The sequence below is a fragment of the Schistocerca americana genome, chromosome 8 (genome assembly GCF_021461395.2).
Source record: "Schistocerca americana isolate TAMUIC-IGC-003095 chromosome 8, iqSchAmer2.1, whole genome shotgun sequence".
NCBI lineage: Eukaryota > Metazoa > Arthropoda > Insecta > Orthoptera > Acrididae > Schistocerca > Schistocerca americana.
In genome coordinates this window covers 453,200,491-453,272,579 of record NC_060126.1, presented here as the reverse complement: position 1 = coordinate 453,272,579, position 72,089 = coordinate 453,200,491, and positions in this window count along the sequence as shown.

The window sequence follows — 72,089 nt, the reverse complement described above, 5'->3', positions numbered from 1 at the left end:
TGTATGTGCACTGGATTACTGGTTTCAACAGGACTATACAGCCATCTTCAGAGCCACGGAGTACAGGTTATGAAATAATGTTGTGCGACAAACCTCGAATTTGCATTCGTGCCATCGCAAAGGACTCATAAAAAATGAGTAGAACATTAAAAAGTATAGCTGTGTTTTCATGGCAAGAAAGGGTCATACAAGCATGGTACATCAAGAAATGCCACACTTGTATGACCCTGTCTTGCTATGAAGGCATAACTATACTTTTTAATGTTCTACTCTATTACGAGCCTTATACGATGGCACGAATACAAACGTGCGGTTTATTGCACAGCCTGATTTCATAACCTGTACTCTGTAGATCTGCAGATGGCTGCTTAGTCCTGTCAAAACTACTAATCCAGTGTACACTTAAGCTGTTAACGCAATAAAAAAAAACTACGTATCAGAAGCTTTCTTTACATTAAATTAATTGATCGCTCTCCAGCCGACACTGTCAGGTATTTATGCTAAAATTTATTATTCGTGTTTAACTGTTGTCCTGTAATACGACATGCTTCTTCAGTATCTACATCCATACTCCGCAAATCTCTGTTGTGTGCATGGCAGATGGTACTTCCCCACGCTGCCAGTTATTAGTTCTTCCCGTTCCATTCATGTACGGAATGCGGGAAGATTGACTGTTTAATGCCCACATGTCCGGAATAATTAATCTAGTCTTGCCCTCACGAACAGTGCGAGAGCGATGGATAAAGCGTTCTAGAGTGTTCTTAGACTCATAATTTGTATCATTTGTAGGGGACTTTCTCGTGGCAATTAACGTATATCTTTAAGTGTCTGCCACTACAGATCCTTCAGCGTCTCAGAAGTGGTGAAGAATGGGATACAACTCGTCGGCTTTGACCAGTGACGTCATAGGTAAGTCACAGGTGATAGGTGACAAATATTTGGAAGCATAAATGAATGTTCAGAAAACAGGAAATGTAGTACAGAGAACAGAGGTTGTACATGTATCTACGTGAACAGATAATTCTAAAAGAATCTTGTGTAAAGAGAAAAACAGGAGAGAGCGATCTGTTTAGGTCCACAAATGAAATGAAGCTAACGAGACAGATGTGGGTATTAGGGGGTTTCGGGTAGGTATGATCTAGAAACAGAACTACAAACATGATCACAAAAGAAAATACTAACAAAAATATCAGGAAAACATATTATGCCGCACGAAAAATACATCGCACCGAACACTGAAATCCAATTCTTCAGTTGAGGAAGGTGATATCAGTGTTACCCCCAAAGGAAAAAGTGATGAACCAAACATTGGTATTATCAAGGGTGGAAAGAAAAAGTACTCAACATCGGTATCCTGTTCTTCAGGTGACCCATACGTATAGATGAGCCGAAGAACAGAATACTAGTATTACCCACACTGAAGAAAACAACACACCTTAGTACCCTGTTCGTCTTTATACCTGTAAATTACCTATTGCAAAGAAAATAACAACTCTTACGCTGATATTGTATACTTCAGGTGATACAAACATTGTCTATTGCGGAGAAAACACCACCTCTGACAAGGGTGTCCTTTATTTCAGTTGACATGTGCAGGGTGTTAAAAAAAAGCGTCGAATAGTTTGAGATGTGATGGTACTCATCGAAACAAGAAAAATAAATCCTATAAACATGGTTGCGGAAACGCATACTTTCTGAGATAAGTAAAATAAAAATGGGTTCGGAAATACATAATTTCTGCGAGAAACACTTGTTCACAGGAGGTGTTCAAGGTGCCCTCCATTCATGACAATGCACCTCTCTGTCCTCCGCCGTAAGGAATGACCCACCCTTTGATGTTCACCCGGTGTTTGTTGTATCCGCTTTGGGAAGCATTGAAGATTCGACCCTGTAGTGTCTACGGTGTAGACCAGTTCAAGTGTCCCCATAAACAAAAGTCCAGGGGATTGAAGTCTCGGCAACGAGCAGGCCAAGGTGTGGGCCCCCGACCAATCCAGCGGTCCTGAAAAATCTGCGTTATATGTTCGCGCACATTGTGACGAAAGTGTGCTGGTGCGCCATCATGCGTGAACCACATATGTATTCGTTGCCCTTTTAGAAATCAACCGCCCACCCCCACCCCCCCGTCCCCCAATAACCTCCACCGATCATTTCTGCATGTAGCAATTTTCCTATGAAGCGATCCCATCCTTTACTCAACTTATGCCATAAATTTCTATTCTCCTCGAATTAGTTCCGAGTTCCGACCTTCCCATTTAATCTTCAGTATTTCTTCTGTACCACATTTAGAAAGAGTCCCTCCTCTTCTTGTCTTTATTGTTTACTATCCGGGTCTCACTTTCGTGCTTTACAAGGCTACACTCCAGGCAATACCTTCAAAAATCTTGTTAATAGTGAAATTAAATTTTTATTCTGTGTTAGCAGTGTTTTGAGACTCACTTTTCTTGCTATCGTGGATCTGCGCTTTCTATAGTCTCTACTTCGACCATCGTCGTTATTTTTCTGCCCAAATTGCAAACCTGATCCACTAATTTTTACTCTCATTTCCTGATCTAATGTCCTCAGCATGTGGTGATCTAATTGGACCACATTCTATTTCCATTTTTTTATTCCTTTTGACATTTGTATTATTATTTCTTATCAAGCTACTTTCCATTAGTTTTAACTACCCTTCCAGTTCCTTCGTCGTCACCGAGAGAAACACGGCAAAGAACCTGCGTACATACTTGTGAAATCCAAGTGTTTGTTGCTTACTTTTCTTCCGGGAAGTTTGGTACTATGTGAGGCCAGACCGACGTTCGTCGACCCTACCCTGCTCGTTTCATGGCACATGCCCTCTTCCCATAATTGGGCTGCGTATTCCAGTGTCTTCAGGTCGCTTGTGCAGACGTGGTGTAGACCGCCCCATCCAGAGTGAGATATCTGGGCGGTCCGTACCCCGGCCGGCAATTGACGTTCGGAATGTGTCCGCCGACGCCGGCACCCTTCATTACCTATCGGCCGCCTCTCCCCCCTTCGAAGCCACCTTTCGATTGCTAGGTACCGGCTGTCTCAAAAACATCCGCCTACAGCGGAAATGCGTAGCAGAAAAGTGTTTATCTTTGTGGGCTAGAGGAATACTGAGCCAATGCACTACTCCCCTTCTAGTTGTCAAGGTCTGGACTCGTCGCAAATTTAGTTTGTGCTGTACATCTGCCTTCCAATACAACATACTGCTTTCTGTCCGTCAAAACTTCTCCGACCCTATCACACAACTGTGAACACACTTAATGTGATCGTCTTTCACTTATCAGATGATCATGCGGTAAAGTGTGGGAAGCCTTTCGGAAATCCAGGAAGGCAGAATCCGTTTTCCCACTTGCTTACCTTATTAAGTACCATATGGCCTATGAATAAAACAATATACACTCCTGGAAATTGAAATAAGAACACCGTGAATTCATTGTCCCAGGAAGGGCAAACTGTATTGACACATTCCTGGGGTCAGATACATCACATGATCACACTGACAGAACCACAGGCACATAGACACAGGCAACAGAGCATGCACAATGTCGGCACTAGTACAGTGTATATCCACCTTTCGCAGCAATGCAGGCTGCTATTCTCCCATGGAGACGATCGTAGAGATGCTGGATGTAGTCCTGTGGAACGGCTTGCCATGCCATTTCCACCTGGCGCCTCAGTTGGACCAGCGTTCGTGCTGGACGTGCAGACCGCGTGAGACGACGCTTCATCCAGTCCCAAACATGCTCAATGGGGGACAGATCCGGAGATCTTGCTGGCCAGGGTAGTTGACTTACACCTTCTAGAGCACGTTGGGTGGTACGGGATACATGCGGACGTGCATTGTCCTGTTGGAACAACAAGTTCCCTTGCCGGTCTAGGAATGGTAGAACGATGGGTTCGATGACGGTTTGGATGTACCGTGCACTATTCAGTGTCCCCTCGACGATCACCAGTGGTGTACGGCCAGTGTAGGAGATCGCTCCCCACACCATGATGCCGGGTGTTGGCCCTGTGTGCCTCGGTCGTATGCACTCCTGATTGTGGCGCTCACCTGCACGGCGCCAAACACGCATACGACCATCATTGGCACCAAGGCAGAAGCGACTCTCATCGCTGAAGACGACACGTCTCCATTCGTCCCTCCATTCACGCCTGTCGCGACACCACTGGAGGCGGGCTGCACGATGTTGGGGCGTGAGCGGAGGACGGCCTAACGGTGTGCGGGACCGTAGCCCAGCTTCATGGAGACGGTTGCGAATGGTCCTCGCCGATACCCCAGCAGCAACAGTGTCCCTAATTTGCTGGGAAGTGGCGGTGCGGTCCCCTACGGCACTGCGTAGGATCCTACGGTCTTGGCGTGCATCCGTGCGTCGCTGCGGTCCGGTCCCAGGTCGACGGGCACGTGCACCTTCCGCCGACCACTGGCGACAACATCGATGTACTGTGGAGACCTCACGCCCCACGTGTTGAGCAATTCGGCCGTACGTCCACCCGGCCTCCCGCATGCCCACTATACGCCCTCGCTCAAAGTCCGTCAACTGCACATACGGTTCACGTCCACGCTGTCGCGGCATGCTACCAGTGTTAAAGACTGCGATGGAGCTCCGTATGCCACGGCAAACTGGCTGACACTGACGGCGGCGGTGCACAAATGCTGCGCAGCTAGCGCCATTCGACGGCCAACACCGCGGTTCCTGGTGTGTCCGCTGTGCCGTGCGTGTGATCATTGCTTGTACAGCCCTCTCGCAGTGTCCGGAGCAAGTATGGTGGGTCTGACACACCGGTGTCAATGTGTTCTTTTTTCCATTTCCAGGAGTGTATGTTTCTCACACGTGATTTGTTTCTGAATCCGTGTTGACTTTACAAGAGAATCATCCTGTTTTCTTTGACATGTCATAATGTTTGGAGTTAGTATTAAAATCCATGGAGAAGAAATAAAAACTTTGAGGTTCACCGATGACATTGTAATTCTGTCAGAGACAGCAAAGGACTTGGAAGAGCAGTTCAATGGAATGGATAGTAAGCATTTGTATGGAGTGTAGCCATGTATGGAAGTGAAACATGGACGATAAATAGTTTGGACAAGAATAGAATAGAAGCTTTTGAAATGTGGTGCTACAGAAGAATGCTGAAGATTAGATGGGTAGATCACATAACTAATGAGGAAGTATTGAAATGGATTGGGGAGAAGAGAAGTTTGTGGCACAACTTGACTAGAAGAAGGGATCGGTTGGTAGGACATGTGTTGAGGCATCAAGGGATCTCCAATTTAGTATTGGAGGGCAGCGTGAAGGGTAAAAATCGTAGAGGGAGACCAAGAGATGAATACACTGAGCAGATTCTTAAGGATGTAGGTTGTAGTAGGTACTGGGAGATGAAGAAGCTTGCACAGGATAGAGTAGCATGGAGAGCTGCATCAAACCAGTCTCAGGACTGAAGACCACAACAACAACAACAATGTTTGGGAATAAAATACGTTCTAGAATCGTGCAGTGGACGGATATTAGCGATACTGGCTTGTAAGTCTGTGTATCAGTTCCTACGCACTTTTCTTGCAGTCAACAGTGACTTGCCTCCTCTTCTAGTGACGTTATATATGTAATTGGAGTTGGGGAAGCGGTTAATTCTGTAATATATCCAATGTGAACTGTAATGGGAACGCCGGCCGAAGTGGCCGTGCGGTTCTAGGCGCTGCAGTCTGGAACCGCGAGACCGCTACGGTCGCAGGTTCGAATCCTGCATCGGGCATGGATGTGTGTGATGTCCTTAGGTTAGTTAGGTTTAACTAGTTCTAAGTTCTAGGGGACTAATGACCTCAGACGTTGAGTCCCATAGTGCCCAGAGCCATTTGAACCATTTTTTGTAATGGGAACACAGTCAGTCCCTGATGTCTTAATACTTTCCAGTAATCTTAAATGCAGGACACGAATTCAGTAAAGAGTGTCACTTTAACAGCTTCCGGGAAACTGCGGTCAAAAAAGGTGAAGGGATAGATAACTATCTGGCGGGAATTATGAAAATCGTTGACGTAAATCAAATTATGTTGGAATTCCGTATGTAGAATGTATGAGACTAGGGATATACAAAGTTTCGAAAGCGTTCACACAATACCGAAGACAGCCGCGACGTATAAACGAGAAAACTATCTTGCAGTCACCTTGATAGTTCAACCACCCATGCTGCCGACGAGCGCAGTATACAAAATAATTTAAAAGGAAATGATCATTTAGATGGATTTAGAAAAGGTAAAGGCATCAGAGCGATATCATAATGAAAGCAAGGTTTAAGCAAAATTAAGACATTTTCGCAATACCTGTCGACCTAGAAAAAATTGATCAACAGTGTAGAGTGATACATGATGTTGAAATTTCAGAACAATATAAATACGTTATAGGGAAAAGTGTTAATGTCAAATACCTAAAAGAAACAGGGAGGAACAATAAATGTGAAAGGATAAGAGAGAATTGCTCAGATTGAAAAGGCGGGGAAGCAGTCTTTCCTCCCTACCATTCAACCTGTACATCGTAGATACAACGATGCAAATATGTGACCTTATGGTAATGGAAAATGTGATTGTGAGATGGTAAAGTTTGATAAGATGCCTTCTTCTACTGCAGCAAAGCAATTTCATACTCCACGTAATACGCTAAAGAGAATAGGTCTAAGATAGAGGTTCAGCAGGTGGTGAAAAGATTATGGGAAACTTATGGAGTGTGTTCCGTAAAAGACAAGAACAAGAATGCCAATAACAGCAATTTTGTTTTATTCAAAGGAAGACCCAAGTTGGTGGCCTTACTTCAGCCGAAAGAAAGTTTCTGTCCCCTTTAGGATTTCGTGCGTCTGTACTGGCCACATGACCCTGTTAGATTAGAAATATACATATAGATCTTATTCATTGTATGCTTTTATACTTGAAAATATTTAGTGTGACGGTTTATGATAAATAGATTCCAAACATGTGAGGAGCTAGCTTCTACCAGTAACGATGGTTTAGTGACAACTCAGTTTCCCTTAGAGTGGCCACTTTACCTCAACTTCTCCTACATATGGTACATTACACGTCCTTTACACTCTAGAAAACTTTTCCAGGTCGACATACCGTATAAACGAGTAAATTATCAAACGCATTGTCAGCAGTGCCTCTCCGATGTCCTTACCTCCAGAAAGCCAACTGACCTTCAGCCTCAGTTTTCGTTTCCAAAACATACATATTTAACAACTAAAGCTTTGTGTACACATAATGTTTTGGTCGTCAGTCTTGCATGATCATGCCAGATTTGTCAAATAAAAGTTAAATGTGGACGGCAGTCGGGCACGAAACGAATCAAGTTTAACGAAGTCGGGGAACATTGATGTGCTGTAGCTTTGTGTACATGCAAGACTGTGGACACAAAATGTTCAAAAGTGTGTGAAACCTTATGGGACTTAACTGCTAAGGTCATCATTCCCTAAGCTTACACACTACTTAACCTACTTTATCTTAAGGACAAACACACACACCCATGCCCGAGGGAGGACTCGAACCTCCGTCGGGACCAGCCGCACAGTCCATGACTGCAGCGCCTGAGACCGCTCGGCTAATTCCGCGCGGCGACTGTGGACAAGTCTGCGCATGTAGACGCACTACAGTCTTACCGCTCGGACTCAGTTTCGCTGCCGGTCTACCCTCGGTGTCGCTAGAGCTCCAACTGTTATTTTACTGTGTGCAGTGGCGGAAGAAAATGGCAGAATTACAACACAGGGCAGACGAATTTTCATAGAGCTGTACCAGAGTTTTCCTCGCCTCTGACAAGTAAACTGTGGGGGTTACAGCAACCGAGACAAAAAAGAAGTCGACTCTTTCGGAACAGTTTACCATAAAGGCGTAGAGTGTGCGAAAATAAAAGAATCCATGCAATCTGGAACCGGAACGAAAGAAATTTCTAACCGTTCTTTGTGGTACTTTGATTTATTTTCCTTCTTGTAAATCGAAGATCGACACACGAAAAGATCACGGTCAAACGTAGAAATTATTCGTTCTACCGACGAATTTGATGCTTATAGGCATCAATTACTTAATCTTAAAGGGTACCAACATATGCTAGCGCGAAAGCTGATGACTGATGATATTTTATAAGCTGAACTGGAAGACTGACAAAAGACTCTACAGTTGTTAATATTGCTCGTTCTTCGGAAGGACAGAGTATAATGGAACAGTTTTCCTTATAATTATCAGGGAAATCTCCCCAGTAGCGCGAAAGGTTTTCACAACCTAGTGCTCCACTTCAGACTTTTACTACTTCAAACAGAGTATAATAAACATAGATAATTCTTCAACCTTACCAGGAATGTATAATTATTCTGCTAATTTCGAAAATGATATCTAAAATTATGCAGACCATACTCTATCTATAAAACCTTTTCTGTAAATTCAAGGTCGCTGTAGATACGGCTACTTGCTAAAAACCTCAGCATTTCGGTGAGTCTCTCGTGGGGGCTGATACCATCTTCATTTTCAGTTTCTGCGGTTGAGCGCTTTGACGGTTTACAGTAGTTTCTGTGTCCATAAGTAATTAATAGTCCCAATCTTCTGGTTCCTGCTGTTGTTCTCGGAGAAGAGCTACATGGCAGAACGTCCCTCTCTTCAGAATCAAATGGCGGTACCATCGTGAACGATGTGTTGTCTTCGTTTTCTTCTTCATTTTAAAAGTACATACCGTAACCGTCGTCACTAACGTTCCTTCCTGCATGACGATTTCGGAACTTCTGAGCGAAATATGAGCAAAAACTGAATGAAAGTATGAATAGTGTGTCTCAGTCTTGCAGACAGTTTTCAGAAACAGAACCTGACGTGTGGACGGAAGTTTATCAGTCTTGCATGAACTGAATGAAGTTTGACAATGCTGCAAAAGACTGATGGTCTCGAGTTTTGCGTACGTGCAGAAACTGCCGACAACTATGTGCATGTAGACGTTCATCAGTTCTTATCGCCCTTACTTAGTTCTGCTGGCAATCCACTCTCGGTAAGGTCAGATGTTCCAACTCTCATTTTAGTGAGTGTAGAGGCGAAAGAAAATGGCAGACTTCCTATACCGAACTCACGAATTCTCCACAGAGTTCACAGAGCGGTGCCAAAATTTTCATTGCCTGTAGCAAGTATGCTCTAAAGATTACAGCAATCGAAACAAGGAAAACTAGGCATACACTAGTTAGGTTAATGTGTACAAAGAGGTGTATCGTGAAGCAACAAAACACATTTCGAACATTTTAAAGCAAAGCGAGTGTGAAAATGAAAGCGTCCAAGAGATCTGAAACTAGAACGGAAGTATTTATAAACCTTCTTTGATTTACTTTCCTTCTCGAATGTCGAAAATCACGGTCAGACATAGAAGATTGCGGAAAGGAGTTAAGTGACAAAAATCAGTTTTTTTTTCGTGGTCAGAAACTGTTATGTATGGATAGTCTCAGTAAAGTTCACCAACAGCCGTGTACTTTAAGATTTTTTTATTTTATTGTGAAGGCTACCGGTTTCATTCTGCCATCTTAAGGCCCCATACGTATCTCTCCAAATAAATAAATTTGTCGCGTAGCGCCATAAATCGCAGGATATCGTGAATTCAATTGTTACACAATTGCTTCATTCGAAGATGTGATAGCACAAGTTTATTTGTTTGGAGAGATGCGTATGGGGCCAGAAGATGGCATAATTAAATGCTGGAACTGGTAGACTTCACAATAAAATAGAGTAATATCTTGATGTACACGGCTGACAATTACTTAACCAGCCGATGTCCCCTGGCCATGTTGGACCAACAGGGTTATTTATTGCGTCCCTCATAGAAAATTAGGCAATTCGGAGTCCTTGTAACTCCTGCCAGTCGCTAAAAACCTTAATATTGCGGTGAGTCTCCCATGGGGGCAGACAGCTGCTCCATGACACTGTCTTATTTTTCAACAACATTAACAGTTTACAGTAGCTGTGTCCATATGTACAGTAAATAACTGCGCCATTTTTCTAGTTAGTGCCGTAGTGCACGAAGAAATTTTACATGGGAGAAAGTTCTTCTCTTCAATAAACAATCTCAGGTGCATCGTGAACGACGTTCTAACAACCCTACCACAACAAAGGTCAAAAATTAATTATGATTGTAGTGTTGCTCACGCTGCTAAATATTGCATTTTCGGGCAACAACAAAGTTATATTACGTGGCAGATGTCATTAGAGCACAGTTAATAAAGTCATTTCTTGAAATAATGGATAAAATAGGCACTCAACTTTTCGTGTTCCCCACGCTGGTCTCGTTGTGAACTCATGGCTCAATCGTCGAAAATCTAGGTAGTGATGATTCCAAGCTCGGATGCAAAGAGGCCTAGGTGTTATTCTGCGATATTCAAAAGTGTTTCATAAACCATTCTTGAAGATTAAACTTTTGCAAGTTATGACAATGGTGATGTAAAAAAGTAATCAGCACTCCGAATTTAAGTTACACTTCTTTTTTATTACTTTTGTTGCAGTAGCACGTAACTCGTTTCAAAACATCACTTCACAATATGAAACGTACTTCAAAATATCTTCCTCACTGTTAACGTAATTCAAGTACCATTACAAGGTGTAGACTTTGTTTTCTTCTTCACTTTACGAGCACATAGCTCAACCGTCGTCACATTGTCGTGTTTCCTCTACGACTACTTCGGAACGACTGAGTAGAAGACTGAGCGGATGTTCGAATAGTGTAGCTGCGCGATTTGTCTGAGTCTTGCAGTCAGTTTTGCATGACATGCAAGAAGGCGACCAGACTTAACACGGTCATCAGATTTGACTCAGTTTTGCATGACATGCAAGAAGGCGACCAGACTTAATATGGTAATCAGATTTGACTCCCGCAGAATGACGTTTTTCGACGTGATAATTAAAACTTCGCAGGACTGCCCCTCGCACAGTTTTCGGCGATCCGTGTCGATCTATGTAGCACGTACCTGCGTGTCTAGCCTTCGCGAATCGCCAGTGTTGCGGAAAAGGAGAGATTCACGTGTGGCGGACGCGGAAGGAAGGCAGGCAGGAAGACAGGAAGGAAGCCGGGGGCCGGTGTTTCAGCCGGCGGGTCTGGCAGCGAGCTCCCCGCTCTGGGCACGGTGGAGTACGGGCCACGGAGCGGCGGCTCGCAGCGCGCCACGGCGACCCGGTGTTTAGGGCGCGCCGCTCTGTAATCTGGCGTGGCCTAATAGCGCCATTAAGCGGCCCGCGACGGCCCACCCGAGGTGGCCACGGGCCCCCCACACCGCCGGCCGGCCGCGGCCCGGCGCCTCGCGCGGCGCCCATCGATACCCGTCTCCACTGACAATCGATAACTTTCCAATAGGCCGACTACACATCTGCACATCTACATCCGTACTGCACGAAACACTGTGCAGTGAGTGCCAGAAGCCCGAAGTGATCCTGCCAGAGCTTCGCCTCGCCTCAGCCCTCCACTCACACCGACCTAGTAAAACCACATTTCTGAACCCAAACTCGTAGCTATATAATAAACAGCATTGTTATATGGACCCATGGGGAAGAGGAACTGGATGCCTTCCTGTTACATCTGAGCAGTATTAATCCAAGAATTCAATTCACTGTTGTTGTTCTGGTCTTCAGTCCCGAGATTGGTTTGATGCAGCTCTCCGTGCTACTCTATCCTGCGCAAGCTTCTTCATCTCCCAGTACCTACTGCAACCTACATCCTTCAGAATCTGCTTAGTGTATTCATCTCTTGGTCTCCCTCTACGATTTTTACCCTCCACGCTGCCCTCCAGTACTACACTGGTGATCCCTTGATGCCTCAGAACTTGTCCTACCAACCGATCCCTTCTTCTAGTCAAGTTGTGCCACAAACTCCTCTTCCCCCCCCCCCCCTCCCCCCATCCTATTCAATACCTCCTCATTAGTGATGTGATCTACCCATCTAATCTTCAGCATTCTTCTGTAGCACCACATTTCGAAAGCTTCTATTCTCTTCTTGTCTAAACTATTTATCGTCCATGTTTCACTTCCATACATGGCTACACTCCATCCAAATACTTTCAGAATCGACTTCCTGACACTTAAATCTATGCTCGATAGTAACAAATTTCTCTTCTTCAGAAACGCTTCCCTTGCCATTGCCAGTCTACATTTTCTATCCTCTCTACTTCGACCATCATCAGTTATTTTGCTCCCCAAACAGCAAAACTCCTTTACTACTTTAAGTGTGTCATTTCCTAATCTAATTCCCTCAGCACCACCAGACTTAATTGGACTACATTCCATTATCCCCGTTTTGCTTTTGTTGATGTTCATCTTAAATCCGTCTTTCAAGACACTGTCCATTCCGTTTAACTGCTCTTCCAAGTCCTTTGCTATCTCTGACAGAATTACAATGTCATCGGTGAACTCCAAAGTTTTTATTTCTTCTCCATGGATTTTAATACCTACACCGAATTTTTCTTTTGTTTCCTTTACTGCTTGCTCAATATACAGATTGAATAACATCGGGGAGAGGCTACAACCCTGTCTCACTCCCTTACCAACCACTGCTTCCCTTTCATGCCCCTCGACTCTTATAATTCCCATCTGATTTCTGTACAAATTGTAAATAGCCTTTCGCTCCCTGTATTTTACCCCTGCCACCTTTACAATTTGAAAGAGAGTATTCCAGTCAACATTGACAAAACCTTTCTCTAAGTCTGCATATGCTAGGAACGTAGGTTTCCTTTCCTTAATCTTTCTTCTAAGGTGAGTGGTAAGGTCAGTATTGCCTCACGTCTTCCAATATTTCTACGGAATCCAAACTGATCTTCCCCGAGGTCCACTTCTACCAGTATTTCCATCCGTCTGTAAAGAAGGAAAAGGATATCGATGGTCGCTTGAACTTTTTAGATGCGACCGTAATCAAACGAGAGGATGGATCATTGGGTCATAACGTTTTCAGAAAAGACACACACACACACACACACACACACACACACACACTGATCGTTTTATGCAGAAAGATTCTAACCACCACCCAAGATTAAAACATCAATGGACAGAGCGCACAAAATATGTGAACCAGTTTAATTAGATGATGAGATTGAACACATTAGAGCGACCTTCAGGAAGAATGGGTATTCCAACAGAGAGATAGATCGTGCACTACGCCCTAGACTGACAACCAGGACGGACGAGGATCGACACCAACCCAAGGGGAAAGTGTTCTTACCATTCATCAGTAAGGTCACTGATCGCATTGGAACGATTTTAAGCAAGTACGATGTGGAAACTGTTTTCAGACCCACCACGAAATAAAACAATGTGTAACATCCGTAAAAGATAAACGACATCCTCTAGCTACACCACGTGTCTATAAAATTCCATGCAGTTGTGGAAAGGTCTATATAGGCACAACGAAAAGAAGCGTTAACTCCCGTCTGGGTGAACATAAAAGGAACTGCCGCCTCGGATATATTGATAAATCGGCTGTAGCGCAACATGTGTTTCAGGAAGGTGATCATGAAATATAGTTTACTTAGTTTAGTGAGACGACCGTCATAGCAAAGACGTCGCATTATTATGTGCGAATGTACAGAGAGGCCATTGAGATTGCCAAACACTGCAATAATTTTAACAGCAAAGATGAAGGCACTAAGCTGGATAAGATATGGATGTCAACACTGCAGCAACAGCGTGGCAATCGATTAATTGCAACTGAGAATGTTGGCAATATCAGAGATCATAGCACAGCCGACGTCACGTGATTGACAGCGGTGCCCTCTGAGTGGCCTATATATACGGCGCTCACTCGTGCTCTCGTTGCAGTTCGTCGATTGTCCTCAGGGGGTGCCTTTCGCAGTCAAAGGCGAAACGTCGGGGGAGAGTCTTATGTATGGACCACGGCATCTCAGCCCGAAAGTATTAAGTGATGATTGTACTGACGGCTGTAGGTGTCCCATTTTATTACACTTCTGAACAAATTTCTGTACAGATTTCGCAATTTTCCAATTTTACTCATTACGGAAAAGCACCTCATCTGAAGTTTTACGCATTCATCACGTGCCGCGCGGGGTCGCCGTGCAGTCTAAGGCGTCCTGTCACGGTTCGTGCGGCTCCCCTCGTCAGCGTTCGAGTCCTTCCTCGGGCATGGGTGTGTGTGTTGTCCTTATCATAACTTAGTTTAAGTCAGATTAAGTAGTGTGTAAGTCTAGGGACCGATGACCTCCGCAATTTGGTCCCATAGAAGCTTGCCACAAATTTCCAAATTTACGGCCTTACGACTGGTTTGGTTTCTTCAACATCTTCAGATAGCTGGGCTGTGCTGAAGTCAAGACAGTATGGTTGTCACACTGACTAATTCTGTAAGTAGACTCAATAACAATGAGCATAACTAAAAAAAATATTACTTACGTGAACTGTATTGATTTAAAAGCTTGCACACAACAAATTAAATGTACTGATTGGTTGTAATTAAACTGACTGTCTTCCGACTGCTACAGTGCGGGTTGCATACGTCGAAGGATGCTGAAACATAGTAGGTATGTTCACTAATCGATGTGCTCGTGGATTACACTGAAAAATATGAAGTGCGACTTCCTGATACCAGGTGAAAATATGGCGCTGTAAGAGCTCAGAATTTGAAATGTTACCTGTTTTGGCGTCAGGGTGTTGTTTGTTGCTTGGAGACCCGTGTTGATTTCTTTTGTGAAGTGGTTGTTGCCGTAAAGAGTTAAAAAGGTTGAAGTTTCCTGTATGAAACACGTTGGCTATTGAGAAGAAACATCTTGCATTGCTGGTAAAGTTGTTTTATCAGAACGGTAGCAATAGTAGCACTGTATTGAGAAACAAGTGTGAAGAGGCCCCACGTCAATAAAGGAGCCGGCCGCGGTGGTCTAGCGGTTCTAGGCGCTCAGTCCCGAACGGCGCGACTGCTACGGTCGCAGGTTCGAACCCTGCCTCGGGCATGGATGTGTGTGATGTTCTTAGGTTAGTTAGGTTTAAGTAGTTCTAAGTTCTAGGGGACTGATGACCACAGATGTTAAGTCCCATAGTGCTCAGAGCCATTTGAACCATTTCAATAAAGGAGCTACAGAGCATGCTCAAGAAATTTGAAGCAACAGTTGTATTAGGTGGTGTTGCAGGGAGAGGTGGGAAGGCCCATTCCCATGGCAGTTGTTGATAAAGCTAATGTTGCTCTAGCCGACCGTGCAGCTCATGTCTCAAATTCTGCAGCCAGTGCTCTACCTGTGTCACGGAAATTGTCTCTTCTTTTGTCAAAGTTCCAAAGACTTTGCGGCGCTTTTTACAATGATATCCCTACCAGATAGCGCTGCAGATCCAGCACTCTCTACTTGAGGCAGGAGGATGTGATGATGATGAGTATTAAGGTTAGTACTGAACGCATGGGAGATGCCAAATGAAATGGGGAGATAGAACGCGCACCAAATGAGGCCCAAGGCAGGCGGCAAAGTCGTGACGTTTCCCTTCGTTTTTGTCACAGCTGGAAATGGATGACAGGTGGCCGGGGAACATTCTTTGGGGGGACGAGGCACATTTGAATGTGCACGGTGTCGTGAATGCACAGAACTGCCGCATATGGGATTCTACTCCGCCAGATGCTGTGCAGGAACATCCTCTGCACTCAGTTCATGTGACTGTGTGGTGTGGTTCCACAAGCCCCTTCATTCTTGGTCCGTTCTTCTTCGAGGAGATACCACCTCGCGGCCCTGTTAAATGTACATTGACATCTACACATTATGGGGACCTCCTTGCGCAACACGTGATTCCGGCTTTGCAAGAATGCAACTGTGTTCACACCACTATTTTCACGCAAGATGGGGCGATACTGCCAGGCGAAAGATTTGCTTCGAGAAATCTTCGCAATGACCGCATCATCTCCAAACAATTTCAAGATATATGGCCTTCCAGATTTCGTGACTTAAATCTATGAGATTTCCGGTTTTGTAGATACCTGAAAGCCGGCCGCTGTGGCCAAGCGGTTCTAGGCGCCTCAGTATGGAACCGCGCTGCTGCTACGGTCGCAGGTTTGAATCGTGCCTCGGGCATGGATGTGTGTGATGTCCTTAGGTTAGTTAGGTTTAAGTAGTTCTAAGTTCTAGGGGACTGATGTCCTCAGATGTTAAGTCCCATAGTGCTTAGAGCCATTTGAACCATTTTTGATACCTGAAAGATCGTGTCTATCGGGGATGTATCTGGACTCTTCCTGATCTCAAGGATAGCTTACAATGACATATCACTCTGATTATACTGTATATACTATGAGCAACTATCTGTATGCCAAGACACGGATGCAGCATGTTGCTGCGTCTGGAGATTATACTGAATATATGATTTAACTTGTGTCCATATCCTAATAACCGAGCCAGTTTTCCTACACCCACACCTGACATTGTGACTGGTTACAGTGTTATATTTTCACCTAATGGCAGAAAGTGGAATTACTAGTTTCTCAGCACACCACACGAGCTTACGGATTACTTAAGATACCTACGATGTTTCAGTGGCCTGGGTGTATATAGCCCCCACTGCAGCACTAAGAACACCGCCAGTTTACGATCACTCACTACCTGTGCAGTAAATAAATTACAAGTTTTACAAAGTTTACAAATAATTAAAAGCAAAACAAAATCTATATCTTATTGTTTATGGCAGACAATTTCATTAACAGTACAGAGTAACCCACCGCCTTGAAATGTAAGGTAGGTCGGATGCTTCTGAATCTAATAGCAAAGACTTCTCATTGTTACAGTCTTATTGGTATACAGTTGTTAATGCTTTTTTGAAAAAATAATATAAAGAACATAACGTGCAGACACTGCACGTTGGTCTCAGTTCTATACATTTTACAGATTAACTCAATCGTTATGGCTAATCTCAGGAATTTTGATACTGTTTCCACACCGCCGGTGGCCGCTTACGCCAACTTCCAGCGCCTGCGGTCCATGACGAGGGGAAAGACGGACCCCATTCATTGGCTGGAAGAGACGCGGGCGTGGGGACTTCGTGCAAAGCTGCAGGGTAGTCTGGAAAATGTCCTCACCTCGCTTAAAAATTGACACCTTACAAAGAGAATGGCCAACAGTGAGAAGCACGAAGCTAACTGTGGACGCCTGTAGCCACTCAGTAAAGTATAAATACAAAGGCGACAAGAATGCGCACGTGGAGGCGTGTGAAACTTCCGGCTGGCAGCAGCTGCTTTCGCCTGCCTTAGAAAGCGAGATACTGGTGGACCGCTGCAGACATTGGGATGAAACATAGACAAAAAGAGCCGAGAATTCGCACAAGGAAGCTTGTGAAATAAAAAACTGTGAAAGTAGTCAGCTTGCTGTAAAAATATGTTTTCTGTACCGTATTTGACGGACTATAAGGCGCTACGGACTATAAGACGTACCTTAATTTTTAAGCAAATATCTATGAAAATAACATCTTTAACATTTTTATTATTAGACTGCAAAGCCAGACAAAAGAAAATATTAATTTATAAAAACGAACTGATCTTTAAAATCCCTGAAAATAATCACTGAACTTTCTCCTTTTCTTCAGCTATTTTTCTTCTTCTTCTTATTCCTCTTCGTCGTCATCGTTGCCCTCTTCATATATAAGATGGTGTTCGACAGCGTTACGTATGCTGCACTTCTTGAAAGATGTAATAATAATGTCTTCTCTTAGTCTAGACCACGACTGATTAATCCACTGACACACTTGATGATTGTAGGGCGTTTTAAAGCTCCCTTCGTGGTGAATTCATCTTGGATTTCATCCATGATCCATTTGTTCCATTCCACTCTCATGTACACTGTAAATAGTTTATTTATGGGGACATCAAGCGGTTGCAATTGTGCACCAAGGCCTCCCGGAATAACAGCAACCTCTGTATTTCCCTGTCTCAATTTCTCTTTCACAAAATTTTTCAACTTACTGCTAATCTGATCTTGCACAAGAAGAGGACTCTTCTTCAATAAAGCGTATTTCCTTCTCCTTCTCACTCTGTTAATCCGTAATTTCGTATCAGCCTCCTCAATTCAACTCTTGTCATGTACGTGAACAACCTGGCGTTATTTCAGGCTGGCGGTATTTCAACCTGCCGGTATTCCAGAAGGTTTTGTCACTGTTTTTCGCTTGAAAATGTTCACTGGATTAAGTGAAACCTGAAACCTGAAATGATAACGGAATAGTGCATTTTTTCGTTTCCACTTGTTTTTATAGTTACAGTTTCAGCACCATTCATGGCAACACTTCTGTTACTCGGCACATTAAATGTCAGCGGAGTTTCGTCCATATTCGCTATTTGGGTTAGTTCCACTCTGGTTTTCTTTCTATGTTGAATAATGAAGCGATGAAAAGATAATCTTTTTTCTTCTTACTCATGATGAATTTTCTGAGGTATTTTGGTTTCGGTTCGCATGATAAGTCCATAACACTTCACAAACCTGTAGCACCAACCAACTCTACCCTTAAAGTCTGCTGAGTTCCACTATAGTGCTATCTTACGAGCGTGTATTATCATTTTTGTATTAATTCCAAGTCATTTTGACGGTGTTCTTGAATACATTTCAATACTTCTCATAGTTTTGACCATTTTGCAATTAGCTTTCTATTTGGACATTTAGTCTTCCTGAGTGTTTTCAGTTCTTGTTTACTAGCCCGCCAACCTCGAATGGCGTTTTCTGTTGGTGGAGGGTCGAAATGCCATCCAGCTACTACGTTTCCATGTTCTTCTGGATACGCTGTTACTTTCAATTTAACGACAACACTAATCACTTTCAGCTCAAGTTCACTGGCACTGTAGACCGCCGTGAGGCATCATAGACTAGACAGTGTTCTGGGTTTATGATGGCGGGGTGGGAGGGAGACAGTGTTAGCAAGTATGTGAGTCCCCGCAACTCATGTTCATCTCATCGGTGCGCTGCTGCTGCCAATTGAAGCCAGTGTTGCCGGATACAGATACGTTTCCCGCGGTGTCGAATGTGTGGGCATTTGAGACTGGCCTGAACTTTAAATCAAACACTGGACATTTTTATATTAATTTCGCATATAAGACGCATCAGAATTTTGGAGGCAATTTTTCGAAGAAAAGTAACCATTTCTGTAGCTAATTTGCTGGCCGACATCTTGCATTGGCTTGTGGTCCTTCGTAGCTGCCACGAGATGTCAGTAGAATGCTGTTGAACCCAACTGGAGCATGCTGGGATTTGTGAAACCCCAACACACCACGCTACAACAACATCTACATCTACATCCATACTCCACAAGCCACCTGACGGTGTGTGGCGGATGGTACCTTGAGTACCTCTATCGGTTCTCCCTTCTATTCCAGTCTCGTATTGTTCGTGGAAAGAAGGATTGTCGGTATGCCTCTGTGTGGGCTCTATTCTGTCTGATTTTATCCTCATGGTCTTTTCGCGAGATATACGTAGGAGGGAGCAATATACTGCTTGACTCCTCGGTGAAGGATGTTCTCGAAACTTCAACAAAAGCCCGTACCTTGCTACTGAGCGTCTCTCCTGCAGAGTCTTCCACTGGAGTTTATCTATCATCTCCGGAACGCTTTCGCGATTACTAAATGATCCTGTAACGAAGCGCGCTGCTCTCCGTTGGATCTTTTCTATCTCTTCTATCAACCCTATCTGGTACGGATCCCACACTGCTGAGCAGTATTCAAGCAGTGGGCGAACAAGCGTGCTGTAACCTACTTCCTTTGTTTTCGGTTTGCATTTCCTGAGGATTCTTCCAATGAATCTCAGTCTGGCATCTGCTTTACCGACGATCAACTTTATATGATCATTCCATTTTAAATCACTCCTAATGCGTACTCCCAGATGATTTATGGAACTAACTGCTTCCAGTTGCTGACCTGCTATATTGTAGCTAAATGATAAGGGATCTTTCTTTCTATGTATTCGCAGCACATTACACTTGTCTACATTGAGATTCAATTGCAATTCCCTGCACCATGCGTCAATTCGCTGCAGATCCTCCTGCATTTCAGTACAATTTTCCATTGTTACAACCTCTCGATATACCACAGCATCATCCGCAAAAAGCCTCAGTGAACTTCCGACGTCATCCACAAAGTCATTTATGTATATTGTGTATAGCAACGGTCCTACGACACTCCCCTGCGGCACATCTGAAATCACTCTTACTTCGGAAGACTTCTCTCGTCCCAGAATGACAAAGGCAGCTATTTTATTTATTTTTGTGTGTTTTTTGCATAATACATGATATAGGATCGTATAATTAATAGCAAATATTGTTACCTATGTGGATTTTTATGGGCCAGAAGGGGACAAAGTGCAATCATAGATTAATCACGTACCTGATTGACTCCGATGATGGAGATGAAGGCAATGCTGTCGTTGACAGTGATCAAGACACGTTTCGGAGCAGGAAGGGGATTAAAACGATGAAGCTGAGATAGTGGTAGTTTTTATCTTGGGAAAGCTTGAACAGCTACAAGGAGAAAAAGAATTTACACTGCCCAACGATCGAAGACGGTTGCAAAATATTGGAACCCATCTTCCATGCGTCGTTGATGACGGCCAAAGGATGTGCTATACCATTAGAGAATTTCAATCTCTTCATGTTTTCTGATGTTACTGAACAAACGTATATGCTTTCAAAAGAGCGCATAGAAGGTTTTGGGAAGAAGAATTCGGAAGAAATCGTTTTCAAACCTATAACGAAGCACGAAATAATGTCAGTGGGCTCCTGTGAATTAGAATGAATTGAGAAGACCTTTGCGTATCCGATGGATCTGGGATAAAATTTTAGGGCTACTACGTCCCTCCAAAGATTGCGTTGCCCTTGTTTTGATGACCAAAACACTCGAACAGCCAGTAAGGAAGCAAGAAAATTGGCTCCAGTTAGAGACGTTCTTGACCAGTTTGTGAGTAGCTTTAGCAAACTTTTCTCCGTCAGTGAACATGTTACACTGGATGAGAAATTAGAAGCGAATGACTCAATATTTGTAACAGGTGTGAGACAAATAATTAATAGATAACATCTCATTTTATTATTGTCACTGTATACTAATAAAAGGTAATAGTATTATTCATTGTAATAACTTATGTTGATTAAACAACTAATTTGCGTGTTGTTGTTGTTGTTGTTGTTGTTGTGGTCTTCAGTCCTGAGACTGGTTTGATGCAGCTCTCCATGCTATTCTATCCTGTGCAAGCTTCTTCATCTCCCAGTACCTACTGCAACCTACATCCTTCTGAATCTGTTTAGTGTATTCATCTCTTGGTCTCCCTCTACGATATTTACCCTCCACGCTGCCCTCCAATGCTAAATTTGTGATCCCTTGATGCCTCAGAACATGTTCTACCAACCGGTCCCTTCTTCTCGTCAAACTGTGTCACAATCTTCTCTTCTCCCCAATACTATTCAATACCTCCTCATTAGTTATGTGATCTACCTATCTTATCTTCAGCATTCTTCTGTAGCACCACATTTCGAAAGCTTCTATTCTCTTCCTGTCCAAACTATTTATCGTCCATGTTTCACTTCCATACACGGCTACACTCCATACAAATACTTTCAGAAACGACTTCCTGACACTTAAATCGATACTCGATGTTAACAAATTTCTCTTCTTCAGAAACGCTTTCCTTGCCATTGCCAGTCTACATTTTATATCTTCTCTACATCGACCATCATCAGTTATTTTGCTCCCGAAATAGCAAAACTCCTTTACTACTTTAAGTGTCTCATTTCCTAATCTAATTCCCTCAGCATCACCCGACTTAATTCGACTACATTCCATTATCCTCGTTTTGCTTTTGTTGATGTTCATCTTATATCCTCCTTTCAAGACACTGTCCATTCCGTTCAACTGCTCTTCCAAGCCCTTTGCTGTCTCTGACAGAATTACAATGTCATCGGCGAAACTCAAAGTTTTTATTTCTTCTCCATGGAGTTTAATACCTACTCCGAATTTTTCTTTTGTTTCCTTTACTGCTTGCTCAATATACAGATTGAATAACATCGGGGAGAGGCTACAACACGGTCTCACTCCCTTCGCAACCACTGTTTCCCTTTCATGCCCCTCGACTCTTATAACTGCCATCTGGTTTCTGTACAAATTGTAAATAGCCTTTCGCTCCCTGTATTTTACCCCTGCCACCCTTAGAATTTGAAAATTTCAGTGTTACAGTATTCAAAATATGTAAACTAAACACTACATCCCACACACCACTAGTGTAGAATTCCAGGCCACACCACTTCTTGGTTAAAAGGGGATTTAACATTGTGGTGGTGTTCCCTGAGCATCATTACAGTAATATCGTCTAAATAATTAATAGAGTGCGAGATAACTTGGATTAACGGCTATAAGCACTTCTGGAAAATGGTGGGTGTACTCACCTACCCAAACGATAAGTTCGGAATTGTAATACCCTCACTTCCAAAGGTCTGCTTTGTTCTCCGCAAAAATTCAGTTCTGACCGTCGCTCAAGCGAAACACGGCACGATCATCACGACAGAGACACCTGCAAAGTGCTGGTAGCCTCCGCAGCCCGTAGAGTAGCCTCCGACGTGCAGCAAACAAAATCGCACAGATTTCCTGGTAAACGGCCTTGCCAAGCTCTGCGCTCTCGCCTCACTGCCGCTACGGCAATTCTCCCCCGTGTAGCTCACCTTTCGGCCCCGGCAGCAAACCAAAGATACGCAAGCATCGATGGACCGACTAGAAACTTACTGTCCCTTTTGGTTTTTGCTCATACTCTTTCCTTATGGCTTGTACTAATCTTTCTGAGGATTTCAACTGTCTTGCACCATTTTACGTTTCCGAACGCTTTTTCTATGTCGATATAAAATTATTTATCGTACGTAAATAACTGTTTGGCTAATAGTACGTGCCTGTAATGATTGGAAACTCAGTATCCATCAATTTACTGGTACGGACAATTTTCTCAAACTCGAGTGAGATATAACTCTGGTCCCTCTTCTCTCACACTATTTCAACCTCTTCCTCAGCGTCATTACCTGTGTTCGACGATCAGGCCGCCCCCCCCCCCCCTTCCCCCCCGACTGTGTTCCGTGTCTGTTTTTCTTCCGCCCTCCCTCTGTGTTTTCCCCGCGGCGATCAGCGAGATTCGTTGCGTAGCGCTCCACGGGGAAACAGATGACGGGGGAGATTGGCTGCCTCCATTCGTCCCGAGCCGAATGCGATCTGCCGGAACCGATCGCCCACCTGCAATCAGAGCGTTTCTGATGGCGGCCGCCGAGAGCTAAGCCAGGTCGATTCTGTGACTCGTCATTCTTATTTTCCGCTGGCATTCTTCGTCCAAGTTGTAACGCATCTTACCATCTGATTCTGTAGAAACAATTTTAAAAGAGAAATGTAACGACTGCCGCTTCCTCCACTTCGACGGTATGAACATGAGGCAGTGGTGGATTCCGTTAACGTCATTTTCAGTATGTCGACCATGTCAGTTACACTGCTAAGGAACAGAGACATCGTTCCGCAGGAATAATCACACGCACTGTTGGACGAGATGAAACATCGTAGGTACGTAACAGAAGAGAAATGGTGTATTTATAGCGAAAAATGGTACAGATTTCACCACGTGGGAAACCAAGATAACAGACAGAAATGACATTAACGTTTGCCACAGGATAATCTTCCAACATAAAGGTCGATATCGGACAGTCAGAAAGGAATATGCCCTCCTCGGGCACTGATACAGATTATGCACCTGTTATTCACGCTGACTACCAAACTGGTGAGGAGCCCTTGTAGGATATTGTCTCACTCCTCTCTCAAAGTGTATTTCAGTTATTGCACGGTTCTGGGAGGGGGGGTACGTTAGGAAACGTGACTGTCAAGAGCATTCCAGGTAAGCTCTATGGTGATTTGGTCAGGGGAGTACGCAGACCATTCTTTCAATACAGTAACTTCACTTTTAACTGTGTCCTACACCTCAGCCGTCCTGTGTGGGCGGACACTGTCGTCATTAAACAGAAAGTCGGGACCTACCGCTGAAAGGGTACAGTACCGCCCGGCATTGAAAATAGGTACAACATACTTCATTATTTTTGTCAGAACAACACATTTATTTGTAAAATAACTCAATTTCAATTAATACAGTGAAGCCGGATACCAGTGTGAGAAAGAATGACAATTTATTTATTTAATTGATCACATGTGCACTCCCACAAAGTAAATCCCTACATCCAGTTTGGTAAGATCTGTGAAATGAATGAATGTATGGTCGTCTGCTAACCGCAGATAGTGAATGTGAATATATGATCATCTTTGAGACGATCCTTTCGCCACCTTTGGTGGGACCAAAGAGATGAAATTTACCTGAGCTTTGAGCGCCTGAAATGTGGCTGACCAATACGGTAGCAAGGTGCTCCCCCACTTCAGCAGAGGTGCGAGAGGACCTGAAGAACGGCCATGTTTCAGCACTCTGCCGCTGGATCATGTGCTGTTAAGACCTGTCTTAGTTGTGCTCCGTAAAGACAAAAGAGTGGAGATATGGTATGCATGTGGAATGTTTAAGAGTAGTTTGAAATAATAATAATTTCTGTATTTCAGGAACTTTTGTGGGGAGAATTAAATGTCAGGCAGGTAATATTAATAGGAGCGTAGTAATCTTCGGAAGTGACCAACGGTCAAATGAAACCAAGTGTAGCAATAAGTTGAAATACTTCCGTGTGCTTAAATTAAGTTGAATTACTAGCGTGTGTACAATAAGTTCAAATATTTAAGAAATATCGTGTGTACCATAAGTTGAAATATTTAAGAAATGGCGTGTGCAGGATTTGAAATTAGAGACGAGTAGTTCCACGTGGTGAGTACTGTGTGAGTCTCAATCTGTGTATGAGACAAAGGATAAAGAGAAGTACTCGTCCATGGTATCAGTTGAGGACTCGCGTGTGTAATGAATATGTTCTTAATATTACTTTGCGTGATATGTTTCCGTGTGACGCTTGATCCATACTCTGAGAGAGAAGCAAGGTGAGTCAGACGTCTATCCAGCAACGCCACTTGGCTTGCATTCCACAGGAAGACGTGCATATATCTCCAGAGTTCATAGTAGGAAAGTATAATTACAAAGTGGGGCAGTGTCGTGTGAAACTGGGATAAATATTAATTGAAGTGGGAAAGCTGAAAGTGATAATGTTGTGACTATTCCCTGTGTAGTATTTCATATTGTAGTGTGGTGTATGTCATGTAATTTGGGTATGTGTGGTTTGCATGGGAGAGTAGCGAGGTAGTTTCAAAAGATTAGTGGGTTATGCTTGTTCCTTCGGTACTGCTCGGTCTGGAGGAAAGTTTCGTGATGATGATTGTGAGAGTCGAAGTGTGAGAAATAATAGAAGATCCACCATCCTATCCAGAAAGTGCACTGTAGCGTTAAATAATTACGAGACCATAGGATAGAAAATCACCAATGTAAAGCCATGCCCACTGGGCGGAATTTCTCATGTGTTATTGTTGTAGGTTATAGAATTTGTGTGTTTAGGTTATAGAATTTATCGGAATAAATAAGATAGTGAAAAGAAAAAGATTGGTGGACTTTTCCTTCGAATTGTATGTTGTCATGATGTCCCGAATTTATAATGTGTGTGCCACTCATATTCAGTGCGGTGGCCACGTGTTGACAAAAGCCGTTAAATAAAAGACAAAAAGAAAATGTGGTATTGCCAGTGCGTAGTGAACAGTCAGAGTTCTGTAAATTACTGATAGTTAGATATGCGTTTCCGCTGCGTATTATTCATACAGGAGGATAATTTGTAACTTAATTGTGAGTACGAGAGTTAATGTTACTCGATAAATAAGAATGAATCCACTCGCTTGGCAGACCACTCATCTTGCAGGCCTGACTGCTTGATGCCACAGTATGAGCAAGGCACGTGGGTGCCTCTCACCGCACCTCTGAACAGACGGATATGATCCAGTCAGCTCAGTGCAAAGCCCCTAGGAAGGCCATTGAAAGAGTGGCCGAAACGTCGGACAATGTTTTAGATTGACAACGCCGTCAACAGCCCGGAAGAATTTTATTAACAATGATACAGGATAATTTCCCTGCAATACCGCTGTGCTCTAATGCTACATGGCGCAAAGTCCTGCAGATGTGTTTGGTCATTGTGAATAATGTCTGTCGACACCATAACGCCTAAGCCATATCGATGACGTTCACGAAACTTCTGTGGTGTGTAACGTGTTCCACTCTCATTCCACACGACCAGGCAGCCAGAATCACCTGCCGTGTTCGTCGGAGAACATGACTCCACTGCTGCGTGTTTGAAGTGGGATGCATTTACCAGGCTTCCGAGCATAAAAATCAGCCTGATTTAATGGCCATGAAATAGTTCTGGCTGACACACGTCTACCAGTAGTGGTTTCAGGGTCCGCAGCAATATGCCTACGAGTGAGATGTCTGTTCCTTTCCGCCATTAGGCATCGGTCCTCTTGGTGTGATATGGTCCGTCTACGACCGCCGGCATTCTTTCCTACAGTACTTCCACTTTCACGACTTTTCTTACAGATAACAATTTTGGACACTCTCATTAATGTGGGCGCTACAGTAACGCTTTGACCGGCTTCGAGCCGTCCAGCTGCTCGTCCACGATCGCAAGCATTGAAATGAAGTCTCGCAGAGATGTTGCCGTTCCACAAGGAATGTCGCACTAATCAGTTCCACGACAACCTTCGTCAAACACCATACTGCACGAGCTGTCGAACGCATACCGAGAGTCCGTGCACAGTCTTCGCTGCACTTAAAACGTCCTGCCCTCTACATTTCCTTTCGCTATTAGTGGTCGTGTGTTCCGTACGAATTGTCGGTTGCTCCGTAGTAATTGTCAGTTATTCCTCGGCAAATTGGAGTTGGCCCTTAGCGGTGATCTACCAGTGTATATTGTCAATGTTAATTACTCGAAGTCACTACTGAATTATAGGTCCTGTTATAGCTAGAATGCTAGTAGTTTCAATGGAACCTATCCTAGTGAAGAATTCTCACAATAAGATAGTAGTAGTCGAACAAAAACAGTTTAGCGACCGGGTAACAAAATGTGTGCAAAAATGTTCAAATGTGTGTGAAACCTTATGGGACCTAATTGCTAAGTTCATCAGTCCCTAAGCTTACATACCACTTAAATTATCCTAAAGACAAACACACACACCCATGCCCGAGGGAGGACTCCAACCTCCATGGGTACCAGCGGAAAATGTGTGGGGAAGAAAGCCTACAAAGAGATTAAATAAGGCAACAAAAACTATGTCGAACAGATGTGGATTTAGCAGCGGGATAGGCTCAACAGATGCTATTCGTACTGATAAAATCCCACTGTAAAATGCAAAGACCTCGAAGAAGACCTCCTTCTATTGTTTATTGACTCTGAAAAATCTGTCGACAGAGGGCCAAGAAAGCTCATGTGGTAGATTCTTCCCGCGCATTGTGTTCTAGAGTATTACGTCTGAATTCTCAAGGACATATAAGATAACATCAAGATAAAAGTTCTAAGCATTGCAGGTGTCAGGGAACAATTCGAGGAAGAAATAGGGGTCTATCAAGGATCTATTGGTATTAAATCTGGTCATGTACTACAAGCCCTACTCACATTAATGTAATCACCAACGTGCAATAACCACTCACAGACTGCAGGTGGCAGCACTAGCAGTGGAGGGTATATAAAGACCGTCGGGAGGACGCGAAAAACAGTGCAATCTTTGCCGCAATGCGGAAACGGAGCGATTTTTCTAACTTTCATGCCGAGGGCAGCTGCATTCTCGAAACGATTAAGTTTGTAAAGTGTCAGGGAGCCGAGTGGTCAAAGTATCCAGGGCATGGAAAAAATGGAGCTATCCAAAAGCAGCGCCGGGTCAACTGTCGTGCACCATGAGCCATAGATGACACGGGTGAACGAAGATTGTGGAAATGATTACTGGAGAATATATGTGCAACTATTTAGCACCTGACCTCCCAGATGAACCAAAGAGCTAACGACCGTTCAGCAAACTTTGCTTCTATTGAGCCTCCGCAGCAACACCTGGTTCACTGTGAAACGTCCCCTTAGAAAAATTAGTGAATTACTGTGCTGATAAATCTCTTACGTTATTTGATTTTCAAACAGCTGAGCAAAACTGAACGTACTCAGACATTTCTCTCTTTACTTATTCCGATCATCACTAAACTGACACACAATATTTTTAGCGCAACGCAATCTGACTTACAAAAATCCCTACAAAAGAATGGCCCTGACTAACAATAACCTATACCTTTCATGAATCACCTACCTCACAAAAATCTTCATTACTCAAACTACTGCAATACAGCGTGCGCCAATACTGCCAGCTGAATAATTCTAACTACTGAAGGCACAGTGTTCAAAAATTATATATATATATATATATATATATATATATATATATATATATATCTCAGTTCATGACATCCAGTCTTACAAATTTCGTTTTTCTGACGGACACACGTCCAGATCGTCCGCTCATAAAATTCTGCCATCTCTCTTCCCACATCCACCACTGCTGGCGGCTCACCTTCAGGTGCTTGAGGCTATCCGCAGACATTGCTGTTGTCTGTAGAAAGGCTGCAAACACCGAAGTGTAGAGAAACAGAAGAAGACAGGGGATTCATGAGTTGCGTGGGAACCGGCAGCTGACGATAAACATAAATAGCTTACTGCGCATAAATACACTAACGAATACACCACAGTTCGGTTATACACTGAAGAGCCAAAGAAACTGGTACACTTGCCTAATATCGTGAAGGGCTCCCGCGAGCACGCAGAAGTCACGCAACACGACGTGGCATGGACTCGACTAACGTCTAAAGTAGTGCTGGAGGAAACTTACATCTTCAATCCTGTAGTACTGTCCAAAAATCCGTAAGAGTGCAAAACAGTAGAGATCTCTTCTGAACAGCACGTTGCAAGGCATCCCAGATATGCTTAATAATGTTCATGTTTGGGGCGTTTCGTGGCCAGTGGAAGTGTTTAAACACCGAGGAGTGTTCGTGGAACCACTCTGTAGCATTTCTGGACGTGTGGGGTGTCGCATTGTCCTGCTGGATTTGTCCAACTCCTTCAGGACGCACAATGGACATGAATCGATGCCGGTGATCAGACAGGACGCTTACTTTAGTGTCACCTGTCAGAGTAATTTCTAGACGTATCAGGGGTCCCATATCACTCAAACGGCACACGCTCCACACTATTACACAGTCTCCACCAGTTTGAACAGTCCCTTGCTGACATGCAGGGTCCATGGATTCATAAGGTTGTGTCCATACCAGTACATGTCCATCCGCTCGATACAATTTGAAACGAGACTCGTACGAGCAGGCAACATGTTTCCACTCATCAAGAGTCCAATGTTGGTGTTGTCGGGCCCAGGCGAGGCGAAAAGCTTTGTGCCGTGCAGTCATCAAGGATAGCGTAGACGGGGGAGCCTTTGGCTCCGAAAGCCCATATCGATGATGTTTCGATGCACGATCGTCACACTGGCACTTTTTGATTGCCCGGCACTGAAATCTGCAGCAATTTACGGAAGGGATGCACTTCTGTCACTCTGAACGATTCTCCTCAGTAGTCCTTGGTCTCGTTCTTACAGGATCTTTTCCAGCCCCAGCGGTGTCGGAGATTTGATGTTTTACCGGATTCCTGATGTTCACGGTACACTCGTGAAATTGTCACACGGTAAAATGTCCACTTCATCGCTACCTCGGAGATGCTGTGTCCCATCGCTCGTGCACTGACTGTAACACCACGTTCAGACTGACAGAAGTCTTGATAGCATTCCATTGCAGCAGCAGTAACCAATCTAACAACTGCTCCAGACGCTTGTTGTCTTATGCAGGCGTTGCCGACCGCAGGGCTGTTTACATATCTCTGTACTTGAATAAGCATGCATACACCAGTTTCTTTAGCGCTTCAGTGTATTATACGTGACAAACCACTGCATACACTATTAAAAAATATCCTGGAGTAATCATTTGGAGTCACCGTAAGTGGAACGAAAATACGAAACGAATGGTGGGAAAAGTAGCCTCCAGGCTGAGATTCAAGGAAATAATAAGGAAATGTAATTCGTCCGTGAAAGAAAAGGCTTACAAAGCATTTGTTTGACCAGTGCTGGGTCCCTTAACAAATTTAATTAATAGATGAAGTATAGAATATACAAGGAAGAAGACGATTTTCGTCAGGGTATCATTTAGTCGGCGGGAGAGCATTGCGGAAGTGCTCAGCAAACACCAGTGCAGAACAGGGGCGTTGTGTATCACGGAGAGGTTTATTATTTAGTTTCAGAGAGCATGTATTCCAAGAAGAGTGGGAACATATAATTTTCTCCCACATACGTCTCCCGAAAATCAGACACTATACAGAGATTTATCGACAGTCGTTCTTCACACATATCATTCGTGAATGCAATAGGGAAGGGGAAGTGACAGTGATACAAATTAGCCTCCGCCACACACTGTAGGTTGGCTTGTGGAGTGTACATTCAGACGTTGACTTACATGTGGCATAGATACGCAAGCTAACTTACCGTATGTGGCGGGGAGGTTATTCGTGCACCCCCATCTGTCCCTCATTTTCTTGTTCCAGTCGAGTATCGTTCGCGCGAAGAACGAGTGCTGGCTGCACTCCGTGTATCTTGACTGTGCCTTAACGAGTTGTACTTTGGACGAAGCAACAAACTGGTTGACTCTTCTCGGAACTTAGGCATCCGAAACTCAGTAAACCTCACCGTGACGCGGAGTCTGCCACGGGAGTTGGCTGAGCACCATGGTGACGCTTTCGCGCTTACTAGATGAACCTGTGGCGAAGCGCGTAGCTCGAATCTTGGAATCCCTGGCACGGCTGTCTTGCCAGTATCAAAGTCGGTATCAGGCAGAAGCGTCGAGATCCTTGATTCCCGGAATGGCTGAACAGCCTATACAGGGTGTTACAAAAAGGTGCGGCCAAACTTTCAGGAAACATTCCTCACACACAAAGAAAGAAAACATGTTATGTGGACATGTGTCCGGAAACGCTTACTTTCCATGTTAGAGCTCATTTTATTACTTCTCTTCAAATCACATTAATCATGGAATGGAAACACACAGTCCGCGGCTCGTGGTCGTGCGGTAACGTTCTCGCTTCCCACGCCCGGGTTCGATTCCCGGCGGGGTCAGTCATCACGAGGCAGCTCGTGATGACTGAGGGGGTGTGATGTCCTTAGGTTAGTTAGGTTTAAGTATTTCTAAGTTCTAGGGGACTGATGACCATATATGTTAAGACCCACAGTGCTCAGAGCCATTTTTGAAACACACAGCAACAGAACGTACCAGCGTGACTTCAAACACTTTGTTACAGGAAATGTTCAAAATATCCTCCGTTAGCGAGGATACATGCATCCACCCTCCGTCGCATGGAATACCTGATGCGCTGATGCAGCCCTGGAGAATGGCGTATTGTATCACAGCCGTCCGCAATACGAGCACGAAGAGTCTCTACATTTGGTACCGGGGTTGCGTAAACAAGAGCTTTCAAATGCCCCCATAAATGAAAGTTAAGAGGGTTGAGGTCAGGAGAGCGTGGAGGCCATGGAATTGGTCCGCCTCTACCAATCCATCGGTCACCGAATCTGTTGTTGAGAAGCGTACGAACACTTCGACTGAAATGTGCAGGAGCTCCATCCTGCATGAACCACATGTTGTGTCGTAAAGGCACATGTTCTAGCAACACAGGTAGAGTATCCCGTATGAAACCATGATAACGTGCTCCATTGAGCGTAGGTGGAAGAACATGGGGCGCAATCAAGACATCACCAACAATGCCTGCCCAAACGTTCACAGAAAATATGTGTTGATGACGTGATTGCACAGTTGGCTGCGGATTCTCGTCAGCCCACACATACTGATCGTGAAAATTTACGATTTGATCACGTTGGAATGAAGCCTCATCCGTAAAGAGAACATTTGCACTGAAATGAGGATTGACACATTGTTGGATGAACCATTCGTGGAGGCCAATCAGCGCTGCTGATAGTGCCTGCACACGCTGTACATGGTGCGGAAACAACTGGTTCTCCCGTAGCACTCTCCATACAGTGACGTGGTCAACGTTACCTTGTACAACAGCAACTTCTCTGACGCTGACATTAGGGTTATCGTCAACTGCACGAAGAATTGCCTCGTCCATTGCAGGTGTCCTCGTCGTTCTAGGGCTTCCCCAGTCGCGAGTCATAGGCTGGAATGTTCCGTGCTCCCTAAGACGCCGATCAATTGCTTCGAACGTCTTCCTGTCGGGACACCTTCGTTCTGGAAGTCTGTCTCGATACAAACGTACCGCGCCACGGTTATTGGCCCGTGCTAATCCGCACATCAAATGGGCATCTGCCAACTCCGCATTGGTAAACATTGCACTGACTGCAAAACCACGTTCGTGATGAACACTAACCAGTTGATGCTACGTACTGATGTGCTTGATCCTAGTACATTAGAGCAATGAGTCGCATGTCAACACAAGCACCGAAGTCAACATTACCTTCCTTCAAAAGGTACAACTGGCGGTGAATCGAGGAAGTACAGTACATACTGACGACACTAAAATGAGCTCTAACATGGAAATTAAGCGTTTCCGGACACATGTCCACATAACATCTTTTCTTTATTTGTGTGTGAGGAATGTTTCCTGAAAGTTTGGCCGTACCTTTTTGTAACACCCTGTATACATAATTTGGATGGAACCCTCAGTGCATGAGTCCTGTTCGCATGTAGCCAGTTTTTTTCTTTACTACCATGTTTACTTTCAAGCAACCAAACTTACTTCTTTTTCCTCAAAACCAGACGTCCACTCTGGACAATTTGGTGCAACATCTGTCCATTTCCCCCATTCTTCGATTGGCTGTGAAATCGGAAAAACATCCATTGTGTAATTTTTTGGGGGGGCTTTGTTTTCGATTCAGACGAACAAATGACCGACACTGGACTAGATTCCTTCCACTGTGTTGCCGTTTTGCTCTCAAAGATGTACTTGTAGGCGAATTCCCTCCGAGCCATGAATCCCAGCACCCGGTGACCCGGCACGGTTTAATCATTGCGACTACTGTTGTAATCGGGCAGCCGAACGGTCCTTCCTTGCCGCTTGTCGCGTCGCACACGTTCCCTTCACGGATGCTCCCCCCTTGGAGATATCCCCCGCCTTCTCCGTTCGGACTAATTAACACGAGTGGGAAAGCCGAGCGTCAAAGGCGGACCAGGCAGGCAGGCAGGGCCACACTTGTTATTGCCTGACGATGCGGCCGCGCCAGCTCTGACAGCCAGCCAGCCGGGGCCCCGCGTAATTTCGCAGCTGATGAAAGGTTCGGCTTAAATAGCCTCCTCGCAGAAATGAAGTCATTATTTCCAGGGAGAGAGTGCCTGCGAAGAACAGAATAAGAATACGCAAAAAAGAAAGGACGAAGAAGGTGATCGGGTAACTAATGACTTCTTGTAAATTAAATAAGAATGCTAAGAAAATGATTGAATAGCTGTCCCGTGACTCCCTTGACTTCTCGCAAATTAAATATGAAAGGTAACGTGGCTCCGCTACTGTGCTAGTAGTCCTCCGTAAACTGCACCCACATCCAGCAAGTAAAAACTGTCGTTTTCTAGCATGTGGTTCAATCGATCTGCAGTGTGTCAGCCGGCCTAGGTGGCCGTGCGGTTCTGGCACTGCAGTCCGGAACCACGAGGCTGCTACGGTCGCAGGTTCGAATCCTGCCTCGGGCATGGGTGTGTGTGATGTCCTTAGGTTAGTTAGGTTTAAGTAGTTCTAAGTTCTAGGGGACTGATGACCACAGCAGTTAAGTCCCATAGCGCTCAGAACCATTTGACCCACTTTTGAACCCCCTTCAAGCTAGACGAGTTTCGTTCTTTGTAGTTTTTTCGTTTGATGCTTATTTCGTGAGATATTTGGCCCGGTCGCTATCAATGGACCAACCAGTGCAGTGAATGTACTGCAGCAATATGTCTGAGAAGGAATCTCGCGCTCGCCTAGTTGGGTGATGCGTCCCAGAAAGTGTCTTAATAGCCTCCTTTGTCGGCAGAAAGTTGCTGAATTTCATTAGGCCGAACAGGCCTACTTTTGGGAAATAATGTCAGTTCGCGGAACTCTTGCTATGATCCACTCTAGCTGGTGTCTACACCACTCGCTTCTGTGTGTACGCTACGGCCGCCCCATAGCCCCCAGAAAATATCTGAGCATGGCATTCTTTCTTTCTGCGTCACTTCAAAGAATCAGACGCCGCGGCAGCATGTCGCCAGCGTGGGAGAGTTCGAGGCATTCACGTCATAAATTTGGTTCAACCTATGGTTCTGTATCGATCTGAACAGGGCTACTGGCATGTAGATCCAATGATCTCTATATTACGTAAATGTAGAATATTGATCTCAGAGCATGGAACTTTGACCTGGCTTCAGATTCTTGTCATCTCTATAGTCCGCCACGATGTAATTGGGCAAAAGGTTCCTGTTGGTCCGTAAGTGATAAAGAATTCTTCACTCATTTCTGGATTTCTGCTTTATATCATTATACGACTTGAGAACCTAATGTGCGAGCAGAAAAGGTATTTTGACTTTGCGTTCTTCAGTCACTTCGGGGCAGCCATTTAGTACACTACTGGCCATTAAAATTGCTACACCAAGAGAAATGCAGATGGTAAACGGGTATTCATTGGACAACTAAATATACTAGAACTTTCGTCATGTCAGCAAAATGGCTCTGAGCACTATGCGACTTAACTTCTGAGGTCATCAGTCGCCTAGAACTTAGAACTAATTAAACCTAACTAACCTAAGGACATCACACACATCCATGACCGAGGCAGGATTCGAACCTGCGACCGTAGCCGTCACGCGGTTCCAGACTGAAGCGCCTTTAACCGCACGGCCTCACCGGCCGGCGTCATGTCAGCACGTTGTAGGTGTCGCCACCGGCGCTTACCTTGTGTGAATGCTCTGAAACGCTAATCATTTGCATATCACAGCATCTTCTTCCTGTCGGTTAAATTTCGCGTATATATCACGTCATCTTCGTGGTGTAGCAATTTTAATGGCCAATAGTGTACTTGTTTGTCAGAGGCTTTTGAACAATTTGCACCATCTACAAAGCTGATCGTTTTTTTTCCGAGCCGATACATCTTACTGGAATACTGCAATGTAAAGATTTGTAGCTTGTCTCTGACGTCGAAAGGAGCGGCACAGTGGAAATATTATGACACGGATCGAAAATAAGGAACATGTTATAAAACGATGGGACGTCGTTTGTATCAGGCACTACCGACAACGTGGTCTTACCGACCGCCTGAGACGATCGCGGGGTGAGATCTGGGTTCGCGTCTCAGCGCTTCCTCGCGTACTGCCGGCCAATCAGCGCCGTCCAGACAGCCGGTAGCGGCCATTATTGTTTGACGGCTGCCGTATAGCAGTCTCGCCATTACGATAACTCAGCACGGCGGCTTATTACACGTCGAAGCTCTGAGCCATTAAGACCGCTACTCGTTGCTTTCCTGTTTCGCCGCTGGAGGCTGGATCCTATCCCTGCACGATGGAACAGATGCTCTCTGAAGCACGTTTTGCAAGACGGTCAGACTTCTAAGAGTGGTTTCACAGTCGATGATCGCTCCGCGTTTGCATTACTTGCGGCAGTTATTGAGCTCATACGCAGTATCGTTAAATTTCTAAGGAGCGATATGCGTGTAAATTACGACTTCCTTGTTACTGATAAATTCTCCGTGGGCAATTTTTCTTTACTTATTCGCCGACTTATACGCAGTTTTCTTACCATCTGCTCCCGTGCAGAGATGAAGGATGTCTCATCTTGTATATATACACTCCTGGAAATGGAAAAAAGAACACATTGACACCGGTGTGTCAGACCCACCATACTTGCTCCGGACACTGCGAGAGGGCTGTACAAGCAATGATCACACGCACGGCACAGCGGACACACCAGGAACCGCGGTCCGGCCGGCGTGGCCGTGCGGTTAAAGGCGCTTCAGTCTGGAACCGCGTGACCGCTACGGTCGCAGGTTCGAATCCTGCCTCGGGCATGGACGTGTGTGATGCCCCTAGGTTAGTTAGGTTTAATTAGTTCTAAGTTCTTGGCGACTGATGACCTCAGAAGTTAAGTCGCATAGTGCTCGGAGCCATTTGAACCAGGAACCGCGGTGTTGGCCGTCGAATGGCGCTAGCTGCGCAGCATTTGTGCACCGCCGCCGTCAGTGTCAGCCAGTTTGCCGTGGCATACGGAGCTCCATCGCAGTCTTTAACACTGGTAGCATGCCGCGACAGCGTGGACGTGAACCGTATGTGCAGTTGACGGACTTTGAGCGAGGGCGTATAGTGGGCATGCGGGAGGCCGGGTGGACGTACCGCCGAATTGCTCAACACGTGGGGCGTGAGGTCTCCACAGTACATCGATGTTGTCGCCAGTGGTCGGCGGAAGGTGCACGTGCCCGTCGACCTGGGACCGGACCGCAGCGACGCACGGATGCACGCCAAGACCGTAGGATCCTACGCAGTGCCGTAGGGGACCGCACCGCCACTTCCCAGCAAATTAGGGACACTGTTGTTCCTGAGGTATCGGCGAGGACCATTCGCAACCGTCTCCATGAAGCTGGGCAGTGGTGTCGCGACAGGCGTGAATGGAGGGACGAATGGAGACGTGTCGTCTTCAGCGATGAGAGTCGCTTCTGCCTTGGTGCCAATGATGGTCGTATGCGTGTTTGGCGCCGTGCAGGTGAGCGCCACAATCAGGACTGCATACGACCGAGGCACACAGGGCCAACACCCGGCATCATGGTGTGGGGAGCGATCTCCTACACTGGCCGTACACCACTGGTGATCGTCGAGGGGGCACTGAATAGTGCACGGTACATCCAAACCGTCATCGAACCCATCGTTCTACCATTCCTAGACTGGCAAGGGAACTTGCTGTTCCAACAGGACAATGCACGTCCGCATGTATCCCGTGCCACCCAACGTGCTCTAGAAGGTGTAAGTCAACTACCCTGGCCAGCAAGATCTCCGGATCTGTCCCCCATTGAGCATGTTTGGGACTGTATGAAGCGTCGTCTCACACGGTCTGCACGTCCAGCACGAACGCTGGTCCAACTGAGGCGCCAGGTGGAAATGGCATGGCAAGGCGTTCCACAGGACTACATCCAGCATCTCTACGATCGTCTCCATGGGAGAATAGCAGCCTGCATTGCTGCGAAAGGTGGATATACACTGTACTAGTGCCGACATTGTGCATGCTCTGTTGGCTGTGTCTATGTGCCTGTGGTTCTGTCAGTGTGATCATGTGATGTATCTGACCCCAGGAATGTGTCAATAAAGTTTCCCCTTCCTGGGACAATGAATTCACGGTGTTCTTATTTCAATTTCCAGGAGTGTATTATAAAATTAAAGTCCCTCACTCAGTTTTTCTGACTTTATGCGAAAGCTAGTTTCAGGAACTAATGGAGAGATTTTAGGAAATTTTTCACTTCTAAACTGATTCACGAGGAAGATTCGTGTGTGTAATGTATAATTATAGTAATGACGAGTATTCCATATTTAAATGACTTTTGGAGTGACATCTCGTGACAGTTATAGGGCCTACGGGTTGGTCAGCTGCAGGAGAGGCGGAATCTGGTGGGAAAAGCAGTAAACAGTCGCCGCAACTCCAGAGAGCACAGAAGCGTGACCAGAATTTATAAATCTTCAGGGCGATCCCGTGATGATGTTACAAACTTTCAGGAATGATGGAGGTAAGGCACCCTGGTCCAGAAATTGCGGGGTTGCAAGATTTAAGCGAAAATCGTTCTGATATCTGACTGTGGCCCTTTTCTGGTGCATGCTCTTTGCTTTCTGTATTTTGGGAAAAGGTAGTATGGAGCAAAATAAAAAGAAATGCCTAGTAAGTTTGGGTTCTGAAGGGTATACCTTAAGGACTAAGAGGACTTATTCAGTAGGAGAGGGGTGTTTCGTCGAAGCAAAGCTCTTACGGCAAGAACTCTAGAGCCAGTGTTTTCTGAACATTTGTTCCTGTTTTGGTCCATATGGAGAGCAAAGAGCACACAGAAGAAGAGGTCCACTCTCAGAGGTGCGTGAACGATTTTTGCTCACAACTTTCCGGGCCAGGGTCACTTACCACAAACTGGTACATTTACCCATCTGCAGAATCTCAAACTTTGTAACATCATCACGGAATAACCCTGTATACAATTATTATGAAGTCTCCCACTCCTTTGTTCTATCTGTATGTGAAGATACTCTAGGGATTTTGATACAGTATTCATTAACAGACTGATTCATAAGGAAGATTTGTGTGTGCAATTTATTATCGGTACGCCATACAAGTGGTCCAGCCGTAGATACTTAGTGCTCCCCTTGAGAAAAGGAGGGAGGGACGTGTCGGTAGTTTTGTATAAAACGCTAGAAAGAAATCATATTAGAAAAATACTGTTATGCACAGAACATCTTTCGCTGAGTTCTTTCGTTTAATGTGAACACTTTAGTACGTTCAGACACTACTGTATCTTGCATCATAAAAGTACTTCCTGCAACACAAGTGCTTGAAGAATAATAAAAAATTTTAGTATGAAACATGATAATGAGAAGAAACTAATAGGATATAAAATGATTTGAAACTAGGGTTGAATGTATGTAATGCCATTTAGAAAAAAAATTAACAATTTAGTAATATGCTTTTAAGTTCCATTTGTGGCAGACACCAAAGGTTCATCGATTACTTAGGCCAACTGCACCTCTATGCTTTGCTAAAATAGGCGAATAAGAGTGTAACGGGCCATCCTCCTTTAGCATTACCTTTTCTCAACAGTAGTTGTCGATGCCAGTATTATTTTTCGAATTTTGGACAGCTAAGTATTATCTCAGCTCCTTTTCTGAAAACTTTTACATAATTTTATACACAATGTTACATTTCAAGCTAAAATTTACGACAAGTAATTTCTTCATTTTCAGTGTTACAATCGATAAGTGACTAGCTCTCAATGTACAGTTAAAATTATTTTTTTAGAAATATTTGAAATTACGAATTATTTGGCACACTTAAAATTTCTATAATTAATTAAGCAATCTTGTAGTGTTTATTACGTTTATTTCTGGATTCATTTATGAAATAATAGACGAAACTAATAGAAATTCATTTGTCAAGAAAATCGTAAGCCCTTTGAAGCATTGTTATTTCCGCTGAATGAAGTAGTAGTAAGTATGTCTCTGATGTGATAGGAAGTATTTTTGTATTTTGGCCGAACAATGTAATTTCGGCTTTTTTAATGTGAAAATTCAAAAGTCTCTATGATACACTAAACTGTGACAAAATGTATTACCGTAACAACAAAAATTCTGCAACAACACTTACTCTGAGCATCTGCAACCGTCTACCATTAGCCTCACCTATATATCCCTCATTTTCCACCTCGCAACATACGCGAACGTTACCCGGATCTCCGCTTCCTGTAAGTTCAGCAAGTCCCTTGAAATGCTGCAAAGACATGCCCTCTGCCTCGCCTTCTGCATTCGCCTGTCTTCGAAAGCTTACATCTTGAGCCAGTTCACCCACTTGTGACACCTTCTTTATTTCCTAGACCACTTTCTGAATCAATAAATTAATCGCGAAACCCACTCCAGGCAACCAGTATCTCACCAACTAATCGCCAGTCCAAGTGCCTTGCTGAGCCACTACATCCGTATACCACTTTCCATGAACCTTCATTCTTTATCCATCCTTGCTCGCCGGAACTTGAATCAACTCCCACTCCCCAATGATGAGATCCGCCCTGAGATGTGCGCCTCTTTCCAACCCTAGTCGCAACGCTGCACCTCACACCATCATTCCATGTTCCTCCTTCCTCCGCCTTATTGACTTTCAGTCGCTACTTGGCGTTACACAGCCATTTAAATACTACACCTCTGTCACGACCATGATCAGTTGAAACCTTCCCGTCTCCTCTATATCTCTTTTCAGGCGAAACCTTCCCGCCTCCTCTATATCTCTGTTGTTACGCAACCTTCCCTTTTACAATAACCTATGAAACCTTCCCTTAGGATTTCTACCTCTTGCTTAATAATTACAAATGAAATCTTCCCTTCGAAATTAATTCTCTTTGTCAATCTTCGCATATAAATTTAATTGCAGCTTATTAAAAGCGATTTTCTGATTATTTCGACGAAACATAGAATGTGTCGTCGTCGTGGCCCTCAGTCGTTATCTGCAATAACCCAAAACTGTTCCTTACATTTTTTACTGTTACTGGATCGCCATCTGACTGCTACATCGAACTGCGACATGAATATACTTACTCTGTTTTGCTATACTTTATTAGCTGCTGGTGGGCTGTCATAATAAGTGGCTGTATTCATTACCAAAGCTGACGTTATTGTTTAATAGCAAAGCTGACGTTATTCTTTAATTAGTTTGAACGACGTTACGTAATTCATAGTTAAACTTTTTCTTGACAACAACAAAATTTTGCAATGTTTTACGTTGATGGTTTTTGGGATGGATTATAATCAGTAATGCAATATTGCTGGCAAAAATTAATTATATTCTGAATGAAATGATTTTACAAACGTTTAAGTGGGACTTACTTTTTACAATAATCTTACAACTAGCAATGCGCAAAGATACCTTCAGTAGTCTTGAGTTTCTCAAAATAATAATTCAATAATATTAGTTCCTCTTATGATAATAGTTAGTTGATGTCTCTGTACATCCGTTTATAATCTCTTGTAAATCATAGCTGGTGGCTGGCAGGCACACCGCTCCTCTCAACCTCTCGCTTCAGACCTGCTACCGACTCGCTTCACATCTCGCTTACTACTGACTTCCTACGAACGCTAAAGTGCGGTCTCTCCTGCCAACAATGCTTTCTGGTGCAGATAATCCCTGCTACCATTACATAATGTATCAATGCGCGGTCTTTCCCGCTCCTTTCTTAAAATGTAAACATATGCTGTCTCTCCCGCCCTTTTTAAAATTATATCAATGTGCGGTCTCTCTTGCCAACAATACTTTGGTGCAGACATTCCCTGCTACCACAATTATTTCCAACATGACAAATATTAATTATTCCTACTTAATGCTATAAATAAAATATAAACATATTTCATAAATTGTGGTTTCACAATAGACAGTAGAAATATAACGTCTTACACAGTTTCACGCACCACCAGCATCACAGTTAAACCGTAGCATCATAACCTTTTTTTTTTTTTGTGTCTACGAAGGCTTTCCCGGAGTAATAATTGATAATATTCTTCTCGGGTATGCAGCCGGATCATAACGTCTTCATGACACAATATTTCCGCGGTCCATCTGGCCGCCATCTTCAGGTGAGAGTGCTTGTGCACGAACTCGCCGGAACTGACTCCCTGGCGCAAGCTGCGGCCCCTATATAGGCCAGCAGAAGACCCACAACGCGTGCGCGAGAAGGTGCCGTAACTGCCCTCTAGCGCAGTAAACATACCGCGCCGCCAGTGGTGGAAATAGGTGAAATCGAGATATCGCTGTCAAAAATTAAAAAATTTTTTATTACGACGATCGAAACGCAGACCGTTGTTTTTTGATGTCAGATAACACCGGGTCCCAAGTCTTACTTAAAAGATAGCCCTTGTCTCTATTAAGAAGATTGTCAGATAAACGAATCTCTATAGATTCTTTTAAAACACAGTCCCAATAGCGAGATGCAGGGACAACCATTTGTGTCTTGTCATAGAGCATTCTGTGTCCTTCGGTGAGACAGTGCTCCGCCACTGCAGACTTCTCAGGTTGAAGCAGCCGTGTGTGTCGCTGATGCTCAACACATCGGTCCTGAATGGTCCGGATTGTCTGCCCAATATAAGCCTTCCCACAGTGGCAAGGGATCCTGTACACACCGGGCTTCCTCAAACCCAGGTCATCCTTTACAGAGGAGCTCTCTAATCTTGGCTGGCGGACGAAAAATACTTTTGATATGGTATCTTTTCAGAATTCTTCCTATCTTCGAGGAAATGCTGCCAGCAAAAGGCAGAAAGGCCACCGATTTGCAGGTATCTTCCGGTGGTTCAGGCGAAGGTCCATACTGGAAAGCACGACGGATCTGTTTATCTGTATAGCCATTCTGCTTGAACACAACCTTAAGATGGTCCAATTCTTGTGTCAAGCTTTCTCCATCTGAAATGGCATAAGCTCTTCTCGCCAACGTCCGCAGGACCCCCGTACGCTGCAACGATGGATGACAGCTAGAAGCATGCAGGTAACGGTCCGTGTGCGTAGGCTTTCGATAAACACTGTGTCCCAGTGTCCCATCAACCTTTCTGTACACCAGAACATCCAGAAACGGAAGCTTCCCATCACTTTCCACCTCCATGGTAAACTTGATGCTAGGATGCAGGGAATTAAAATGATCTAGGAGGCGCTCAAGAGCTTCTCTCGCATGGGGCCACACCATAAACGTATCGTCAACGTACCCCATTGGGGTACTCGCGAAATTATCTTTACATATATCGATTATGTCTATCTGTTATGAAGTCCTTAGTGCATTCACATTTGTGGTGTGATGCTTGACATAGTCTTATTTTGTTCACTGAAGGATAGTGCGAAAGTGTATAGAATGCCTTCCCTAAAGCAAGGAACATAACATCACACCGATATTCAGCCACGCGTCATGTGCCACCAAATGTTATCCATGATGTTGTCTTGCTCACTCACGAGACTGACTGTTTTAAAACTACACACACGCAATGTGATTTCAGTTATTTTTACAGACAAACTGCTGCTCCCGGCGGAGGTTCGAGTCCTCCCTCGGGCATGGGTTGAAACCTCCCCTTAGAAAAATTTATGAATTACTGTGCTGATAAACCTCTTACGTTATTTTATTTTCAAACAGCTGAGCTGAACTGAGCGTACTCACACATTTCTCTCTTTACTTATTCTGATCAACACTAACCTGACACACAACATTTTTAGCGCAAAGCAATCTGACTTTCAATAATCCCTACAAAAGAATGGCCCTGACTAACAATAACCTATACCTTTCATCAATCACTTACCTCACAAAAATCTTCGTTACTCGAACTACTGCAATACAGCGAGCGCCAATACTGCCAGCTAAATAAATGATTCTAACTACTGAAGGCACTAACTACTGATAGGCATAGTTAGCAAATGAAAGATTCTGATAGATAACAAACAATATATTTACCTTCATAGTGTTCAAAAATCATAATATACATAACAATTCATGACATCCAGTCTTACAAATTTCGTTTTTCTGACGGACACACGTCCAGATCAACTACTCTCATAACTCTGCCATCTCTCTTCCCACATCCACCACTGCTGGCGGCTCACCTCCAACTGCGCAACGCTACGCGCTGTTTACATCCAACTGCCCACCACTACAATAGCAAATATTCCAACAACGCAAACCAGACACAGGGTGCACACAGCACAGTCAGTGATTTTCATACAGAGCGCTATGTGGCGTTACCAACGTAAAAACCTAAACAGCCTACTTACAGGGTGTGTGTGTGTGTTTGTCCTTAGGATAATTTAGGTTAAGTGCTGTGTAAGCTTAGAGACTGATGACCTTAGCAGTTAAGTCCCATAAGATTTCGCACATATTTGAACATTTTGAACAGACAAACTGTAAAAGACAGAAACACATTGCGCTTGTCACTGGATAGAGGAAGGTTCAATATTTTGTTCGCACAGGCGCTATACCACACACGGAACACGAGCACTATGCGTTGCTCGAGAATCATCGAACCGGTGGCTTATTTCATTCCACACACGGATCAGTAGGTCCATGTTTATTGAATCGGCAGTTTCAATAATTCCATATCTCATATCTTGATAAGCAGCCACAATTTGTGGGGCAAAGATTCTGCATTTTATGTACTTGCACGGAACAAAAATCGCAAGTTGTGAGGTATGGTGACATGGGAGGCCAGAAACAGTGAACAGGATCTTCTTGTCCACTTCTTCCAATCTAACGGTATGGGATGGTGAAAGTGAGATAGAGCACCGTCAAGCCGGCCACGGTGGCCGAGCGGTTCTAGGCGCTCAGTCCGGAACCTCGCGACTGCTACGGTCGCAGCTTCGAATCCTGCCTCTTCGACATAGATGTGTGTGATGTCCTTAGGTTAGTTAGGTTTAAATAGTTCTAAGTTCTAGGGGACTGATGACCTCAGAAGTTAAGTCCCATAGTGCTCAGAGCTATTTTTTTGAGCACCGTCAAGAATGAAAATGAAGTCATTGGAATCGTTGTGAACTTGAGAAAACAACCATTTTTGCAACATGTCCAGGTATGACATTCCTGACACAGTTTCCTCTACAAAACAGAAATGTTCATAAACTTTGTGAACAGAAAGGCACAGAACACATTCAGTTTCAGTGAATCCGTTTCATGTTCGACGACGATGGCAAGGTTTTGTGACCCATAAATTCTTGCATTATGGCGGTTTACTTCATTCGATAGCTTAAACGTCGATTCGTCCGAAAAAAAAATGGGTCGTTCGGAACAAGTGTCCTATGCCTCATCCTGGAGGAAAAGCGAAATTCATACACTCTGTTATTGTCACCGGGACACAACTGATGCAGTAACTACAACTTGTGAGACTTCATATGCAGGCGCTGTTTCAGAACGTGCCGCATCGTTGTTTGAGGAAGTTCAACTTCCTGGTTCAAAATGGTTGAAATGGCTCTGAGCACTATGGGACTTAACATCTGAGGTCATCAGTCACCTAGAACTTAGAACTACTTAAACCTAACTGACCTAAGGACACCACACACATCCATGCCCGAGGCAGGGTTCGATCCTGCGACCGTAAGCATTCGCTCGGTTCCGGACTGAAGCGCCTAGAACCGCTCGTCCACCGCGGCCGGCTCAACTTCCTGGCCTGCCCCTCTGGTGGGCTTCCAAGGGCTCCGTGTGAATGCATCTCGGTACGCTCGACATTCTCAACAGACATGCTTGGGCGATAAGAGCTCTTCCCTGTGCGTAAGTCACTAGTTTCTAAGACATTTTTATGCCAGTCATAAATCTGCTTGTGCAGAGGAGTTCTTTGCTGAATAGAAGGTGGAATGGACGTTGCACTTGAACAATGGATTGATTTCAAGCAGACTGCAACACGAAAAATGATTCCTCCTGTGGCGTAGTCACCATGCTGCTACAAGAAAACAAGCAACAGCACAACCCGTCTCCCCCCCCCCCCAAGTAGTAAATAAATAAAAAGTTAATTTAGAGAGCTTCATTGTACCGAAATAATGGTGGACTCATTTTCGTTTGAAATGCAGTTATCAAATAATGTAGTTCATGAAATAAGTTCGTGGCTTGTGGAAAATAATTTGATGCTAAATCACAGTAAGACTCAGTTTTTACTGTTCCTAACTCACAATTCAACAAGAACCGATATTTTGATCAGACAGAATGGGCATATTATAAGCGAGACGGAACAGTTCAAGTTCCTAGGCGTTCGGATAGATAGTAAGCTGTTGTGGAAAGCCCATGTTCAGGATCTTGTTCAGAAACTAAATGCTGCTTTATTTACCATTAGAACAGTATCTGAAATAAGTGACAGTTCAACACGAAAAGTAGTGTACTTCTCATATTTTCATACGCTTATGTCATATGCTATTATTTCTGGGGCAATTCTTCTGATTCAAAAAGGGTATTTTTGGCTCAAAAACGGGCTGTTCTAGCTATATGTGGTGTAAGTTCGAGAACCTCTTGTCGACCCCTATTCAATAGTCTGGGAATTCTGACATTGCTCTCACAGTATATATTTTCTTTAATGTCGTTTGTTGTTAGCAATATTAGCTTATTCCCAAGTGTTAGCAGCATTCAGTCAGTTAATACTAGGCAGAAATCAAATCTGCATGTGGAATGTACTTCCTTGACTCTTGTGCAGAAAAGAGTGCACTATTCTGCTGCATCCATTTGCAATAAGCTACCACAAGAACTCGAAAATCTTAGCAGTAGCCCAAACACTTTTAAGTCTAAACTGAAGAGTTTCCTCATGGCTCACTCCTTCTATTCTGTCGAGGAGCTCCTGGAAGAGCTGAAACATTAAGCAAATTCCAGTGTTACATTGTTGATTTTCTTTATTTAAACTTACGAATTGTCGCCTGAATATGTTACTTATATTTCATTTTATCTGTTTCTACTATCGTGTTATAATTTCATGTATTGACTCGTTCCATGACCATGAAGACTTATCCTTAATTTGGTTCCACAGAAAAATAAATAAATAAATAAATAAAAATAAACTACAGTCCCTCCTGATTCGATGTGAAGAGAGATTCACCAATAAACTCGTTATTAGAGGCTTTCTTATAACTTGCAAACACATTGTTTTCGACCAAATGGGCAGGTATTCTATGTTAGAGAAATCTTCTGCACCAGAGTATATTCCACGTTGTTTTTGACTGTAACTGGACAGTGAGGGGCGTTAATCATTCTTTGGCTCATAAGAATGGGTAGGAATTCTGACAGATTTCTACCTTTATGAGAACTCCGTAAATAAGAAATTCCAGCAAATTTCCCAGAGGCTGTCCGCCTGAAACCTCTTGCTGTGGCACGCGTGACGCGTGTTTACATCCGGATCCTGGCACGGTCGCCAGAGGAATTTTATCTGCGCCTCGGGTGAGGAGGGGGGAGGCGAGGCATCCCGCTGCACTATTCAACATGTTTCTAAATTGCCCCTGTCTCGCGAGCACCGGCGACTAATACTTGTCTTTACTATCGCGAATGTCCATCTCAGATTTCACAGAGGAGATCATTGCCGGCCGGCGGGCGCCTGACGGCCTATTTGTACGCAAATGAAGAGTGGCTGTTTCTATTCGTTTTTATCTGCCGCTTCGGGAACGGAGCGGAGCGCCGGCGCGAGGTGGGGGCGGCTCGCGGCGGAATGGAATGTCGCCATCTGCATCGATCTACGATCTCGTCGCGCTATTGCGCTTCCCCGTTAGGAACGAGCGGGGCACGGCATTGGCTGCCTGCAGGATCTGCACTCCTGCGAGTAAACTGACGCCAACCGTCATGTCTCGCAGTACTGCCTAATTGCCTTTCTGCTTCTACTTTGGAAGGTTGGCTATTCGAATAACACAACGCCTGAGGTGACAGTATGGGTACGAGCGAGAAAACTAAACCAGAGGTCTGAGACTCAATTAAAGTGAGTGGCCAAACGTCATGGGAACGGTGTCCCATTTGAAGATATGCGCTATTTGATGCCCGAATGTTGAGGCTAGGTGCGGGATAGGTATGGCGGTTTAGGCGGTTATTCTTGAATCAGCTGGTTTATATCGGTCTAGCTGTTGAATCCGCTCAAAATAACTAGTTTCTAAAATAACCGATTTTCGGTTTTTTTATTTCTGTGATAAGAGTAGAAATCGAGCAAACTTAGAAAAAATTGGACTCAAAATACTAAATTAAATAGGCAAATAAAAGAAAACTTAGTCCTTCCACCGTTCGTTGCATTTCTGGATGTTCAAATGTGTGTGAAATCTTATGGGATTTAACTGCTAAGGTCATCAGTCCCTAAGCTTACACACTACTTAACCTAAATTATCCTAAAGACAAACACAAATACCCATGCCCGAGGGAGGACTCGAACCTTCGCCGTGACCAGCCCCACAGTCCATGACTACAGCGCCCTAGACCGCTCGGTTAAACCCGCGCGGCTGCATTTCTGGAACATTCGTAAGTAGACGAATACTAATTTAGCAGTATCCTCCTATTGATTCCAATTTTTTGAAACTCTGCTCAAAAATCATATAAAGGATGAAAACTGAGGTTGAAGGACTATTTTTCGTGTTAATTTGTCCGTTTTCAAAGGTTACAAGTAGATAAAGCCATACTATGTAGGCACAGGCAACAGATCAGCTACTTGCTATTTTTATTGTATACTACGAATGAATTCATCATCATCATCATTTAAGACTGATAACGCCTTGCAGCGTTCAGTCTGGAGCATAGTCCCCCTTATAAAATTCCTCCATGATTCCCTATTCAGTGCTAACATTGCTGCCTCTTCTGATGTTAAGCCTATTACTTCAAAATCATTCTTAACCGAGTTCTAGGCGCTTCAGTCTGGAGCCGCGCGACTGCAACGGTCGAAGTTTCGAATCCTGCCTCCGGCATGGATGTGTGTGTTGTCCTTAGGTTAGTTAGGTTTAAGTAGTTCTAAGTTCTAGGGGACTGATGACCTCAGATGTTAAGTCCCATAGTGCTCAGAGCCATTTGATGGTGGTGGTGGTTAGTGTTTAACGTCCCGTCGACAACGAGGTCATTAGAGACGGAGCGCAAGCGCGGATTAGGGAAGGATTGGGAAGGAAATCGGCCGTGCCCTTTCAAAGGAACCATCTCGGCATTCACCTGAAACGATTTAGGGAAATCACGGAAAACCTAAATCAGGACGGCCGGAGACGGGATTGAACCGTCGTCCTCCCGAATGCGAGTCCAGTGTGCTAACCACTGCGCCACCTCGCTCGGTCAGAGCCATTTGAACCTTAACCGAATCCAGGTACCTTCACCTTCTCCTTGGTCTACACCGACTCCTCCTACCCTCTACTGCTGAACCCATGAGTCTCTTGGGTAACCTTGCTTCTCCCATGCGTGTAACATGACCCCACCATCTAAGCCTGTTCGCCCTGACTGCTACATCTATAGAGTTCATTCCCAGTTTTTCTTTGATTTCCTCATTGTGGACACCTTCTGCCCATTGTTCCCATCTACTAGTACCTGCCATCATCGTAGCTACTTTCATATCCGTAACCTCAACCTTGTTGATAAGGTAACCTGAATCCACCCAGCTTTCGCTCCCATACAACAAAGTTGGTCGAAAGATTGAACGGTGCACAGATAACTTAGTCTTGGTAGTGACTTCCTTCTTGCAGAAGAGAGTAGATCGTAGCTGAGCACTCACTGCATTAGCTTTGCTACACCTCGCTTCCAGTTCTTTCACTATGTTGCCATCCTGTGAGAATGAATTGTTGTATTTTAATTTATGACGGTTAGCATAATTTCCTTCCTCTTTTACTGTTTAATACAAATGCCAGGAAAATCTTTAATCTTTTAAAGCAAATGAAGCATTGCACTTCATTGCTACGTAACTTCGCAAAAATATTTCTAGACTAGGGTTGCTGCAATTCTGCGATACAACGGATGTCCTGCGATGACAGTGAGAAGCTACCATGTAGACTACGTGGGGGTAACTCTTTAGCACTACTCCTACACGCATTAAAATAGCACTGCTCGCTCTCTCCATTCTCTACAATGACGCAATATTTCAAACCAATGCAAAATTTACGAGTAAATATTAGTCCTTTCTTAAAAAAAAAGTTTATTTACAAACGAAAAGTTTTAGTACTGCAGTTGTGGCTGATACTTCTTTTCCTTATTCGGTTATTAGTTTAAAATAAGAAGCACCTGCTATAACGGACAACAAACAAATATCGAAAAATACCGGTTATTCTGAACTAAAAATCGGTACCGCTTTTAACCGGTCGGTTTTTCCCATCCGTAGTGCGGCGTATGGCACGAGTGTATATTGTACGAGAGCTGAAAAGTAATGACTGAAAATTTTTCATGCGAAAACTCAAAGTTTATTAAACAAATAAGACATATAGTATCAAAATTCCACATCTTTATTCTTCATTTCCACATATTTTTATTTCTCGGCATGGTCACCCTGGCGACGAAAACATTCTCCCCAACAAGCGACCATTTTGCTGATACTGTCTCACTACAGCATGTCTAACTCTGTTGACGGAACCACAGTCTCATCTCTGTTTGCACCGCTTCATCACTATAGAAGTGGTGTCCGGAAGGTGTTTTTTAAGTTTTGGAAACAAACGTAAATAGGATGGGGCAAAGTCGGCACTCTATAGACAATAATCGACAGTGAAGCCAATACGTCGGATTGCTGCAGACGTCTCAGCGCTGTCGTGTGGTCCGGCATCTTCATTCTGAAGGACGGGGTGCCCCGTGTGTGTGGACACGAAACTCGATTGCAGCACGAAGTTACTCACGCACCAAAGAAGTCACGTTACATACAGCTATGTTACACGCTACAAGTCTGTGCACTCTAGAGACAGAGGGATGCAAATTTGTAGACATCTTAATAACGTTTGTTTTTCTTAAAAATTCTTTAAGTGTTCTCACATTAAGAATTCAGTGGTATTGCTTTTCAGCACCCCGTCCCCTCTCTCCCTCATACTTCTATAGACACGTAATGGTGTGTGGCGAAACGTATCCCTGTCACTTGCAACTATCCACGTTCCAGTCACGAATGGTTCGCGGGAAAGAGTTGTTGGTGAGCTTCCACGTGAGCTCAAAGCTCAAGACCTTTTTCCCAGATGTACACAGGAAAGCAATACATTTACTGTCTCTTGCAGAAATATATGATCTACTAATTTCAACAGCCAACCACAGCATAACATAGAATGCCTTTCTCGCAGAGTCTGATAATGTATTTGTCTGAGTATACCAATGACGCTTGCTACCAATTATTGCCTACTCTCACACTGTCCAGCACACTGAACTCGCATTCGGGTGGACGACGAATCAAATCCGCGTCCAGCCATCCTGATCTAGGATTTCCGTAAATCGCTTCAGGCAAATGCAGGGATGGTTCCTTTGAAAGGGCACGGTGGACTACCTTCCCGACCCTTCCCTAATTCAATGGGACAGATGACCTCGCTGCTTTGTTCGCTCCCCCAAATCAGCTAACCAACCTCACACTGTCTCTGCGTGTCAAATGGTTCAATTTAATGCATGACCGGTTTCTAAAGTTCACTGGTTTAGTATGTGTCTAGGGGCCGGCCACACACCTGCCATATCACCCTGTTATTGTTCTGTTGACCTTTTATAACTTCATTAACTGAACCCTTGCCTAATGCCGCGACAGTAACGGCAGACTGATTCTATAGCTTCATCAAGAACGCAAGATCTGGCACACCACGTCGCTATTAAAAACTGAAGTTCGAAAAACCAGTTGTGGGCTACTTTCCGAAGTCCACTAAGCAATGCTGAATTTCCCCGATCTTCAGAAACGACACTGCAGCTTAGTCGTGAAGTCCGCAACATATTCAGAAATTTCACAGATGTAATGCTACTCTGCTGTTCAGAGTTAACGTTCACAAGTGCGCCTGTCGAAAAATACTCTAAGGTCCTGGTTTCTGCAGATGACCAGGACCTTTTTTTTTCTTAAAAAAAAAGGTCCTGGTCATCTGCAGAAACACTACACACCCGCAGACTTGACGACAAATATTTTAAACTTTCTAGTCGCAAATGACACGTCGCTTGTCAGTAGTCAACGTTAATCGTTGATATCTCAAAGCAAACCGCCCCAGACCAACATAGGCACTGCACTTATATACAGGGAAGCAGGTAGTGGTGGTAGTATGGATAAAAACCAGAAAAAGGTCTAGTAAACATGAGCTTTAAAATGCATAACTTAAAGAGTTATGAACACTTGTTCGTCTTCGATATTGTGGAACACATCCCACCCACTGTGAAACTCATTGATTCCCTTATTCTGGAAGCAAATTGTATGGACAAAATAATGAAAAAATATCCAATAAACATGTGCTCTGAAAATCGCACCTTTCGAACTGTGAGCACTTTGTACACTAGAAGAGATGTGCTTCATTGCTCATACCACTTAACGCATGTGTGGTATTGGCAGAAGAGCCAACACCGTGTTACTAGAGGAGACCGAAATGCACGCGTTTTAGCTCACGCAGGCTGGCGTGAGGAGGGAAGAACTATACTGACGTGAGGTCTCGGACATGACAAGGAAAAAGAATTCAGAAAGCGGACCTAATAAGTTTGATACTAACTTTAATCCATTAATGCGGAACGTCGCTCTTGACGGTACATGATTCACAATATTATCTTTTCAGGATACATAGTTACTGAATATGCCGCCTTGCTAGGTCGTAGCAAATGACAAAGCTGAAGGCTATGCAAAACTGTCGTCTCTGCAAATGAGAACGTATGCAGGCAGCAAAGTCGGCTGTACAACTGGGGCGAGTGCTAGGGAGTCTCTCTAGACTAGACCTGCGGTGTGGCGGCGCTCGGTCTGCAATCACTGATAGTGACGACACGCGGGTCCGACGTATACTAACGGACCGCGGCCGATTTAAAGGCTACCACCTAGCAAGTGTGGTGTCTGGCGGTGACACCACAGTATGCCCTGTAGTTCCCATGTTTACTGGTGATTTGTTCCTTGTTTTTGTCCATACTACCATATCTCAAACCAGGAAAGTAAAGAGATTTCAGTAGAAGAGATGTGTTTCACAGTAACAAAGATGAACAAGTGGTTTAGCTCTTAAGGTATGCATTTTAGACTCCAAGTTTAGTGGCTTTTCTTCTAATTTTGATCCGTATTAACACACCTTAAAGTTTTCGGTGGAGTTCTGGTTCACCCTGTAGATTCGCTCTCTCATTGGAAAACCCAAAAAATTACACCTATATACGTATTGCTATAAAAAAAGTGCACATACAAACACATTACTGTATTGTCACTTGTTTGCTGATTTCTTTTCATTCTGGAAAATAACAGTTCTCTGGTCTTTATGTAAGAAAATCCATCCTGAAATCTTTCATTAGTTGCACAAGAGACTTAAAGCGAATAAAATTATGTTAAAATTATAGCTACCATAAGTAGCAAGGAAAGCGTTTCTGAAGAAGAGAAATTTGTTAACATCGAGTGTACATTTAAGTGTCAGCAGGTCGTTTCTGAAAGTATTTGTATGGAGTGTAGCCATGTATGGAAATGAAACGTGGACGATAAATAGTTTAGACAAGTAGAGAATAGAAGCTTTCGAAATGTGGTGCTACAGAAGAATGCTGAAGATTAGATGGGTAGATCGCATAACTAATGAGGAGGTATTGAATAGAATTGGAAAGAAAAGAAATTTGTGGCACAACTTGACTAGAAGAAGGGCTCGGTTGGTAGGGCATATTCCCCCACCAACACTGTCGAGAATTGCTGGGTGGTCATTGGTGCATGCGGACTTTCTGCAGTATATCTCGCCGGTGCATCCCACACGTGCTTGAAAGGATTTAAGTCAGGCTACGGGCAGACCAGTCCATTCGAAGTGCTCCTCCACTTGCGCTTTTCCATGCGGACGGTCATTGACATGCATAAAAATTAAGTCAGGGCCAAATGCGTCTCTGAAAAAACGTTCGTGGGGAAGAAGTACAGTATCACAGTAAAGCTGACCTATGAGGGTGCTGTGTTCAATTATTTGGATGTGAGCCCCTGCAACATTATCCCTCCTACACTGTAACAAACCGACTACCAAAACTATCATGTTTGACAATTTTCCTAGGTGTACTAAGTGTTTCCACCTCTCTCCATGGGAGGGTTCGTCCAGGAATGACGAACACGATCGTGTTGGTGTTCCAGGCGGTATAGTGAGAGAAGACATAATTGTGAACGGCCGTTCTGACTTCCAAATCTTCTGACTTCCAGATCCTTGAACTCAGAACACTCACGGATCAACATTATTCTGGCACTACTCCTTCCTCAGGTGCGTCCTTTCAGGGGTACATTGCCTTGAATTCTCCATTATGGATGACAGGGCGCAAACGCATCGACCTGCAAAGCCGTAGGTACTCATGGAACGAGAGAATACTCGGCGAATGGATGGCCTTGCTCGTTCCACCAACTTAAATCCCATCGAGCACATGCAAGATGCAGAAGGGAGACGTACTTCAGAACGTCCAAATGGACCAGCGACCATCCAGCATCTGTTAACCGCACTGGTGGAGGAATGGTCCGTCCCACCACGAGAACTCCTTGCGAACGTTGTGGCCACCACCGAGCACGTTCCAGAGCGTACACTGCCGTCCATGGCGATCACACAGTCCACTCAGAAACATGTCCCGCCTTTTTAATATCCACGGAAACATCACAAACTGCGCTGCCTTCATTGTAATTACAGTCTTTGAATAAAAGTGCCATTTCTGTTAGCCTGATTGTATATTTCTTTAGGTACCTTCTGTACTATACTGTATCGGTTCTTTCTATGTGTGGTCCAAGTTTCATCCTGCTGTATTACTTGGCAATGACACATGCCACGGCCGCGGTGGCCGAGCGCTTCTAGGAGCTTCAGTCCGGAACCGCATGACTGCTACGGTCGCAGGTTCGAATCCTGCCTCGGGCATTGATGTGTGTCATGTCCTTAGGTTAGTTAGGTGTAAGTAGTACTAAGTTCTCCGGGACTGATGACCATCTTTTTGATACATCATACAAAATTTATTTTCATCTTTAAGTTTTTGCGGCAGTGTAGAAACAACCGGTAAACAAATCTTAAATATATTAGGTAACAACAATCGTATTACATGACTCAAAACGCGTAACTGTTGCAACCTGAGAAGTGTACGACTCTTGAGTTATTTGTAATCCTGTGCTTCACGAATCTTTGAATGGCATTGGTATCTATCAGGGTGAGCCTACTAACAGTCTTGCTGCAATCTGTACCTTTTACGGTGATTTTACATATTCTAAACTTTGTGTTCAAAGCTAGACACCTTTAGGTATCCAACCGAACGTGTCAGTGGATAAAGTATCAGCGAGTCACACTTACATACTGACGACCCTTTTTAAATTCCGGGATGACCTTCATCTTGGAACGTTCCGTTGGTCGATCGATCTTCTACTGACCGCTGTTAAAAATAGTGCACGTTCAAAATGGGTCAAATGGCTCTGAGCACCATGGGACTAAACTGCTAAGGTCATCAGTCCCCTAGAACTTAGAACTACTTAAACCTAACCAACTTAAGGACATTACACACATCCATGCCCGAGGCAGTATTCGAACCTGCGACCGCAGCGGTCGCTCGGCTCCAGACTGTAGTGCCTAGAACCGCTTGGCCATACCGGCCGGCATAGTGCAAGCACTTTCGTACAGTCGATATAGAATTGCACATGTATGTTATGACGCCTGGTCCCCATTTTTTCTGATTATCCATTTTGGATGGTTTTGTTTCGATAAACGTCATTTCCGCAATCGGAAAGAAATTGAAAGGAGAAACTGTAGTACGGTCTACGTCGGGGAAACGGTATCGGAAAACGGAATTCAATATTTCAGATCTCTCTGTGGCAGCCTGCTATCCATTTTGACCGTTGAGAGAGTGATTGAATGTCTGATCCGTGTACTGCCTTTCCGTAAGACAAACAATGCTCGGATTTATTGACGTATAGGTAGACAGAAATTTACTTTGGAACGCTCTTGGACTGCTCTCGCTACGCTCACTCAGCTTTCGACGGTAAATAAGATCTTAAACTTGTTTAAATCAGTGATGCAACTAATTTTGCTTTCGTAGCAATTTTCTAAAACTACTATTCCATTTCAGATCTTTCAGGTCCAGCACAGTTTAGCTATGAACTGTCTAAAACATATTGTTGTCTAAAATATGTTGCTAAATTTTTTATATCGGCACTAAACACCATGTTCCAGAGATTAATTTTCTATGATGAAAGCTCAATTAATCTGCAATCTGTTTCCTGTCAAATTTGCTAGCCAAAGAATTTGTATGCAGTACGACATCGAATAAAGACTTTCCCTAACATTTTTGCTTGATTCTCGCAAACTATGATGCGAAACATACGAACCATGTTTTAACAACTGTTTTTTTCGGGCCTCTCACTGTATGTAATTGCTCTTCGTAGAATAAATGATTCTTTACACGGAAAACTGGAGTAGTTATACATAGCTTCGATAGCATTGAAGAAAAATATCACCCAGTGTCACGATACCGGACACTCGCTCGTTCTGTATTGACTCAATGGATTAATTTTTCAACAACTTCATAATTCTCTGGTGTCCGCCCCTGGTAGCAGAGTGGTCAGCGCGACGGAATGTCCTGCCAAACGGCCCGGGTTCGATTCCCGGCTGGGTCGGAGTCTTTTTTCCGCTCAGTGAGTGGATGTTGAGTTGTCCTTATCATTATCATTTCATCCCCATCGACATGCAAGTCGCCGAAGTGGCGTCAACTTGGAATGTTGCACCAGGCGAACGGTCTACCCGACGGGAGGCCCTAGCCACAAGGCAATTCTCTGGTAGCCGTTCATTGGGACGATTGCCTATGGAAGATAATACAATCAAGTTTATACACGAAACTGAAACCTAACTAATGTGCACTGTTCGTGGAATACGAGACCCACCGTGAAGCCGAATAAAATTATCATATTTAGGAGAATAGGTGAATCCCACAGCGTGATAATGCTATGAGATACGGGCATGGGCCGTTCCGTCGGACAGCTGAAACGATTATTCTATCGGCCCAAAGGGCGTCGGCGTATAAGTCAAGGGCACACTTCAACAAATCTCGGTTACAGCTTACGTCACAAGTCACGTGACAAGGTGTTCTGTCACCCTTCCCTTAAATCCTCGTGCTCCTGCCTCGCCGTAAAACCTTGAAGGGGGTACGCAGCTTATTTCAAGAATAGCAGTGGCTCCATTTTATGTTTAACGAACAGCTAATGTCCCAGCTGATTTGGCGGTTTCTTCTAGCGTCTGATGTAACAGTTGAACCTCGTAGGCAGAATAACATTATTCACGCCCACGCCTGGAATATTAGCATCGAAAACCTTTGGACCGTCAATCTCCGCTCCAGATGGGTCGTAATATCATTGTCAGTCAGTTAATAGTTGCAGATGATTTAGAGTGTTTTCCCTTAAAAATACACATTCACTGTCGTCTAAAATGGTTTAAATTGGATCGTGTTCCTCTAAGCCTGCCAGGTGGAGATTTCTTAGCGACTGCATATTTTCGACTCAGTGGCGAACTTTTTACTTTCGGCTCAATAATTCGTGTCAAAATAAATTTCTCACGACCAGAGTCCTCAATTATTTCGATTTCAAAAATATTTGCCTGCGTTGGCGTGGTTCATCCGGTTTCAAATTGCGATGGTATGTTGGCCAACGATCTAGTCAGGAAATCTGATCATATAGACAGTCACTGTTCACATGTTCGCACGTTGCTAATCATCTGTCTGCTTCCTGGATTAGAAACATACCCAGTTATCGTGGGGCAAATATATACATGTTCGATAACATGACTAAGACTGGATTCGCGTTACACATTCTTGAGCGAGAACGTACCTCGAAAAGAATGGCCTGCTCCAGGCCAACCAGCATGGATTCCGAAATCATCCATCATGCGAAACTCAACTCACGATTTTCTCACATGTCATCCTGAAAGCCAAGGATCAAGTCAGATATTTCCAGTATTCTTGGCTTTTGGAAAGCATTTGGTTCAGTACCATAATAAAGCTTATTAACGGAAGTGCGGACCTTAGTAGAAGGGGCACATGATGTTACTTTTCCGGCAGAAGTGGCCGAGCGGTTCTAGGCGCTACAGTCTGGACCCGCGCGACCGCTACGGTCACAGTTTCGAATCCTACCTCGGGCATGGATGTGTGTGATGTCCTTAGGTTAGTTAGGTTTAAGTAGTTCTAATTTCTATGGGACTGATGACCTTAGAAGTTAAGTCCCATAGTGCTCAGAGCCATTTTTGATGTTACTTTGGAAGGAGACATATAGCACTAGAAATAACTTCAGGCGTACCACAGAGATGTGTAGTGGAACACTTGTAATCTGCTGACATTTTTCGCAACCTCAGACTTTTTAACCCCAAACTATTCACATATGTATTAACTGTTACGTATAAGGAAGCACTGTCTGTAAAAGGCGGCACAAATATTCGATCAGATCTTGGTAAAATTCATAGATGGTCTAAGAACTGGCAAGTCACTTTAAATGTTCATGTAAAATGGAGTAATCACATACATTTAGTCATCGGTAATAGAGATGGGAAACATGGGTACTTTTGTAGGCTCCTGGGAAAATCATTCTGTAAAGGAGATAACTTGCAAAGACTCGTGTGGTCCTCAAAGTACCAGAATACTGCTCTAGTGTTTCGGATCCATACCAGTTAGGACTATCAGGGGATACTGAAATTATGCAAAGGAAGAGAGAACAGATGTTCACAGATTTGTTTCACCTATGGGAGCACATTAGGGAGGCGATGAAAGAACTGAAGTGGTAGAATTTTAAGACAGACATCAACGATCCGGCGAAAGTGTACTATCAAAATCTGAAGGATCAACTTCAGGTGACGGCTCTAGAAATGCCGAGCGAGGTGGCGCAGCGGTTAGCACACTACCCTCGCATTCGGAAGGACGACGGTTCAAACCCTCTCGCGGTCATCCTGATTTAGGTTTTCCGTGATTTCCCTAAATCGCTTCAGGCAAATGCCGAGACAGTTCCTTTGAAATGGCACGGCCGACCTCTTTCTCCATCCTTCCCTAATCCGATGGGACCGATGACCTCACCGTCTGGTTGCCTCCCCCAAATCAACCAACCAACCAACTCTCAAAATATGTTACCTCCAACTACACATCGATCCCGCAAAGACCTTACACTGGGGCATTTCAAAAATTTCACAGATACGGATATAGTTCTACGAGCACGTATAGTTTAGTAAGAGCGCAGAAGGAAAAGAACTTTTCTCATTATACCAAACTTGGGCACCATAGATACTTGAACTCTCTACGCTTACAAAGGAAACTCCCCATGGCAACCCTCTCAGATTTAGTGGTAAGTTGACCAAGTGGACAGCCCATCAAAAACTGAGTGCAGATCAAGCTTGAAAACAGGAAGAAGGTGTACTGAATTGTGAAAAAAAAATAAAAAATAAAAACAGTCAATGATCGAAGCTTAAGACGTGCAATATCGAGAAAAATAGGACAGCCGCGGCGTCGTGTTTCAGTGGTTACGTTGTTGGACTCTGAACCGAACGAGTCGTGTTCAGAGCTCCCTCGTACCATTTATCCCCACTTTTCTTTCGCAACATTGTAAACTGTCCGTCCGGTCACTGAAATGTTTGTTTTCTTTCTGTAGTCTTGGCAGTTGGAATGCTATACATTGGTTGTAGAATATGAGTTATACGGTAACAATACGTTACCGTTGCAATGTGACGTGCAGTGAGAGCAGGCGAAATACCACGTAGACGTTTCACAGAAATGAAAACAACAAATAAACTGGTGTGAACTATGTTACAACAAAGAAATTCAAGAGCCAGAACTTCTGCAACGTAACGCAACTTCAAAAACTTTAAAAACAAATGTTTTGACACAGCACAGAAAAGCTGTGTAATTGTGAAACTGTTCGCTCATTTGTTGCACCTTATGTGACAGATTTCTATGTTTTCATCATTTCATTGCGAGTGATCACATTCATATTCGCACGAGCACCTAAATCGAGCAAGGAGGCGTGTCTCACTCACTTACCAGGCGTACAAATTAGGTGCGTCGATAAGAGATTCCTACCATATAACACACGTACTGTCACTAGTGCCGTGTGTGACACACGAGACGTGTTTTCCGCTAGAGGATTCGGTTGACTTATCGCCTTGTCATCGAATGTTCGCGATACCCATTTGAGCGCCACTTCCTTTCGGCTGTTAATAGAGTAGTTGTGGAGAATCAGTGTCATGTCAAGTCCCTACCTCACACTTGTCTGTTGCAAACGGACAACAAAGACACAAATACGAATACAGCGAACTGAGGAAAAAATTTTTAAAAAATGGCGTGAGGGAGGTTTGTACACTGCACGCCCACATGGAGAACCAACACCGTGACTACTTCTTTTTTTTCCTTTGGGTTTGTTCAGAGCGAGCGTCCCATGACACCCATTCAAGTTCATCACTGACCCGCTAAGTCGATTTTTTTTTTTTTTTTTTTTTTTCCAGAGGGCAGCTAACCCCTCTGACCGAACACGCTGAGCTACCGTGCCGGCCCGGACTAACCAAGACAGTGTAGCTATTTCATGCAGGTCTAATTAACACACCTTATCCTTGGACCGTTCAATGTTTCAATTCTACTTTTTTTCACATTTCAGTACACCTTCCTGTTGTCACGCTTGGTCTGTGTCTAGTTTTTGACAGCCTGTCCAGTGGGCTCTCTTACAACTGAACGTGAGTGGTAGTGCAATGGGGAGTTTCCCTTGAAACACGTATGTATTCATTACCAGCGATGGCGAGGCATGACAGAATCTTTGACCAGAGAGTTATTTATCGTTAGCTGTTGCTAGTCTGCGCTTGACCGCGCGAGACGACAGTGCTAGTGTGTGGCGAGTCGGCAGAGGGAGTAGTCAGTCGACAGTAGTAGCGAGTGGACGGTTGTACTGAGCAGGCGTCGGCATGCGTCGACGGCGTGTTCTTCTTGCGACTCTGGTCAGGATTGTGGTGGACGATGAATATTGTTGTAGAAGGTAATGAAGCAGCATTGCGCACATCTAGTAATGTATGTTAATTGTAATTAATTTGTTCAAAAATGCCCCAATAATAATTTTTTATAAAGTAACTCCTTTAAAGAGAAACATTCATTTCAATTTAAAGAATATTTCCTATGCATTTCCTCCAAGAATCAAAATTAAATATGCGCCAGCATTGCACGAAGCTGTGTCGATAGATAAGAGCAGATATAGATGCAGTTTTTTTTATTGAGGTAAGAATTTTTGCTTTTTATTCAGAATGAAGGGCCGAAGGTCAGCGCTGCTGCCCTTATAAAATTTATCAGGTTTAATTATTTCACAGGGCCGAAGGTCAGCGCTGCTGTCCTTATAAAATTTTTCAGGTTTAATTATTTCTGTTGAGATGTTACATACGGTTGATGGTTCATTATTTGATTAATATTATTGTTGTTGGTTTATGGTCAATTATCATTAGATATTTCTGCGGGGAGGTTACACCCTTGTTGGTATCAGGCTGCAATCCAGGAGAATGGAGCTGCGCAGGGAATGGTAATGCACACGCTACTTCACCTAAAACTCTGTGCCCTACTGGGATTCGAAATCGGAACCTTTTCTTCTGCCGGCAAAGCTCTTAGCGCTTGAGCGACGTTCCCTCTCGGATGTACTCCAGAGACGTTGTTATTTCGCTACAAGCTGTGCGGCACCGCGCGAAATGGATACTTATCATGTCTTAAGAGGGTCAGATCACCAAAGAAATAGGACAGATCACCAAAAAAATTCCTGTCACGTGCGAGTAGAACTCGCTTTCTGGGACTTAGTTATGCACAAACTTAGTTTTGTGTATATACAATAACAATAATAATAATTTGGTGTGGTTCAGTGGCCTGTTGCAAATGTTTCAGATGCACACTAGTTCGACGATTTGAGTGTTCCTAACCTACCATAGTTATCCAACAGGGGAAACGGGATCTTCAGTTTAATGTGAAATCCTAACTAGGTGTCGTTACTGGTGAAGCCTCACATCGTTGAAAGGACAGGTTAAAACGGAGACTGAATAATCCGTGGTCCGACCAAGCCCCGTTCCCGTGACATCTTGCTTCTCAGGCAGGCGCTTTACCGCTCTTTAAGTGTAAGAAAGAAAAGTGAACAGAGCAGGGATTCACGCGCCTGGGCACCGGAAACAGGGAGGAATGAGAGGCCACAGTGGAGTTTAAACAATACTCTGTCAATTAACACAAAAAAGCATATTTGCAAGAAGCGCTGGTAACGTGAGAACCGCAGCTACTTCCATTGCGTAGTCTCCAGATATTTGTGAAAGATCAGGGTCGTTCTCCCTCAACAACGTAGTGAACGTTGTGATCCAAGAGCCAGGACGATCGTTTTCGTTTTCGTGTGAGGAAAGAAATTTACGTGTGGATGAATAAGAAATTCATCCGAAAAAGCGGATTCAGGCCCTCGGAAAAGGAAAGCCAGGTGTTGGCGAATCCAGAGCCAATGACCCCGTCCGCAAGAGACCAGCCTGTGAAGTAAGGTATGAGTGCGATGACATGCCTATGCGAAAAGATGGCCGCCAGTTGGTATCAAACGATGAGTGACCCTATACCACGACGAAGCGATGTCCGCCGGTAATATAGGAAGACTAAGATGAGACCAGACAGATTGCCAGGATGCCGATGGGGAAGCTATTTCAGTAGGGGAGGGGAAAGGATGATTGATCCCAAAGGGATAATAAGTCGTCTTTGAAAGGGTATCATTACCTAAGAAACTGACAATTACAAAATATTCGCGGATGCGTCGCAATTTGGGGCTAATCCGTCCGAGATCGACGGGAGGAGTCATACTGACCGCTTGAAGACAAAAAATTAACGAGATGTGATGGAATATGGCGCCTGTGTACACATTATGACACTGCGTCGTACAAACAAGATGAACACCTTCGCTTTAATATCGGGAACACCTAACCCTCTGTTCTTGCGCGGACTTGCTATCACTTCATACTGAACTGTAACGATGTGTCGTCGCCACAAGAACTAACCGGATAGTTGTTTGAGTCTGCGAGTCACCATCTCCGGAAGCGGGAATATCGTACAATGTAATAAGTTTTACTGGAAATATACGTGTCTCCGACCTGCACTTGGTGAAAGAGACTAAGGGAAAGGCGCTCCTGTTCAAGAATCACTCCCTGAGCGCAAGTCGCAACCTCTCGCCGGTTAAGAGCTGCGTTTTTGGTCGGATTGTGATCTACTATGACCACCAAAGTCTTGTGGCAATCGATCACCGCCGCTGATTACCACTTGCTTAAAGAACCGCAACGGCAGGAACGTGCATTTGCGGTCATTAATGTGGGCACCAGGAAGGCGACAAAAGGAGGAATCCAAGGCACCCTTGAGCCCGAAAATGTCGTCGGCATTTGGTACTAGCACCATGACGTCATCGGCGTGAGCGCGGAACGAGAATCTTTCTTCCAATACAGTCCAACCATGTAGATGCTTGGCAATACGCCGAAGCAAGGGTCCTAAGAACAACACAAAGACAGGCAGTCGACCTTGAGCGACAATTTTATAGTCGAAATTTAGGAGAGTAATCGGAGGAAGTGAGTCGAGATCAGGTCGAGCCACGAGTTTCGGGATGAGGACCATTTTATCTTCGTTGAAAGGGGGAGGAAGCGAGATACCCTGTATCACTTCCTTGACCATGGACGTTATTGTGTCACCTATGAGAGACCAAAAATTAAAACTCTTTAGCAATACCATCCGATCCAGGCCCTGTAACACCATTCAAATATGTTGTTGTTGTTGTGGTCTTCAGTCCTGAGACTAGTTTCATGCAGCTCTCCATGCTACTTTATCCTGTGCAAGCTTCTTCATCTCCCAGTACCTACTGCAACCTACATCCTTCTGAATCTGCTCAGTGTATTTATCTCTTGGTCTCCCTCTACGATTTTTACCCTCCACGCTGCTCCCCAATACTAAATTGGTGATCCCTTGATGCCTCAGAACATGTCCTACCAACCGATCCCTTCTTGTAGCCAAGTTGTGCCACAAACTCCTCTTCTCCCCAATTCTATTCAATACCTCCTGATTAGTTATGAGATCTACCCATCTAATCTTCAGCATTCTTCTGTAGCGCCATATTTCGAAAGCTTCTATTCTCTTCTTGTCCAAACTATTTATCGTCCATGTTTCACTTCCATACATGGCTACACTCCATACAAATACTTTCAGAAACGACTTCCTGACATTTAAATCTTTACTCGATGTTACCAAATTTTTCTTCTTCAGAAACGCTTTCCTTGCCACTGCCAGTCTACATTTTATATCCTCTCTACTTCGACCATCATAAGTTATTTTGATCCCCAAATAGCAAAACTCCTTTACTACTTTAAGTGTCTCATTTCCTAATCTAATTCCCTCAACATCACCCGATTTAATTCGACTACATTCCATTATCCTCGTTTTGCTTTTGTTGATGTTCATCTTATACCCTCCTTTCAAGACACTGTCCATTCCGTTCAACTGCTCTTCCAAGCCCTTTGCTGTCTCTGACAGAATTACAATGTCATCGGCGAATCTCAAAGTTTTTATTTCTTCTCCATGGATTTTAGTACTTACTCCGAACTTTTCTTTTGTTTCCTTTCCTGCTTGCTTATTATACAGATTGAATAACATTGGGATTAGGCTACAACCCTGTCTCACTCCCTTCTCAACCGCTGCTTCACTTTCATGCCCCGCGACTCTTATAACTGCCATATGGTTTCTGTACAAATTGTAAACAGCCTTTCGCTCCCTGTATTTTACCCCTGCCACCTTTAGAATTTGCAAGAGAGTATTCCAGTCAACATTGTCAAAAGCTTTCTCTAAGTCTACAAATGCTAGAAACGTAGGTTTGCCTTTCCTTAATCTTTCTTCTAAGATAAGATTGAGGAAAGGAAAACATACGTTTCTAGCATTTGTAGACTTAGAGAAAGCTTTTGACAATTTTGACTGGAATACTCTCTTTCAAATTCATATATATCGTCCTGGAAATCACTCAAAAACATCTCATTTTATTTAACCCTGACGACGCAATTCAGCAAAGGGGAAAAGTCTTCAGGAAAATTTTCAGCCAGAACGTGAGCATCATACAGTTTAGTAACGTAGTTAAAAACTAAACTGAAAATGTCAGTCCGGAACCGCGCGACTGCTGCGGTCGCAGGTTCGAATCCCGCCTCGGGCATGGATGTGTGTGGTGTCCTTAGGTTAGTTAGGTTTAAGTAGTTCTAAGTTCTAAGGGACTGATGACCTAAGATGTTAAGTCCCATAGTGCTCAGAGCCATTTTTTTTTTTTTTTTTTGAAAATGTCACGATCGGACGTCGACACACGAATATCGTCAGAGGGATGAAAGGCAAACACGTCTCCTGCGCTCCCACATACGGATGAGATGGTATAGTGACGTCAGTCCATCTTGTGAAATAGAACGTGGACGAGACCTCGTCCCTAGTCCTTCCACCTGAAATTGTTTTAACTGTAACAATTTGACTTTAATTCGCAGTACACCTATAATCAGTAAAGGAGCTTGCCTAGCACTATCCTAAGTTGACGTAATACAGAATAAAATTCTAGGGTAAGCCGGACGCCTGCCGCCCTTGCGGCACCAAAACGTATGAGAGTTTACGAATTTGCGCTTGGCATGCAGTGTCGACCATTCCACAACAGACGAGTACCGTTCTGTATTAAGAGAGCAATGGGTCCATACACCTAGCGAATGGTCTTGTAAATAGGGTATATTGAGCAGGGAAGACAATACAATTTTACCGGCAGCTGCGCATAATTTGACGGGTACAGCACAATGATCAATAAAGCAGGCGGGTGTCACGTCAGGGTCGAAAAGCTGCCCCCACAACGAAAGGTAAAAGTGATCGAGTCGGCAGCTAGAAGTGGCAGTAAAATAAGTGTATCCAACAAGTGTAGAATGCTGTCAAACACACGCCTCACTTAGGCACAAGAAGCATACCATGTGACTGAGTTACTTACTAAAATTGTAATTAGGGGACTGGTCTACCAGCCGGAGAACAGAATTAAAACCACCACCCAATAGAATCTTTGTAAAATATTTAGGGAAGTAGGTAAATGATTTCCTCTTTTTAGAAATGCAAGCATCCATAAAACGACTAAAGCCCAAAGGGCCATAGAGAAGAAGTAAAGTGAGATCACAAAAGCTGCATTCTATACCCCTCTCATTACCGAGAACTTCGAAATCTCATAATGGAATTCTTTCCCTATAAAATAAGGTAGTGCCCGTAGAAAGGTCGGACCCCACATTAAAAAAGATCGGGAATCCAGGAATTTAAAACTAGTCAAGTAACACTGGTTATACAAAAATAAAGTCTTCACCAGAGTAATATATACACTATCGCAAAACGTCGAGCCGGAGATCTGATCCAATCCTGTTAATATCCGAAGTGAGGAAATATATGCTTGCATAGACAATTGAAGTGGAACAAAAACTACAAAATTACAAAACCATCATCGAACGGAGCTGTGTACCAGTATCCATGGCAGAATCAATGAACGAAAGATCCTCCATCTGTTTATTCTTCTTGCGTGATGCGACTCTCTCAGCTCCTCGGAATTGCCGCTACCTCATGCGGTTTTGTGGGTTGGTCGTGCAGAATATCTGATTGAAGCAGAGAGAGAGAGAGATCTTCGCCCTCCACTATTCGATGGACAGGAGTTCGCATGTGGAGATTTCTCTAGTATCGACGGGGTCCTCCTGCCCTTGGGAATCCATCTAGCTGTGCTCATCAAGAGACTGTGGATTGGAGGCCGCGACAGGAGGCGCAGAAGCAGTTTGGGAAGCTGAGACAAATGGAGAGGTATCCAACAGAGCCGGGGCAGTTAACTGCGGTCCTGATACATATACGAGGGCAGTTCAATAAGTAATGCAACACATTTTTTTTCTGAAACAGGGGTTGTTTTATTCAGCATTGAAATACACCAGGTTATTCCCCAATCTTTTAGCTACACAACACTATTTTTCAACGTAATCTCCATTCAATGCTACGGCCTTACGCCACCTCAAAATGAGAGCCTGTATGCCTGCACGGTACCATTCCACTGGTCGATGTCGGAGCCAACGTCGTACTGCATCAATAACTTCTTCATCATCCGCGTAGTGCCTCCCACGGATTGCGTCCTTCATTGGGCCAAACATATGGAAATCCGACGGTGCGAGATCGGGGCTGTAGGGTGCATGAGGAAGAACAGTCCACTGAAGTTTTGTGAGCTCCTCTCGGGTGCGAAGACTTGTGTGAGGTCTTGCGTTGTCATGAAGAAGGAGAAGTTCGTTCAGATTTTTGTGCCTACGAACACGCTGAAGTCGTTTCTTCAATTTCTGAAGAGTAGCACAATACACTTCAGAGTTGATCGTTTGACCATGGGGAAGGACATCGAACAGAATAACCCCTTCAGCGTCCCAGAAGACTGTAACCATGACTTTACCGGCTGAGGGTATGGCTTTAAACTTTTTCTTGGTAGGGGAGTGGGTGTGGCGCCACTCCATTGATTGCCGTTTTGTTTCAGGTTCGAAGTGATGAACCCATGTTTCATCGCCTATAACAATCTTTGACAAGAAATTGTTACCCTCAGCCACATGACGAGCAAGCAGTTCCGCACAGATGGTTCTCCTTTGCTCTTTATGGTGTTCGGTTAGACAACGAGGGACCTAGCGGGAACAAATCTTTGAATATCCCAACTGGTGAACAATTGTGACAGCACTACCAACAGAGATGTCAAGTTGAGCACTGAGTTGTTTGATGGTGATCCGTCGATCATCTCGAACGAGTGTGTTCGCACGCTCCGCCATTGCAGGAGTCACAGCTGTGCACAGCCGGCCCGCACGCGGGAGATCAGACAGTCTTGCTTGACCTTGCGGCGATGATGACACACGCTTTGCCCAACGACTCACCGTGCTTTTGTCCACTCCCAGATCACCATAGACATTCTGCAAGCGCCTATGAATATCTGAGATGCCCTGGTTTTCCTTCAAAAGAAACTCGATCACTGCCCGTTGTTTGCAACGCACATCCGTTACAGACGCCATTTTAACAGCTCCGTACAGCGCTGCCACCTGTCGGAAGTCAATGAAACTATACGAGACGAAGCGGGAATGTTTGAAAATATTCCACAAGAATTTTCCGGTTTTTTCAACCAAAATTGGCCGAGAAAAAAAATGTGTTGCATTACTTATTGAACTGCCCTCGTACATTAAGAGGCGTCGCCGACGAGGCGGTCTGGATGACAGGAGAATCGCCAGATGACTTACCAGTAACCGTCTGATCAGGTGCTACCTCGTTCGAAACTCAGGCCAGAAAAAGGGTCCTTCATTGGAAGTCAATCCGAAGAGTGAGCCAAAGAAAAACGTTCCTCACCTGCATCGTCGTCCTGGGTTCTGCTTCAAAGACGCTTGTTTTGAATTTTTGAATAACAGAGTCCAGCACCACGGGGGTGACGGTGTTTATGTCCATACTAGTTTCCTTTCTTTCTTTTCTCAGCAAGGGAAAAATCACGAACATTATAATTCAAAGATCCACTTTGATTTTTAACCGGGGTTGCCTCAGCTGCAAAATCCTTTGGGAGAAGATCAGTTTTTTATGCTGGTAGAAGATTAAAAACCATGCTAGTGGAACCACCATGATAAGTAAAGGCGACCTGACTAACGTGACGTAACAGTTTCCCGTCAAGCTGAAGCGGGTCAAGATATGTGAAAAAAAAAGCACATGTAATTCCGATTCAAAATATACAGTATGCAGTTGCTCTGTAGTGACCTTGGTCTTGTCCACCAACCAGTCGTGTACCGCAAAGAGCCGGGCTGCACATGCCGTGAGGATTTATCAAAACCGAAGCTGACAGCACGTTAGACAACACGGCGCGAGACGACATCTTGTCAGAAAGAGCTGCACAAACACCAGATACAAGATGACCTACGACACCGACACACGAAACGGAAATCGAAGTGTGGAATGTTAGGCGCTAGACCACAAGGCCCAATACGTATATGTATGTAGTTAAACTGAAGATCTGATAAGTTAGTGTCAACGTTTGTCGTATTTTGCATTGACTTAGAACCTTACAGTTTTTATACTCGATATACGTTATAATTTGCTACCTCTACCCGTTCCTGGAAAAAAGAGGTTTTAACAGTAGGACAGACAGACGGACAAAGTGATCCTGTAAGGGCTCCGTTTTCACATAATCACAAAAGTGAAAAAAATATATATCTTATAATAAACTCTAAATATTATTCACCAGTTACTTCGTGTTTTGTAGTGTGTTTGGTACGTTGTGCCAAAGAAAAATGGGTACTGATAGAGTGAAAGAACAACATATGATTACAATAAAATCCACCATAAGATTGGAGTAAAACAAAGAAAACTGTGTAAAAGACATTGATACATTCCTTGCAGTCTAATGAGTGGAAAATGAAATGGCGTATCAACCACACTGTTCAAATGTGTGTAAAATCTTATGGCACTTAACTGCTAAGGTCACCAGTCCCTAAGCTTACACACTACTTAACCTAAATTATCCTAAGGACAATACACACACCCATGCCCGAGGGAGGACTCGAACCTCCGCCGGGACCAGCCACACAGTCCACGACTGCAACACCTCAGACCGTTCGGCTAATCCCGCGCGGCTATCAACCACACTCAAGCACGCCTCTTGGCTGGCGGGAAATAGCTCCTATCTGGTCTAACGATAAAGGACAAAGCTATATTCTCCGGAGTATTTCGTGTGTTGGAAACACGTTCTTCCGAAATCAGTTCCAAACGACTATCTGACTGCCACACACTTAACTGTACGCTACCGAATGCAGGATGTGATACGGCGTCACTAGAGCTACCCATACACGGCTGACCATTCGCCCTCACAGCTACATGTCAGTCACTGCGTCTCTCCCACGTTCCTAATTTCGCAGAAGTTGAGGAAGGCTGGACTGAGATCTATAAAGTATAAGACATCACGGAGAAATTTCGTTGCTTCAGCTCAGGTTTATTTCCAGGATAAATCTTTAGCTCTGCAGCGGTAAACTTTCCCTCAAGAGTGCTGAACGAGCAACGTATCCAACAGAGCTTCCGCGCTGTTTGGAAGATTGGACAGAGGTGCTGACATGATGAAAACTGTGATGGTAGGTTGTGAGACATACCTGCATATTCAGTAAGAGCAATGACCACTAAAGACATGGTATCGTCTTTGACTCCCTGTCCGCCTCTCACAGTTTGCATGTATCAATAAGTGGTAAAATACCGCACATTCCAGTACAAAGTGGAAGACTAATTCTAGGTTCACGAACTACGCTGTAATTGGAATCACTGAAACTAGGGTAAAGGCATATTTAGAAAATGGTGCGGTGCAACAATATCCCTGCAACAATATTGAAGCAGATTTCACAAATCGAGTGCTTTGGTTTGATACAACATATGCCGACGAATAAAGAACTTGATTGCGGCTTAATGGCCTTCTCTGTACCTGAGATACGACTACACAGTTCCCTAGTCGGGACTGGAAAAGTGAGAACCAAGTGAACCTTGACCGGCTGTAACTTTTACGACACTCCACGCATGTGCGACGTATATTGGACTTTAATGAAATGGATTTTCGTTGTAAGACAGTTTTAACGACATAATTTGAGTAATGATGAAGGACTCTACGGCAGGCGAAAATTTTATACAGGAAAGAGACTGGCTGTTATTTAGTTATGAAGAATAACCTTTACAGCTGTTTGACTGCTACCTGTGTGCAAATCAATGACTGAATGTTCTCCCTGAACCGGATATCAATAAATGAAAGAAAAATATTTGGTCTTGGAGGATATTTTAGTGTTATATATAAAAATGGAGTTGGATGTTCGACCTTGCCTGACGAAACTGTTGTTGTAACAAATAATTTTATAACTGAGATTGGATGCACGACTTGGCCAGTCAAATGCAAGACACACGCCACGTTTGTTTAACCTGAATACTTCAGCGCTGGCACTACGTACAGTGGCTAGTAACGTCGTCCATACACCCGTAACACCCAAACCCTTCCATCGGGTTGCCACAGGGTATATTGTGGTTCATAACTCCAAACCAAACCAAAAAAAATCCGTTGGAACTCGATTACTCGATAAATAGTACAATTCTCAAGGCTGTCAATTCAACTAAGTACCAGGGTGTTAAAATTACGAACAACTTCAGTTGGAAAGACCACATACATAATATTGTGCGGAAGGCGAGCCAAAGGTTGCGTTTCATTGGCAGGACACTAAGGAGATGCAACAAGTCCACTAAAGAGACTGCTTACACTACACTCATTCGTCCTCTGTTAGAATATTGTTGCGCGGTGTGGGGTCCTTACCAGGTGGTATTGACGGAGGACATCGAAAGGGTGCAAAAACGGGCAGCTTGTTTTGTATTATCACGTAATAGGGGAGAGAGTGTGGCAGATATGATACGCGAGTTGGTATGGAAGTCATTAAAGCAAAGACGTTTTTCGTCGCAGCGAGATCTATTTACGAAATTTCAGTCACCAACTTTCTCTTCCGAATGCGAAAATATTTTGTTGAGCCCAACCTACATAAGTAGGAATGATCATCAAAATAAAATATGAGAAATCAGAGCTCGAACAGAAAAGTTTAGGTGTTCGTTTTTCCCGCGCTGTTCGGGAGTGGAATGATAGAGAGAGAGTATGACTGTGGTTCGATGAACCCTCTGCCAAGCACTTAAATGTGAATTGCAGAGTAATCATGTAGATGTAGATGTAGATGTAGACCACTCGTTGTCCAGTTGCGTCTCTCCTTACACCACGAGAAGTGTCACTTAGTACTGACTACCGAAATGCGAGGCATATGAGGAGCTGCACGACAAATGTACCCCATGCTCTTTAACTCCCTGTGCACAATCACTGTGCTAGCAGGGACTGCTGGCATCAGCATTGTCAGTGTTGTAAGGTGGCAGAATAAATGGTCAGATTTGCACTTTACGTGAGACCTTTGCATATCGCAGAGAGAAGGTGAAGATGATACCTAACGTGAATATACAGTTATGAGAACATTTGGCTATCAATTGTAACACCCCACCTGTCACTTATCTGGTTTTGGCGTGTGTTCACTAATTGACTAACAGATCAACAGAGAGTGCAAGATTGCCGCAATATCGGATAATGCAAAGATAGTAATATGGCCCTGTGACTCCTGATTGAACTGCAGAGGCGGTGTTGACATTAATTGATTCAGAATTGATCACTTTTAATTAAAAAGGAGTGCACATTGATGTTATATTCAGCTATTGAACACCAGATGCAAATATTGAACATAAAATTAATTAAGAAAGTGACTTGGGATTTCAACTACTTGATGAAAACAGATGCAGTCGATTAGCACAAATTTATTTTAACTCCCGACCTTCAATCATTACATTACAAGACTCTCCTATCAGGTAGTGGTAATAAATTGTGTTTACGTGGAGTAAAGCACGATAAATCAAAATTAATTCCTATCGACTGACCCAGGCATAATGCGAAGTGCGAGAAGAATTCCCCAATACACGGCCCATGAACCCCTCGTGGAAACTTTGCCGACGTGATCCAACAAATTAATCAGCCGGAGCGGGTGCAATATCACTGAATTCAGCATGACGGGGCGTCGTCGTTGTGAGGACGTCGGCCGGCTTGTGGTGCTGCAAGGCTGCGCTCGTCTATTCACTCCTAGCTATCTTGCTCAGTACATGGCTGAACCAAAACTTTCTATCTCTGAGCTCAATCATTCCATTTGCTAAGTCCTAAACTGCAGAGATGCTCACTCTTCCTCA